Source organism: Chiloscyllium punctatum, unplaced genomic scaffold, assembly GCF_047496795.1.
Source record: "Chiloscyllium punctatum isolate Juve2018m unplaced genomic scaffold, sChiPun1.3 scaffold_135, whole genome shotgun sequence".
Lineage (NCBI taxonomy): Eukaryota > Metazoa > Chordata > Chondrichthyes > Orectolobiformes > Hemiscylliidae > Chiloscyllium > Chiloscyllium punctatum.
Genome location: NW_027309869.1, coordinates 161,852 through 233,940, shown reverse-complemented (window position 1 = coordinate 233,940; position 72,089 = coordinate 161,852).

Sequence of the window (72,089 nt, the reverse complement as noted above, 5' to 3'; positions counted from 1 at the left end):
CACTATCACACTGACATCTCACACTCACTGCGTCACTATCACCCTGACCCCTCACAATTACTGCATCGCTACAACCTGACCCCCTGAAAGCATCTGCGTAACTGTCACCCTGACCCCATCACACTTGCCATGTGACCATCACAATGACACATTCAACAGTCTGCTTCACTGTCATCCTGACACCTCACACTCACTGGATAACTACCATCCTCCCCCTCATACTGACCTGTCACTATCATCCAAAGCTGCTCACACTTATTGCCTTCCTATCACTCTGTTGTCCCAACGCACTTACTGCATCACTCTCAGCCTGACACTCACAAACTTCCCGCATCACTATCAGCCTGACCCCTCACAATTTCACCGTGTCTATCAGTCTGACTCCTCACATTTCCTGCATCACTATCACCCTGTCAGTGAACACTTACTGGCCAGTATTAGCCTGACGCCCTCAACATACTGCATCAATATCAGCCTGAACACTCACCCTTACTCTGTCACCATCACGCTGACCCCCTCACTCTCATTGCATCACTATCACCCTGTACCCTCTCACTTCTTGCATTAGGATCACTCTGACTCACTGACACTTACTGCATCACTATGAGCCTGACCTCTCACACATACTGAGACACTATCAGCTTGACCCCCTCACACTTACTGCTTCACTATCAGACTGACCCCTCACACTTACCTCATCACTAACAGCCTGACACCTCACACTTACTGCGTCACTATTCCCCGAACACTTCACTTTTATTGGCCACTATCAGCCTGACGCTCTCAACTTACTGTATCACTACCAGCCTGAACGCACACACTTACTCCCTCACTATCACCCTGACTATCTCACACTCACTGCGTCAGTCTCTGCCTGACCCCATCACACTTACTACGTCACTTTCACTCTGTCCCCTCCCACTTTATGCGTCAGGATCAACCTGACACAGTAACACTTACTGCATCACTATCAGCCTGATATCCTTCCAATTACTGCATCACTATCAGCCTGACCACTCACTCTTACTGCGTCACTGTCACACTGACCCCTCACACGAAGTGCTTCACTATTGGTCTGATCCCTCAGACTTACTGCATCACTATCACTCTGACCCCCCTCTCTGCGTAGCTATCGGCCTGATCCACTCACACAGTCTGCGTCACTATCACGCTGACACCTCACCCTCATTGTGTCACTATCATCCTCACTCCATCAGTCACTGTCAGCCTGATCCCCTGTAATGGAAAATTATCATTTTTTGTGAAGTCTGTGAAAGCATAGTTGAAACAAAGAAGTATGGACCTAACTTTGCAAAAAGACAGAAAAAATGTAAAGTTCAACCTAATTTACAACTGACTCTCAACACCAATAATCTATTATATCAGCAGTCAATGAATTAGAAAAAAACAACTCCATGTGTGGAAAGGAACTCGACTGATCCAGCTTCCTGCCTTGAGGTGTGATAAGGCAAGGCAATATATAGTAAGAAGGGAATATGTGAAAACCGTCAGGCTCCATTTTATGAGGCGTCTTGCAAATGTGTTGGGTCCATTCTACAAATGTCAAAAACAAACTTTTTCTTTGCTCTTGGTAACATTTGCGTCGAGTCGATTGAAATTCCACGGCAGTAAACTCGGGGGCTCGTCTGGGACCCTGCGACTGGGTAAGATTTTGAAGATTCCCAGGAGGTATACGCGCCACTGCCTTGAAGGTCTTTCACTTCATCTCGAGCGCTGAATTGGCCCCTTTGAGTGAGAGGACTGGGGATAAGTGGATCGCCCCAGAGTCGCGTTCTGAATTGAATCGGGTCAGGGTAAGAGTTGTGGCTAAAGTAATCCGACATCGAGACTTGTTCGAAGAGAAAAGACGAACCAGGAAGAGGGACCAGTGAACTCTCGTCCGGTATTCGAGTAAAACTCAAGGGAAAGGATTGACGTCTCTAGAGAGTTTAAGTGACAGCAATACTAACGGTGGTTTGAGACTTGGAGTCACCATGGGCAGCGTTGGAGTCGCCAAAGCTGTACCGGTTACGTGGGTTCTTGGTTTGTGAAAACCAAGGCAATGAAGCGGTAGTGCCCAATGAGGGGGGACCTCGGGAGGTAAAAGCAAGTTATATTGGCAAAGAGAAGATTATGATATCCTGAGAGAAGAGAGAGAGAGAGAGATAGACAGACAGAGAGAGATGAACACTTTTCGAAGATACATGAAAATTGGCTCCAGCAAGAGCGAACAAAAAGAGGGTCGACAGACAACTCAGAATGGTCAAGAAAAAATACAATATATGCTAAATAATTATGGCCCAGTTTCTGTAAAGCAGTTAAAAATGTAAATAAAGGAATGTGTTTTTCTGGAGGAACGAAGTTTTAGTAATATTCAGTTGCAAATGCTTAGGTCACCGTTGGAGGAGAGAGAGAAGGAGAAACGGAAGGGTAAAATAGAACCTGTGAATTGGAGTGCTTATCACATGTTGAAGGCTGAGCCTGATTTCAGGGAAAGAAAATCTCGAAATAAAGATAGATCAAGTACATGTACAAACACCAGCGCACATGCACACACACACGGAAAACAACCGAATGAAGTTGGACAGTGTTTTAAGACTGGATCAGATCCTGACCTTAATGGGTGCCCTCGAAGAGCGACAGCCCCCCTACGAGATCCACTTCACGAATATTCCAAGTCAACGGTCGCCGCCTCAGGGTCTGCTGAATCACCAATATCATATCGTACCCACAATCAACTGAAGCAAGAATCCCTTAGGAAGTCGAGACAATGTCCCAGTACCTTTAGCGCCTCACGAAAGTAGATAACGTCTATTGTGGCCTGACATAACGACGGCAGAGATCACATCGTATGAGGCACACCTGAGGAGCAGCTTCATCAATGGAATGAAGTACGAAACAACAAATTAGATAATAATATACGTGTATTACCTGGGACATGGGAAAGTTGAATTAGATAGAACAATACGTGATACATGCTGAAAAACTACTGGCTCAAGAGAACCATAACCGGAAATTAAAGATGGAACAGCAATCACATGAACCTCAGCTTATTATGATGCAAATGGTCGTTCAGCCATTGGAGGGAGGGACTGCGGGAAAAGAGAGAGGCAGAGGTGGAGTTCACAAAAGAGGAAGGGATCGTGGAAGTGCGCTTGCAGAGATAGATCTGGCTGGTGCTTTGTTTGCGGAGCAATGGACCACTGGTCAAGACAGTGCCCGCACAGACAGCCTCAATCGCTCCTGGAGGCTGGACAGCATGGTGACTGACAGGGGACGACTGAGGTTGAGGTGGGCAGGCCACAAGGTACAGGTTTCCTTTATACTTGGCAACGAAGAATCCCTAATGCTAATCACTTCTACTAACCTAACGGGCACTGAGATGTATCCCAACTCTATATTGAACATTGAGATTGCGAAGTGTGGACAATATGTTCAATATAACAATGATGCGTATATGTCGATGCCGACCTCTATGTTATATGTGGAAGGTATACCAGTTACCTTTTTGGTACATACATGGCCAGCATATTCACTCCTCAAATCAAGACAGTTCAGAGAGTTGACGCCAATAAAGATGAGTGGAATGTTCCTGGACTCAATGGAGGCATCAGGCATCGTGATATGAGAGAGTTTTGCCGCACCCATATTGTGTGAAATCAGTAATGTGTATCCATTCTAATTCTCAATTTTGTTAGCAGAATTCTGTCCTTTACATTTGATGGCTTAGGATCTCATTATGAGACTGGTGTTGTATTTGCTCAGTACTCCGACGGGCTTGCAGGTAATTCAAAGGGAAGATTCACAAGTGTAAACTGTAAAATACAACCCACCACCCCTGGTGTATGTCTATGAGTGGCTATTAAGCCAGAGAGCAATGAGTTCAGTGAGCAATTCACTCGCCCTGGAAGCTGGTAACCATGATAATCCTATTAACACCGATTTTTTTGCGGGAATATGCTGCACTGCACAGCACACATACACCACGATAGCCCTGAGGAACCATAAGAGAAGCATTGGTTCAGGAGATTGGTTAAACCAGGTCAGTTGTTATTGTGCGAATTTTATTGAAGAGATGACAGATGTGCAGTCAGTGTGAACTTATGTAAAGTACCTGCGATGGCAAGTAAGCTCTATGTTTTTGATGTGGAAGGTTATCTCCTCGCGTGTCACTGGCGAAGGTGTCCAGTGACTGGTGGCAGGATTTGGGGCCATGGGGATTAAAGGCATAAAGAACGAAATGTTGGGTGTTCTGGGACGATGTGGGTATGTGGTTCAATGCAGATGTGTCGACATATAGGAAGAAATTATTTTGTCTCACTCAGGCAATAGAACAGTCGAGGTAACCCCGTCTAGCCCTGAAGAGCCTAGAAGGCTGGCCTGGCGTTTCACTAAGATAAACTTCTCAGACCCAAGATTAATAACGGTCCCTACTGAATTATGGGTAAAAGGCAAACATGATGTGGGTCATATACGAGGTTGTGAACCAATACGAGTAACCCCGAACCCGGAATATCGTCCTTGCAGGGCACAATACCCATGAAAACCCGAGGCCATGGACGTAGTTACTCCAGTCTTTCAGTCCTTTCCAAAGGCTAGAGAGATAATCCCCTGTGTAAACTCACCGCTGAGAACTCCCATTTTTCTGATCAAAAAGGCAAAAATTCCAAGTGAACCAGAGGAATGCAGGATTGTTCAAGACCTGCATGCAGTCAATAACAGTGTTGTCCCGCGTGCATCAAATGTTCCCAAACCCTATACTGTATTAGTTCAATTTCCACCGGACAGTAAATGGTTCCCTGCTGTGGATTTAGCAAATACATTATTTAGTGCAATGGTGCATCCAGATAGTCAATTCTGGTTCGCTTTTTCATTCAAAGGGAAGTCTTATGAGTTCACACGACTTTGTCAATGTTACTGTGAGTCACCCACCATATATAATGAGGTTCTACGCAGGAGTCTGGAGACTCTTGTTTTAACCCCTAGGTCTGCTATTCTGCAATCTGTAGACGATTGCTTAATAGTAGCACCGAAAGAGGAACAATGTGAGAAGGATTCCCTTGCGTTGCCACGAGGGAAGGGTACAAAGCCAGTCTCGCAACGCTTCGATTTATGCAACAACAGGTGAAGTTCTCCGGTCACTTAATATCTGAACAAGGGAAGACCATTGGTCAAGACAGAGTGCAAGTAATTCATCAAATTCCAAGGCCTCACATGAGGAAACAATTGCTATCCTTTTTGCGCATACGCTCCTACTGAAGAACGTTTATCCCACATTACACTAATCTTGAGGTGCACCGAAGTGACATGGCCCATGGAAAAGGGTAGCAGAACCAAGGTCCATTGCAATGGATCCCAGCGGCCGAGTTGAATTGAAAAAGACGTTTCAAAGTACACCTACACTGGAGATTCTGAATCCAAACAAGCCTTCTGTCAAATGGTAGATGAAAAACATGGCTGCATGACATCTGTGTTGTTGCAGGATCATGGGGGAAAGTTCAGGCTGGCAACTTATTTTTCGGCTAATCCAGACCTCGTAGCGGCAGAATTGCGTAAATGCCTGCGAGCTGTGGTTGCTATGTAATCGGCTATGGCGACTTAACCAAACTGATCGCACATCCTTTATCCTTACTGCTTTCCGAGCAAAAGACAGCACATAGTCGGCAGCACGTTGACTCAGATACAATACTGTGTTCTTGGAGAAGCCTAACATTACAATAAAACGATGCAACGTCCTTAATGCTGCTAGTCCTCTCACTAGAGAAGGAGACGGAGACCCACATGATTGTATTGCTGTAATTAATGAAATGTGCTGCCAAGACAAGACTTGCAGAATTCACCACTTCAGAATCCAAATATGGCGCTTATTTTTGTGGATGGGTCAGCATTCAGGAGCAAGGAGTTAGGCCAGAATTGTATTGGGGATGCTGTAGTAACTACCTATGAGGTATTCAAAGCGGGAACACTCCTTTCTCAACTGTCAGCTCAAGCAGCGGAGCTGGTTGCATTGACAGAGTAAAGTAAATTGGCTAAGGGAAAGACAGCGAATACTTAAACGATAGCAGATAAGCATTCGGAGTTCCACATGATGTTAGAACCTTATGGAAATACAATGACTTCTTGACCTTCACCGGAAACCCCATCACACATCGTGATCAGATTTCTGTCCTCTTGGAAGTGGTCCTATTGCCTAAATGAATCGCTGTGTGTAAATGTTAAGCCCACACGAAAAATAACGATTCAGTTTCTCAAGGAAATGCAAGGGCAGACTCGGCGGCAAGGACGGCAGCCCAGCAGCCGGTAAATGATCAGTTTGACTTGGGAATGACAAAAATCCTTACCCCAACAGCAGACGTACGGGAGTCACAGTCGAAGTCCAGGCTTGAAGACACGTTTGAGTGGGAAAAAGCAGAGTTCAGTTTGAGGTAAGGGGTATGGTGTGGCCTCAATGTTAAACCTTTTCTACCACGATCATTATTTCCATCCTATGCCAAACTGACACAAAGTAAGGAACATGTGTCAAAAGAGGGGAGATATGACAGCATTTCAGCACAGTGGTACACTGAGGGATTTACTCATTACTTCCAGAAATATTGTGACTGGTGTGTTATCTCTAACAATAATGTGGGGAGGGGAATACAGATGAGTCATGTAGCACTTCCAAACCCCAGAAACAATTTGAACATTTAGAACTGGATTTTACCGAACTAACACCCTGCGAAGGAAAAAGGTATTGTCTGGTAATGGTTGGTATGTTTTCCAAATGGGTGCAAGCGTTCCCCACGGCAAAACAGAATGCCAGTGCCATAACCAAAGCTTTCCTAACTGAAATAATTCCGAGATAGAGCATCCCTGAGAGGCTTAGTAGTCCCAAGGTTTGTGAAGGATTATAGCTCCGGTTGAGGTTCAGGGTGTAGGTTTGCTCGCTGAGCTGTAGGTTTGATATCCAGTCGTTTCATTACCTGGCTAGGTAACATCATCAGTGGCGACCTCCAAGTGAAGTGAAGTGAAGATGTTGTCTCCTCCTTTCTATTTATATGTTTGTTATGGATGGGGTTCCTGGGGTTTGGGGTGATATCATTTCCTATTCGTTTTCTGAGGGGTTGACAGATGGTAAATCGATATATGTGTTTGTTTATGGCGTTGTGATTGGAGTGCGAGGCCTCTCGGAATTCTCTGGTGTGTCTGCATATACAGCAAACCGACAAACACTGACCAAATACTTAACTACACCAGCAACCATCGCAACACGCAAAAAGGAAGCTGTATCAGAACACTATTCCAACGAACCACCACACATTTCAGCATAGACGAACTTCTGAAAACAGAGGAGAACCGCCTATAAATCGTATTTAAGAAGAACTGATACTTAAAAAATACAGTCCACAGATTCCTCAAGAACAAACTACGACAAGGAGACCTAACACAGCCAGAAACCCTACAGACTTTTCCATACATCAATGAAGTCTCAGAAGAAGCAGCCAGACTATTAAGGCCCCTCGGAATCCCACCAACAGTCTCAAACAAAACGAACAAATTTAAAAGACCCAGTACAACCCATGGACAAAACCAACGTCATATACAAAATTCCATGCAAGGACTGCCACAAACACTACGTAGGACAGACAGGAAGAAAGTTAGCCACCAGGATACACGAACACCAGCTAGCCACAAAAAGACACGACCCTCTCTCCCTCGTAGCCCTTCACACGGATGAAATTTACACACCATTTTGACTTGGACAACACATCTATCCTGGGACAGGATAAGCAAAGACATGTCAGATAATTCCTTGAGGCCTAGCACTCCAACCACAACGCCATAAAAAAAGACATATATCTAGATAGCATCTATCAACCCCTCAGAAAACGAACAGGAAATGGCATCACCACAAACCCCAGGAACCCCATCCTGGACAAACATATAACTAGAAAGCAGGAGACAACAGCTTCTCTTCACTTGGCGTTCGTCACTGATGATGTGACCTAGAACAGAGAACATAGAAAAATACAGGGCAGTACAGGCCCTTTGGCCCTCGATGTTGCTCCGATCCAAGCCCACTTAACCTACACTAGCCCACTAACCTCCATATGCCAGGTAATGAAACGTCCAGATATCAAACCTACAGCTCAGCGAGCAAACCTACACTCTAGGCTTAGTAGTGACAGTGGGACACCATTTGTCTATAATGCCCTAGAGCAGATTAGTGAGTTTTTGGGAATAAACATGGGATAACACTGTGCCTACCACCAAACGAGCGGTAGGGCAGCGGAAAGAGAAAATTCTACCTCAAAAAATATATTGAGAAAATGCTGTGAGGAACTAGGGATGACATGGACAAAGGCACATCCAATTGTGCTAATGTGTATGAGATCTAGGAGGAGAGGGAGAGCTAACCTTAGCCCGTTTGAAATTTTGTTTGGTAGGCCGCCAAACACAGGAATTGTCCCGAGACGTAAGGAAAGCCAGATAACAGGCCACTGTGAGGATGAGGTGTTGTGTTACTGCATGAAACTCTCGACACTTCTGTCCCAAATACAGAATCGAGTGAAGACAGCACTACCCCAATCAGCAGAAGGGAAGATGTAAGATCTATAACATGGAGCCTGAATAGTGCCGAAAGACTTCAGGAGGGAAAACAGGAAGGCGAAGAGGTGGCTGGGACCGTTTCAAGTACGCCTTACACCACAGATAGCTGTTAAGGTCGCCGGAACAGCCACTTGGATACACACCAGCCCTTACAAACTTGCAGCTGGGACTGAGGAGACATCGCACAACACCAAAACCAATTTAGAGCAAGTATTTATTAGAAGACTTAAGCAAATGTGGGGCTGCCACAGATCACACTGTTGGCAAGCGCCCTGGTAGGACTATTCATAAGGGCAGGGGCGTCTGGGATGCAGCAGCTGACGGTAATCTTAACTGATAGGACGAAGTGGATCTTCACATGCGACCCATAGCCGTTCAGTAACAAGGACGACTATAAATTGGATAATTAAGATTTATGCAGGGATCCATGCCGCGCCGGTTACTGGCATTTAGTAGTAGCCACCACGGCAAAAGGGGCACCTGACATGGGAAATAGATATTCTATGATCAAAGTAAGACTCAGAAGAGCAATGAGGGAGTCTCGTGGTGTGGAATAGATAGATCCTTCTCCGACATCTTTAGACAGGTGAATATAGTGGTGCAGTCGCACCACCTCCGCCCTCCGAGATGCAGTGCAGAATGTACTACAGACGATAGGAGCAGTGGGGCATGGCAACCAATCAAACCAGATCATGGACCTAACCCCAAGCCGGGCAAAGGGCATTAATGACACACCCGAACCCGAAGGGAGACGGCCGTGGCGAGAAAGCGAATTTCAAGCAGGAGGGGAATTTGCTTGCTGGATATAAATCGCGTAAATGCGACGCCAGTATTTTGGGAGCTGCGAAAGGCCATTACTAGATGTGAAGGGAACAGAGCATGTGCTTTGGTCATAAGACAAAACGAGAGATTAGACGTTGGCTACACTTTTGGATATGTTTCCACACAGCCCAAAGGTAGACTGCCCAGCAAATTACTGAGAGCCTGGCGAGCAATGCAAGCTGTCTGCTTCCACGGGAGGCGAATAGCCTGACCGTGATAGTGGGGGGCAATTTGGGCAAATCTCGTGTCCCCACCCGAACTCCAGGCTAACTACAGTCACAAGCCTGACACGCTACCATCCACAGCATTCCGGATAGTGGATTGCAGGGGAGAAACGTGTATTTGCACCAATCGGGGGAGACTCCCTTTGGGTATCTCCCAGTGTACATTGATGCTGTACTTGAACAATGACTCCTGTACAGCAGCACACACAAATGATACGACCATAAACATTGCTTGTTCCTTTATCAATGGTCGGACCATGCGCCGCATGGTGGCAAAATGGTTAGCATTGTTGCCTCACAGTGCCAGAGACCCCGGTTTAATTCCCGCCTCAGGCGACAGACAGTGTGTGGTTTGCACATTCTCCCTGTCACTGCGTGAGTTTCCTTCCAGTCACCAGATGTGCAGGTCGGGTGAATGGGCCATGCTAAATTGCCCGTAGTGTTAGGTGTTAGGTAAATGTATGGGTGGGTTGCGCTTCGGCTGGTGTGTGTGGACTTGTTGGGCGGAAAAGCCTGTTTCCACACTGTAAGTAATCTAATCTAATCAGGATGGCAGGTATAATATGGGCAGGTGGCGAGAAAGGGTACCAGCACTCCCCTGGGGAGAAAGGGGTGCTGCTACACCGCGATACTGTCCACCAACACAACAGTGTTCGCCCTAAAAGGCAGCAATTGCCGAACTCGAAGGGGCATCCCTCTGCATTGGAATGGGTACACACTCGCAGAACATCCTCGCATATGGTGTTTTCGCAAATGAGACGGAGGAAGGCCTAGCACTCATTAACACTGAGTTAATGGCAGTTAGGAAGCAGTGACACAAAATCGATTCGTACTAGACATCCTGACAGCCGAGAGAGGGGGCGTCTGCAAAACGTTAGGTACCTCGTGCTGTATTAATGTTCCTGATGAGTCCCAAAATATTACTGGTTTAATAAATGTTATGAAAGCAGCTAAATGACCGCCTCCACGAGCAGATGACTCCTCCTCCCGATGGCTCACGTCCCTTAAGGAGGATGGGGGTAATGGACCCTTATCGTCCTACTAGTTGTAGGACTGGTCTTACTCATACTGCTTCGAATAAGACCCTAGTTGTGTACCTGCCTACACCACTTGCTTATAAATGCAGTAGGATACGAAATGTTAAACTATCAGTGGCCCCAAAGAAGGAAGATCCGATTGCTTGTCCACACCCCACAGCGACGTTGACGAATGTGACGTGTGAAGATGGGCTGTGTATCGGGCAAACCAGGGAAATGGAAAAACCACCACAAAGCTTTGTTAGAGTTAAGTGGTGTCTGAGGAAATGCCTGGTGTTCATAAATTATTTTTGATATATAGCTATCTGGCTTTTTATTTGGTTATTGTCCTTGTTGTAAAATGACAAAAATTTGGAAAATGCAATGGAAAATTAACAAAATTAACATTTACTGTGAAATCTGTCAGAGAATATTTTGCAAAATTTAATACTTCGCTGAAATATGCAAATACTTTGCTGAATTCTGCGTCGAGGAGTCAGCTTGTCTTTGTGGAACTTTGCAAACATTTCACCTGGCCTTGCAAGCAGCCGAGTTCAGAAAAAAAGCTTCGGAAAACATAAAGACATTTATGTCCAAGGCATGGGAATGAGAAAATATGAGCTGGAATGTTTCCCAACACTTGTCCTTGAGCATGTGATAAGAATAGTAGAACACGAATATATGAATTTTGTTCGCAGCCCATACATAAGGCACTTTTGCCAAGTATATTGGCCGCTCTGCATGCAGAGTTTGAAAAATAAAGCCTTTCCTTTGGTCTTGCTTGCAGTTGATTCGAGTCGATTAAATTTCCACGACAGGTGTCAGGGTGTCAGGCAGTGGGAGAAATGTTGGGTATCAGTAAATGGGAGAATTGTTGCACAGTGCCATTACATTGGAAAATTAGTACAAATTGCCAATTCATTAAAGAATTTTAGCAGAACACCTCTAAATGGAAGAATAGGGGGCAGGGAATCATTGAGCAGGAACAATTTTGCAAGCAGCAGTAAAGTCGAGATTCGAGTCCGCCCACCAAGAAACGAAAAAAAGTTTTGGAGCAGGGAAGCCAATACGTGGAGGAAGTGTATCAGGAAACAACGCAATGGGACAATTGACGCAGGGCATCAATAATGGTGGAGTTGGTGCCGATGTGACAAAAGTAGAGAATTGGTGGAAGACGTGGGAGAACTGGTGCTGAATAATATTAAATGTGGTGGAGGTCCAGTTGCTGATGAAAAGAAGATTCTTGCAGGATTCGAAATTGGGAGAGTGGTGCACGGAAGTGAAGCTGTATTTGGGACAATTGTTGCACGAACCACAAAATGGAAAAATTGCACAGTGGAACTTTAACAGCGAATTGGGGTATGGCACCACTATCTCAGAGAGTCAGAGTGGCGTTCCCCACACTGGGAGAAGTTGGTTTGGTTATCAATGAACATGAGAATTGTTACAGGGCAATATTGAATTCGAGAATTGGTGTGGGGTGCTTAAAGCATGCAGAGTTGGAACAGAGCATAGTTAAATGGGAGAACACGGGCAGGAATCAGTAAGTCGGAGAAATGTTGTGAAGTGCAGGAAAGTGGCCATTCGATGCAGGGAGCCAATAATGAAAAAAACTTTGAGCAGTAAACCATTATGTGGAAGATGTATGTCAGGAAACAGCAAAACAGGAGAGTTGGGGCAAGGCAATACTCAGTGGGAGAGTTTCTTCAGTTCATGACGAAAGGGTGGATTAGCGCAGAATTTGTCAATTTGAGAATTTGATGCAGTAAACGCCCAAATTGGAGAATTACAGCAGTGGACCACGACATGGGAGAATCATTGCAGCTACATAGTTAATGGAAGAAGTGGGGCGGAGTGGACCTAAATTAGATATTTGGTGCAAGTCACCATTAAAATGTAGAATTAGAATAGGGCACTCCTAAATGCGAGATTTGAACTCGGGCATCAGAAAATGAGAGAATCATACTTGGATATGAGGAAATGGCAAGAATTAGTATCGATATATGAAAAAGCAGGAGAATTCAGTGTCGGAGTATGAGGAAATGGGAGAATAAGTATAGGGGTATGAGTAAATGGAGCTGCAACAAGATCTCACGGCTCTTAAACTCAATTCCCCTGTTAATGAAAGCCAAAAACACCATATGCTTTCTTAACAACCCTGTCCACCGAGATGGAAAGTTTAAGGGATCTATTACCTGCACACCAAGATCCCGCTGTTCCTCCACACTGCAAAGAATGCTGCCTTTAGTCCTGTACTCAACTTTCAAGTTCGATCTTCAAAAATGCATCACCTCGCATTTATCCAGTTTGAATTCCATCTACCACCTCTCAGCCCATCTCTGCATCCTGGCAATGTCGTGCTGCAGCCTGCAACAGTCCTGTATACTGCCAATGATACCTCCAACCTTTGTGTCCTCTGCAAACTTGCTAACCCATCCTTCAATCTCCTCATCCAAGTCATTAATAAAAATTACAACGAATAGAGGCCCAAGAACAGAGCCCGTGGAACACCATTCACCACTGACTTCCAGGCCGAATATTTTCGTTCCACAACCACTCGCTGTCTTCTGTCGACCAGCCAATTCTATATCCAGACAGCTAAATTTCCCTCTATCCCATTCCTCCTGACATTCTGAACGAGCCTACCATGGGGAATCTTATCAAATGCCTTGCTGAAGTCCAGATACACAACATCCACCGCTCGACCCTCATAAACGTTTCTAGTAACATCCTCAAAGAACTCAATAAGATTCGTGAGGCATGACCTGCCCCTCACAAAGCCGTGCTGACTACATTTAATCAAGCCATGCTCTTCCAGATGGTCATAAATCCTATCCCGCAGAATCCTTTCTAACACCTTGCAGATGACAGACGTGAGACTGACTGGTCTGTAATTTCCGGGGATTTCCCTATTTCCTTTGTTGAAGAGAGGAATTACATTTGCCTCCCTCCAGTCCTCAGGTACGAATCCGGTGGAGAGCGAGGATGCAAAGGGCTTCGCAAGCGGCGAAGCAATCACATTTCTCTGTTCCCATAGCAGCCGAGGCCAAATCTGGTCTGGCCCTGGCGACTTGTTCATCTTAATGTTTGTCAATATATTCAACACATCACCTTCCTCAATCTATCTGTTGCAGCAGGATTACCTGCTCCTCAATGGTTTCATTCAGTACAAAGTCCTTTTCTTTCGTAAAGACAAAAGCAAAAAAACTCATTTAGGGCTTTCGCTACCTCCTCAGACTCGAACCACAAGTTCCCTAAGCTATCCCTGATCGGCCATACTCTTTCTTTGATCATTCTCTTATTCCTCACATATGTGCAAATGTTTTTAGATTCTCCCTAATCCTTCCTGCCAAGCCTTTTTCCTGCCCCCTCCTGGCTCTCCTCAGACTATTTTTGAGCTCCTTCCTCGCCTGCCTGTAATCCTCTAGAGATGAGCAAGACCCTTGCTTCCTCCACCTTACGCAAGTTGCCTTCTTTCTTTTGACGAGAAGCTCCTCCGCTCTCGTCATCCAAGGTTCCTTTATCTTACTCCTTCTGCCTGACTCAAAGGAACACATTTGTGCATCACTCGCAACAACTGTTCCTTAAACGGTCTCCACATGTCTATACTGCTCTTTCCATGGAACAATTGCTCCCAGTCCATGTTTCGCAACACAGTAGGATAGTATCATAGTTTCCTTATACTCAACTAAATATCCTTCCATTGTGCCTGCTTCTCTCCTTCTCCATGGCTATTTAGAAGATGAGGCAGTTGTGGTCACTATCACCAAAATGCTCTCCCACCGCAAGATATGACACCTGCCCCAGGTCATTGCCGAGCACCAAATCCAAAATGGTCTCTCCCCTCGTCGGCCTGTCAACGTATTGAGTTAGGAAACCCTCTTGAACACACCTTACAAAAACAGCTCCTTCCAAATCATCTGCTGGGAGGAGGTTCCAATCAATATTGGGAAAGTTAGTCTCCCATTACAACTATCCTATTCCATTCACACTTTTTCCAAAATCTGCCGACCTATGCTTTCTTCAATCTCCCTGCTCCTATTGGGGGGGCCTGTATTTAACCCCTAGTGAGGTAATTGCTGTCTTACTGTTCCTAATTTCAACCCATAATTACTCAGTAGGCAGACCTTCCTCGATAATGTTAACTTCTGTAGCTGTGATGCCCTCTCTGATTAGCAGTGCTACACCCCTTCCTCTTTTTACTTCCTCCCTATTCTTTTTAAATGTTCTAAACCCTGGAACATCCAGCAACCATTCCTGCCCCGAGAAACCCATGTCTCTGTTACGGCCACAACATCATAGCTCTAAGCTCATCAATTTTATTCACATTTTCCCCAGTATTACCGAGCACAGTGCCTCCGTTTTCGGGGAAGGGGCAGGGATGGGTAATTGTGTCTCAGTGGTTAGCATGGTTGTTTCACAGTACCAGGGACCGGATTGGGGGACAGGAGGAGGGGGAGGGTGCATGGTGTCTCAGTGGTTAGCACGGCTGTCTCTCAGTACCAGGGACCCGGTTTGTGGGGAGGGAGAGGGTGCATGGTGTCTCAGTGGTTAACACGGCTGTCTCACAGTACCAGGGACCTGGTTTGGGAGGAGGGAGAGGGGGGCATGGTGTCTCAGTGGTTAGCACGGCTGTCTCACAGTACCAGGGACGCGGTTGGAGGGATGGGGGTGGGGAATTGGGACATGGTGTCTCAGTGGTTAACACAGCTGTCTCAAAGTACCAGAGAATCGGTTTGGGTGGAGGGGAGGGGGGCCTGGTGTCTCAGTGGTGAGCACGGCTGTCTCACAGTACTAGGGACCCAGTTTGAGGGGAGGGGAGGGGGCATGGTGTCTCAGTGGTGACTATGGCTGCCTAACAGCAGAGGGACCTGGTTTTGGAGGAGGGGGTCCTGGTGTCTCAGTGGTTTGCATGGCTGTCTCACTGAACCAGGGATCCGGTTTGGGGGGAGGGGGAAGGGGGCTTTGTGTCTCAGTGCTTAGTACGGTTGTCTCACAGTACTAGGAACCTGGGTTGGGGGGGATGGGGAGGGGGGATTGTGTCTTAATGTTTAGCACGGCTGTCTCACAGTACCTGGGACCCGGAGTGGAGGAGAGGAGGAGGGGGTCATGGTGTCTCAGCGGTTAACACGGCTGTCTCACAGCATCAGGGACCTGGTTTGGTGGGAGGGGGAGGGGACATAGTGTCTCAGTGGTAAGCACGGCTGTCTCACAGTACCAGGGACCTGGTTGGAGGGATGGGGGTGGGAAATTGGGACACGGTGTCTTAGTGGTTAACACGGCTGTCTCAAAGTACCAGGGAATCGGTTTGGGGGGAGGGGAGGGGGGCATGGTGTCTCAGAGGTGAGCACGGCTGTCTCACAGTACCAGGAACCCGGTTTGAGGAGATGGGAGGGGGGCATGGTGTCTCAGGGGTGGGCACGGCTGTCCCACAGTACCAGGGACCCGGTTTGGGGAGAGGGGGAAGGGGGTTTGGTGTCTCAGTGCTTAGCACGGCTGTCTCATAGTACTAGGGACCTGGTTTGGGGGGAGGCAGAGGCGGTGCATGGTGTCTCAGTGGTTAGTACGGCTGTCTCACAGTCCCAGAGATCCGGTTTGGGGGGGAGGGGGAGAGGGGCATGGTGTCTCATTGGTTAGTACGGCTGTCTCACAGTACCAGGGACCCGGTTTTGGGGGGATGGGGAGAGGGGCATGTTGTCTCAGTGATTATCATGGCTGTCTCACAGCACCAGGGACACGGTTTAGGGGGGATGGGGAGGGGGGCATGGTGTCTCAATGGCTAGCACGGCTGTCTCACAGTACCAGGGACCCGGTTTGGGGAGGTGGAGTGGGGCATGATGTCTCAGTGATTAGCACTGCTGTCTCACAGTACCAGGGACCTGGTTTTGGGGGAGGGGGAGGAGGACATGGTGTCTCAGTGGTTAGCACAGTTGTCTCACAGTACCAGGGACCCCATTTGGGGGGGAGGGGGAGAGGGACATGATATCTCAGTGGTTAGCACAGCTGTCTCACTGCACCTGGGACCCGGTTTGTGGGGAGAGGGAGAGGGGCTGGTGTCTCACTGTCTTTGACATCTTCCAAAACCTTTCTCCAAACATCTTAAAATTATGCTCACCTCGTGACAACCATTTCCACCCTGGGAAGAAGTCTCTGGCTATTTCCTCTGTCTGTACCTCTCACCATCATGTTCAGCTCTATCAAGTTACCTCTCATCCTTCTTTACTCCAATGAGAAAAGCCATAGCTCCCTCAACCTTTCTTCATAAGACAAGCCCTCTCGTCCAGGCAGTATTCTGGTAAATCTCCTCTGCACCTGCTCTAAAGCTTCCACATCCTTTCTATAACGAGGCGAACAGAACATTTCCAATGTGGTGTCACCAGAACTTTGTAGACCTGCAGCATAATCTTGCGGCTCTTCAACTCAGTCTCCCTGCTAATGAAAACCAACACAACATACGCCTTCTTAACAACCCTATCAACCTACGTGACAAATGAGAGACCTGCAGACATGGACTCCAAGATTCGTTTGTTCCTCCACACTGCTATGAATCCTTCATTTGACCAAGAAATCTGCATTCAACTTCGACTTCCAAAATGAATCCCTTCACAAAATAGGAAATTAGAAGAGAATTAGGCCATTTAGCCCCTTGGATCTGCTGTGCCGTTTGATCACAGTTAAGATATTTCTCAGCCACATTCTCCTGCCTTCACCAACTGACCATTGATTCCCTTAGTCAGGAAAAACATACTAATCCCTATCTTAAAGAAAACTCGTTGTCTGTGTGCGGGCATGTGCATGTGTTTGTGTGTAAGTGTCCATATCGGTATGTACATGTGTTGTGTGTTTAATGTGTCTATGTATGTTTGCGTGCATCTCTGTGAAATGATGGCTCTGTGATTTTGGGGGTAAATCCATTGAAATTGAGGTAAACCCTTACTCCCCACTTCCACCTCTACGTCTATCCCTGTTAAGTTTATAGTCATACAATGCCACCCTCTGCTGGTCTCCCCATGCCACTGCACAAGTGTCATTTTTTTTCTCTATCAGAGTCCATCAAACATTGTGAATCTCTCACATTGCATGGCTGTTTGGTTTTGGAAATATCTTTGGATGCACAGAACAGTTTTGTCTGATACCTAGATATATTACCATCACCACGGGGTCAGTTTCAGGACTTTTCAAACATTTCTCACTAACACCTTGTAGGGGTGAATTATAAAATATTTCAATTTAAATAACATGTAACAAATTCATCGCATCACCTTACAGATGACTTGGTCAGAGTTTCTTGGATGCAGTTGCAGTGGAAATATTCTTTAAGGTGTACACTCTTTTAAGGAATAATCCTCAAAGGCAAATCACTTTCACATTGCAGAGACAGTAAATATATTACTCAGGAGCATTCGCCACTCTGAGTGTCCTCAGTACAATTATGATCCTCCCTATAACCAACTGTGTGTCTGTGTGCATGTGCAGATGGTGCTGTCAGTTTGGATGGTGCCATGATCTACCTCCCTCTCCCCACTTCCTAGACTGAATCCCTTATGGTTTTCTCCCTCCATTGCCATCAATGCAGTAGAGTGTGAAGGCCAGCAGAAGCGGACATTGCATAAATGTAAACACCAGAGAGGCTGGCAGATCCGCTGTGCACACGGATACGCCCAGAGCGCAGATACACAAAGATATGCATATAGTTACACAGGCACACATAGAGACTGGTGCAGTCACACAAATACTAAAGCACACAGAGAGAAATGACAAAACACTGATGCACGTGCACACACAGATATACAGACATCAGTACAGACACACCACAAACACTGACAGATTGACTTTTATACAGACATGCAGAATCTGCCAGTATTTATTTTTCGCGTTGTGTCTTCCTCAATATTTCACTCGATCGTGTGTTGTGTGCCAAAATTTCTGTTGATCCCTTGGGAATCCTCTGCATCCTCATTTTTGCTTCTACACCTTTCCTATAACAAGGCGACCAGAACTGAAGACAATGTTCTAAGTGTGCTGTTACGACACAGCAATGAACCCGTTTGTGAATTAAACCAAACACCCAGAAAAGCTAACCTTGCCTTATAATCTGTTAAAACACCCACTCTCCTTCTCTAACCAAAAACAAAGAACCTGTGCCACAGTTTGGAAAGTTAACGAGTTTTTTTATTCTTTTTTTTTCAACAGTCTCTTTGGGAACTTCGACTAGTGGGAATGGAGGTGAGGGCAATTGAATGTTCCTCCTGCAGAATTTGGGAGGTAAGGGTCACCACCAATGTCCCTGCTGCCGACATCTGCTGTAAGTGCACCTGACTCCAGCTCCTTGAAAACCGCGTTAGGGAATTGGAGTTGGAGCTGCAAGAACTTCGGATCATTCGGGAGGCAGAGGGGTTATTGAGAGGAGTTACAGGGAGGTAATCACTCCTCAGGTACTAGAAAAAGGTAAATGGGTTACAATCAGGAGACAGAAAGGGAACCGGCAGGCAGTGCAGGGATCCCCTGTGGCCATTCACCTCAACAATAAATGTACCAGTTTGGATACTATGGGGGGGACTTACCAGGGGAAAGCAGTGGGGTAGAGGGATCTGGCAAAGCGTCTGTCCCTGTTGCTCAGAGGGGAAAGGGGAAGAGGAGCAGAGCAGTATTCACTGGGGACTCCATAGTTTGGGGTAAGATAGGAGGGTCTGTGGGGACGAGAGAGACTCATGGTTGGTGTGTTGCGTCCCAGGTGCCAGAGTTCGTGATGTCACTGATCGTGTTTTTGGGATCCTAAGGGGGAGAGGGAGCAGTCCCAAGTCGTGCTCCACATAGGCACCAACGACATAGGTAGGAAGAGAGATGGGGATTAAAGGCAGAATTTCAGGGTGCTAGGGTGGAAGCTTAGAGCTAGGACGAACAGAGTTATTGTCTCTGGTTTTTGCCCGTGCCACGTGCTAGTGAGGCAAGGAATAGGGAGAGAGAGAAGGTGAACACGTGGCTGCAGGGATTGTGCAGGAGGGAGTGTTTTGGATTCTTGGATAACTGGGGCTCTTTCTGGGGTAGATGGGACCTCTACAAGCAGGATTGGCTTCATCAGAACTAGAGGGGTACCAATATCCTGGGGGGGAGTGGAATTCGCTAAGACTATTGGGGTGGGTTTAAACTAATCCAGCAGGCGGATGGGAACCAAAATTGTGGTTCAAGCATAGAAAGGGTTGAGAGTAGGGAGGTCTAAAATCAAGTTTCAGAGACGCAAGATGGCACCGGCAAGCAAGAAGTTGGTTTGAAGTGTGTCCACTTCAACGCCAGGAGCATCCGGAATAAGGTGGGTGAACTTGCAGCATGGGTTGGCACCTGGGACTTCAATGTTGTGGGCATTTTGGAGACATGCTTAGAGCAGTGACAGGAATAGTTGTTGCAGGTTCCAGCACTTAGATGTTTCAGTAAAAACAGAGAAGATGGTAAAAGAGGGGGAGATGTTACATTGTTGGTCATGGACAGTATTGCAGTTGCAGAAAGGATGTTTGAGGACTCGTCAACTGAGGTGGTATGGGCTGAAGTTAGAAACAGGAAAGGAGAGGTCACCCCGTTTGGAGTTTTCTATAGGCCTCCGAATAGTTCCAGATATGTAGAGTAAAGGATAGCAAAGATGATTCTCGATAGGAGTGACAGAGACAGGGTAGATGTAATGGGGAACTTCAAATTTTGAAATATTGAATGGGAATACTATAGTGCTTTGTCAGATTTTGTCCAGTGTGTGCAGGAGGTCTTCCTGACACAGTATATAGACAGGCCAACAAGGGGCGAAGCCACATTAGTTTTGATACTGAGTAATGAGCCTGGTCAGGTGTTAGACTTGGAAGTAGGTGAGCACTTTGGTGATAGCAATCACAATGCTGTTACTATTCCTTTAGTGATAGAAAGGGATAGGTGTATATCACTGGGTAAGAGTTACAGCTGGGGGAAAGGCAATTACGATGCCATTAGGCAAGATTTAGGAGGCATATGATGGGGAAGGAACCTGCTGGTGTAGGGCACATTAGAAATGTGGAGCTTATTCAAGGAAAAGCTACTGTGGGTCCTTGATATGTATATATCTGTCAGGCAGGGAGGAAGCTGTAGAGTGCGGGAGCGGGAGCGAATGAAGTGGAATCTCTGGTCAAGAGGAAGACGGTGACTTATGTTAAGATGAGATGTGAAGGCTCAGTTAGGGCCCTTGATGAGGGTTACAAGGTAGTCAGGAAAGACCTAAAGAGAGAGCTTTGGAATGCTTTGCCTGCAACAGTAGTAGATTCGCCAACTTTAAGCACATTTAAGTCCTCATTGGACAAGCATATGGACGTACATGTAATAGTGTAAATTAGATAGGCTTCAGATTGGTATGACAGGTTGGTATGACGAAACATCGAGGGCCGTAGTGTTCTATGTTGTATGTTCCCCTTTCTCCTCCGACTCCTGGCACAACTTCCCTCCACTATCCTGATTAGCCCTACACTCACTAAAGCAATCATTTTGTTCCTCACAAAAGTATAGAACGTCTTAAGTTTTACTTTAATCCTACTCACGAAGTCTTTTTCATGCCCGTTTCTCACTCCCCTGAGATTATTCTTCACTTCCTTCCTGACTACCTTGTAACCCTCTAGATCCTTGTCTGATCTTTGCCTCGTTAACCCTAAGTCATTTTCCTTCTTCCTCTTGAGATATTCTACATCCATTGATACAACGGAGATATGGAGCTGCAAATGGATTGGAGCTGCACATCCTGTCACTTCCAGCATGGGCTGCAGGTTTCCCCTCGATGGGCAGTGATCTAACACAGTGTTACGGAAGAATGCACTGGGGTGGTGTACACAGCTCTACATGCTGGTAGGGTAACTACTCCTGGTTTACAGATCCATGCCCTTGGGTTGAGTACCCTGCTCTACATGCTGGGAGGGTAAATGCTCCTGGTTAATATAACAATTCACTGCTGTTCAATGCATAGCTCCCAGTGCTGGAGAGGCAGTTCATAACTGGTGTGGTCTGCACAGATTGCTGGGTTGTATTGAGCAGTACACTAGCCTGGTCTGAACACTGCTACATGCTGCACAGATATATCATCTGGATTATGGTGTCTGATTCTGTGACGTGGATTTCAGCTGATTTATCACCACATTTACTTTATATTCTTATTTTTGTTATTGGGCATGAGAAAGTACTATTCATCCAGTTTATTGCATTTGTCTGAGAAGAGCCACGTTTACTGAACTTGTCGATCAAGTAATCATCCAATTATAACACGAATATCCGTCCTTCTGAACCTTAACCTGGCTGTTGGTGCTCACTTCCTGGAATACCGGGGAAATCATTATGAAGCTCAGAAACAATGCGCAAAACGTATGGCTCGTGGTCTCCTCTACGTCCCGGCTGTGGGTCCCATTTGGATCCCTAGTGTATCGAGAGCTGGCATTGCGAAGCTCAGAAATAATGAAATAGTATGTGTCAGACTGCTGTTCACTTCCGTGGTGTGTTCCATGTGGTAGTCCATATACAGGGAGGTGAGTGCTGGGCTGTCGTTCACCTCGTGGTGTGTCTCATGTGGTACTCCATGGACAGTGGTGTGTGTTTGACTGTTGCTCACTTCCCGGTGTGTCACATATCATACTCCATAGACAGGGAGGAGTGTGCTGGGCTGTTGTTCACTGCATGGTGTGCCCCATGTGGTGATCCATGGAGAGGAGTGTATGTGTTTGACTGTTGCTCACTTCCCGGTGAATCTCATGTTCTGCTCCATGGGCAGGGTGAGTGTGTGTTTGGCTGCTGATCACTTCCCAGTGTGCCCCATGTGGTGATCCATGGACAGGGAGGCGTGTGTGTGTTGAGCTATTGTTCACTTCCCGTTGTGCCCCATGTGGTGATCCATGGACAGGAGTGTGTGTGTGCTGGGCTATTGTTCACTTCCCGGTGTATCCCATGAGGTGCTCCATGGACAGGTGTGTGTGTGTGCTGGGCTATTGTTCACTTCCCGGTGTGCCCCATGTGGTGATCCATGGACAGGGGTGTGTGCTGGGCTGCTGTTCACTTACCAGTCTGCCCCATGTGGTGATTCATGGGCAGGTTTGTGTGTGCTGGGCTATTGTTCACTTCCCGGTGTGTCCCATGTGGTGATCCATGGGCAGGTTTGTGTGTGCTGGGCTATTGTTCACTTCCCGGTGTGTCCCATGTGGTGATCCATCGACAGGGAGGTGTGTGTGTGTGCAGGGCTATTGTTCACTTCCAGGTGTGGCCCATGTGGTGATCCATGGACAGGGGTGTGTGTGTGCTGGGTTATTGTTCACGTCCTGGTGTGTCCCATGTGGTGATCCATGGACAGGAGGTTGTGTGCTGGGCTATGGTTCACTTCCCGGTGTGCCCCATGTGGTGATCCATGGACAGGGAGGTGTGTGCTGGGCTATGGTTCACTTCCCAGTGTGCCCATGTGATGATCCATGGACAGGGGTGTGTGTGTCCTTGGCTATTGTTCAGTTCCCAGTGTGTTCCATGTGGTGATCCATGGAGAGGGGTGCGTGTGTCCTGGGCTTCTGTTCACTTCTTGGTGTGCCCCATGTGATGATCCATGGACAGGGATGTGTGTATCCTGTGTTATCGTTCACTTCCGGGTTTGCCCCATGTGGTGATCCATTGACAGGGAGGTGTGTGTGCTGGGCTATTGTTCACTTCCCGGTGTGGCTCATGTGGTGATCCATGGACAGGGGTGTGTGCTGGGCTGCTGTTCACTTACCAGTCTGCCCCATGTGGTGATCCATGGACAGGGAGGTGTGTGTGTCCTGGGCTATTGTTCACTTCCCGGTGTGCCCCATGTGGTGAGCTATCTGTTTCCCACCTCTAACATGTTATTGCCCTCTTCCTAAAACCATTAAATGATACAGACAGCTGATTACTTTACAGCTTTTCTTCCCCAGTACTATCACTCACTGGGCTAAAGAATGGCAGATGGAGTATAATGTTGATAAATGCAAGGTGTTGTACTTTGGTAAAACACATATACAATGAAAAGTCGAGCCAATGGTAGTTTTGCAGAACAGAACGACCTCGGGTTTCAGGCATAACTCTTTGAAATTTGCATCATGTGTAGACAGGGTGGTTATGAAGGTGTTTCGCTTGCTGGATTTCATTACAGACACATAGAGTCATACAGATGTACTGTGCAGAAACAGACCCTCTGGGCCTACTCGTCCATGCCAACCAGATATCCTAACCTAATCTCGTTAAATTTGCCAACACGTTGCCCATATCCAACTGCACCCTTCCTATTCATATATCCATTCGGATGTCTTTTAAATACTTTAGTTTTACCAGCCTCCACTACTTCCTCTGGCAACTCATTCCATACGCGCACCATTCTCTGTGCAAAACAAATGACCCTGATGTCCCTTTTAAATCTTTCCCCTCTCATCTTAAACCTATGCCACCTAGTTGTGGACTCGCCCAACCAAGGGAAAAGACATTGTCTATTTACCCTATGCATACCTCTCATGATTTTATGAACCTCTATAATTCACCAGCAGAGAAAACAGCCCCAGCCTATTTAGGCTCTCCCTGCAGCTCAAATCATCCAGTCCTGGCAACGTCCTTGTAAATCTTTTCTGAACTCTTCCAAGTTTCACAGCATCTTTCCAATAGGAATGAGACCAGAATTGCACACAATATTTCAAAAGTGGCCTAGCCAAAGTCCTTTGCAGCCACAACATGACCTCCCAACTCTTGTACTCAGTGGTCTGAACAATAAAGGAAAGCATACCAAAAACCTTCACTATCCTATCTACCTGCGACTCTACTTTCAAAGAACTATCAACATGTACTCCAAGGTCTCTTTGTTCAGCAACATTCCCCGGAACTTTACCATTAAGTGTATGCGTCCTGCTCTGATTTGTTTTTCCAAAATGCAGCACCTCGCATTTATCTAAATATACCTCCATCTGCCACTCCTCATTCCATTGGCCTTTCTGATCAATATACCATTTTACTCTGAGGTAACTTCCTTCATTGTCCACTACATTTTCAATTTTGGTGTCACCTGCAAATTTACTAATGAAATGGCCTATGTTCACATCCAAATCATTTATATACATGACAAATAGCAGTGGACAGTCCTTTGAGTGCAGGAGTTGGGACGGTATGTTCAGGTTGCACAGGACATTCGTGAGGCATGTCCTGGAGGATTGTGTGCAGTTCTGGTCGCCTTGTTATATAAAGTATATTATCAAGTTCGGGAGAGTTCGGAAAAGATTTATCAGGATGCTGCTGGGAATGGAGTGTTTGAGTTAGAAGGACAGGCTCGATAAACTCGGACATTATCTACTGGAGCGTAGGAGGCTGAGACCTAACTTATAGATGTTTATAATTTTATGAGGGGTATCGAATGTTGAATGGTAGATGTCTTTTCCCTCGAGTGAGGGATTGTTTTAAGATAAGACGAGCACGTTTCTAAAAAGACATAGCGTCATAGAGCTGTATAGCATGGAAACAGGCCCTTTGGTCCAATGCATCCATGCAGACCAGATAGCCAAAATTAATCTCCTCCCATTTGCCAGCATTTGGCCCATTTCTACCTGAACCCTTCCTATTCATCTGCCCATCCAGATGTCTTTTAAATGTTGTAATTGTGCCAGCCTCCACACCTTCCTCTGGCAGCTCATTACTCACAACCACCCGCTATATGAAGATGTTACCCATTGGATCCTTTTTATATCTTTCCCATCTCACCTTAAAACTTTTCCGTCTTGTTTTCGACTGCATTCCCATAGGGAAAAGACGTTGGCTATTCACTCTAACCGTTTCACCCATGATTTTAATAACACCTAACGTCAACCCTCATCCTCTGGTGCTCCAGGGAAAGCAGCCTCAGCCTATTCAGCCTTCCCTGTAGCTCAAACACTCCAATCCTGGCAACATCGTTGTAGACCCTTTCTGAAACCTTTCAGGTTTCACAACATCCTTCCCACAGCAGGTAGATTAGAATTGCATACAGTATTCTAAAAGTGGTCTAAACAATGTTCTGTACAGATGTAATCCAGTCTCCTAACTCATATACACAATGCACAGACCAATAATATACCAAATGCTTTCTTCACTATTCTATCTACCTGCAAATAAATGTTCACTGAACTATAAACCTGTACTCTGAAGTCACTTTGTTCAGCACCACTCCCCATGACTTTACCATTAAGTGTATAAGTCCTGCCCTGATTTGCCTTTCCCATTTGAAGCATCTCACATTTATCTAAATTAAACTCTGTCTGCCACTCCTCAGTCCATTGGCCCATCTGATCAATATCCCGTCGTAATCTGAGGTAACCTTATTTGTTGGCCATTTTCCCTCCAATTGTGGTGTCATCTGCAAACTTACGAACTATACCTCCGATGTTCATATCCAAACCATTTATATATATGATGAAAAGTAGCACAACCAGCACCGATCCTTGTGGCACTCCACTGGTCACAGGCCTCCAGTCTGAAAAATAACCCTCCACCACAACCCTGTGTCCTCTACTTTTAAGGCAATTCTGTATCCAACTGGCTAATTCCCCCTGTATTCCATGTGACCTAACTTTACTAACCAGTCTCCCAGTGAAACCTCGTCAAATGCCTAACTGAATTCAATACAGATCACATCCAATGTTCATCACTCATCAATCCTCTCCGTTACTTCTCAACAAAAAATAATCAAGTTAGTGAGACATGATTATCCAGGCACAACCCCATTTGACAATCCTGATAAAGCGCTTTTGCCCAAAACGTCGATTTTCCTGCTCCTCAGATGCTGCCTGTCCTGCTGTGATTTTCTAGCACCACTCGAATCGAGACTCTAAACTCCAGCATCTGCAGTCCTCACATCTGCCTGTCCCTAATCAGTCCATGTCTTTCCAAATACATCTAAATCATGCGCCTCATGATTCTCTCCAACAACGTGTCTACCACTGATATCAGGCTCACCAATTTATAGTTCCCTAGCTCTTCCTTTCCATTTTGTTTAATAGCACATCTTTAGTTAAACTCATGACTTCCAGCATCTCACCTGTGGCTATTGATGAAAAGAAAATCTCAGCAAGGGGCCTGCAATCACTTCCTTAGCTTCCTACAGAGTTATTGGGTCCACCTGATTAGGACCCGTAAGGATTTTTTTTAAACAGCATGTGGTTCGTGTAGAGAGTGAACTACCTGCGGAAGTGATGAATTGTGGGTAAAGTTACAGCGTTTAAAATGCATTTGACTAAGTACAAGAATAAGTGAACGTTTGGACAAATCTGGGCCAAGCACAGGCAGATGGGACTGGTTGAGTTTGGAATTATTGTCTGCATGGGCTGTATGGACTGATAGGTCTGTTTGCAAATACCCTGTATAACTCGATGAATCTATGTTTATTTACACAACCAAGTATGTATCTGCACGTTTCTGTTGGTGTTTGTCTATTCGCGTGTGTCTATATATATGTCGCTGTGTACCACTGTGTGCATATCTATCTCTCTGTGCTTGTTACATGTGTTCCTGCATTAGTGTGTGGATCTCTGTGCATTGGGAACTCTTGTTGTTTTTGGTGTGAATCACTGAAAAGGGGGCAAAACCACTTTTCCTCTCCCTTTCCCTCTTTTGTATGAAGTGATTAAGCCCACGCTCTGCTTCTCTGATTTAGGTCTTTTCAATCCTTTCTCACATATACCTTTACTTGCAAGAGTAAAACATTAAAAATTCCAAGTTAGAGGAAGTGCATTAAAATTAATCTCATCACCTTGCAATGTGGCTTACTCGGATTTGCTTGGATATAATTGCAATGGAAATATGCTTTAATGAGTATACTGTGTGTTGGAAATACTACCAAGTGACAAACCATTTCCACATTGCAGAAGGAGCGCAGACATTTCTGCACATCAACATGTTCCACTCTGAGGGTTTCTGTACAATGACGATAGTCTCGTGTGTGTGTTTGTGTGTTTGTGTGTGTGTGTGTGTGTGTGTTGCAATCAAAATGTAGATTGGATGGGCTGCGAGCTGCTGCTCTCCCTCTCTCCCTCCCAAACTGAGTCCCTGATGGTTTACATAACTTTACCACGACGATTACAGTGGCGTGGGGGTGAGGGGTGGGGTTGGGGTGCAACAGAGATTTCTTCAGAAATCAGGCTTATGCCCAAAACGTTGATTCTTCTGATACTTGGATGCTGCCTGACCTGCTGCGCTTTTCCAGCTGTGATCTCCAGCATCTGCAGTCCTCACTTTATCCTAGTGCAACAGAGATTGACAACAACAGAAAGCCCAACAGCTCTAGAAGTATCTTTGGACAGAAATGAAAGTTGACGTTTTGGATCGAGTGATCCTTACTCAGAACCCATATCGGGGGATATTTCATCACTTTAAACACCACAGAGTCTGCCAGACCCGCCCCACACAGATACACACACGAATACAGACACATAGAGGCACTCGCTATACATTGACAATAACACAGGCATGGAGAATGTGTTAGTATTTCTCTCGCTCCATGGTAACCTTGTCAATATTTGAGTTGTTCTGTCTGGTGTGTGTCAGTATTTCCATGTGGAGTGTGACTGTAGGACAATTACAATGTTTGCAGATATCAAACCAGGAAGAACTGTAAAGTTCGTTGAGGATGGTGTGGAACTCCATCAGGAAAGTTATATTTTGGTGTAGTGTTCAGGTGTATGGCAGATGCCGATCAAAGCAGAACTGTGTGAGGTGATGCTGTTTGGTCGGAAGACAATATTAAACAGGCGGTACCGTTATAAAGGAGGTGCAAGAGCAGAGGGTGCTGGATGTATATGAGCACAGATTACTGAATGTATCAGGACAAGTAGGGGTAGCAGTAAATCTCACAGATTTGTTTCATATCTGAGCTGTTCACAGGAGGAGGGAGACTCCTTGCTCGCTTTCTGGGAGGTGGTGGAGATGGAGTGTTGTGAGCCCACCCTCCTGCCCACCATGACCGTGGGGATTCCATTTGTACCAGCTCAACACAAAAGGGAGATGGCATCAGGGCCACGGCTTCTAAGTTGTGCCGGGGAGAAACGGAACTGACAGTGGGTTTAAAGTGAGAATTGCCCTTCACTGAACATTGCTCCTTACTTGGTTGATGGGAGGTGGATGCTTCAGAATCGCCTTACGCGGCATCCCAGTCCTCTCCGGCTCGTACCAGGGTACTTCCCACATGGCAGGGGAATGGGGGTGCTGGAGAATGAATGTCAGGCTCTCCACCACCCGACTTGGTCATTTCTGTCCTATTCCAGGCTGTTTCTCCGGCAATAGAGCAGGGGAGGGAGTGAGAGTAAGAGTGGGTGGCTCTGCTGTAAGTGCTGGTGTAGGTGGGGGGAGATATGGTGAGGTGCCTGGAGGGAGTCAGTCTACAGTGCTGTATTCATGCAGTGTTATTAGTGTTGGGGGGATTGTGGGAGGAGAGAGAGGGGACGAGAGAGAGGCGGGGGAAGGTACTGCATGCAGCAGTGAGAGTGGTGGACCATGAGCCTTGTTCGGTGGTCGCTGCTGCAACAGATACACAGTGAGTGTGAGGGAGCAGAGAGAATACGGTGATCCTTATTCTGACAGAGCAGGGAAGGTTTTTGATGCTTGTCCTGTATTGCTGGATATTTCTTCACATTGCACATATTGCATGGAGCTGGGTGATGAGCTCAAACCATGCTCGGTGGGTCTGGTGGCGTGGCCTCCTTTGGGAAGGGAATAGTCCCCGCTGTACTAGTCAATCAACCAGGTCCTCTGTGCCCCTGTCGACAAACCGTGCTGTAATTGTCCCTTATCTGCCATGCTCGAGGTAATCTGTGCAGGGCAGGTCCAAACGGAGAAAGCTCAACCATGTGCCCATTGGGCTTGTACAGATGGCACCAGTGCCAGGGATAACGGAATATCCAGGGGTATCCGGGCGATGGTGAGTACCTCCAGCCAAGATGGGTGGGAGAATCGGGTTGGTATTGAATTAAAGGGACACAATGGGCTGGGGTGGGTCGTTAATGAGATGAGATTAATAAGATAGCATCAGGAAACTAGCTCGGCTTTGTGCAGTCGATCCCTCTGTCACACTCAGTGAAAATGGCGAAGAGACAAATTGTTGTTAGATTCAATCGAATGAGTCGAATACATTGCAGACCCCACTCCCATTTACAAAGTTGCAGTTGCTTATCCAATACTCTCCATCACAGAGAACGAGCTAAACATGACCTACGCTTGAGAAATAAGGCACGGCAGGTGACTGAGGTATCAGTGGGGAAGTACTTTGACAAATTATCCTAATTCGATTAGTTTTAAAATAGAGATGGAAAACAATGAACTGGGTCTAAATGATAATGTTCTAAATTGGAGGAAGGCCGATTTTGATTATATTAGCAAGAACTTCCAAACAAGATTGGGACAGATATTCGCAGATAAGGGGCCAGCTGAGAAGAGGGAAGCCTTCAAAAATGAGATATCAAGAGCACAGAGACTGTATATCACAGTTTGGATTCAGGATAAGGCTGGTAGGTGTACGGAATGCTGGAGGACTGGAGAAATTGAGGTTCTAGTCACGGATAAGAGGGAAGCATATGTCAGGTAGAGAGAGCAGACATCCAGGTTTTTTCAGTATTCATTCACCGGATGAGGGTATCACTGGTTGCACCTGCATTTATTGCCCATCACTAATTGCCCAGAGGGCAGTTAAGAATCAAACACATTATTGTCTGTCTGGAGTCACATGTAACCAATGACAGGTGAGGGTGGCAGTTTAATTCCTTCAAGGACATCAGCGAACCAGATGGATTTTTTTCCCAAAAATCGACAATGGATTCATCATCGTCATTAGCCTCTTAAAGTCAATGTCTAGTGAGTCTAAAGCCAGTAGGAGTATACTTAAGCAGGAAATAAGGAGGCCATGCTAGGGACATGAGATAGCTTTGGCAAATAGGGTTAAGGATAATCCAAATGTACTCCACACATACATTAAGGACAAAAGAGTACCTCAGGAGAGTTTTGACCCATAAAAAGATCAGCAAAACTGCCAATGTGCGAAAACACAGGAGATGGAGGCGGCACTAAACAAGCATTTTGACTGTGCAGAAGGATATATATGGAAGCCAGAGAACTTTGGAAATAAACAGTGATATCGTGAAAAGTGTCTGTATTACAGAGGAGGAGATGCTGGACTTCGCAAAGCCTATAAAGGTGGGAAAATCCCCAGGATCTCATCAGGTGTCCTCTCGAACACTGTGCAAGCGAGGAAAGTGATTCTTGGACCCTTTGCTGAGATACTTTTATTGTCAATTTTCACAGGTGAGATCCTGGAAGATCGGAGATTTGCTAACTTGGTGCAATTACTAAAACCATTTAAGAAGGATGGTAAGGAAAAGCCAGTGAGCCTGACGTCAGTGGAGTGCAAGTTGTTGGTGCGGATTATGAGACACAAGGATTGAATGTATTTTGAATGGCAAGGACTGACAAGGGATAGGCAACATGGCTTGAAGCATGAGGAATCGGGTCTCACTAAATTGACTGATTTTTTTAAGAAGTGACTAAGAGGATTCATTGAGGCCGTGAGGTGCACATTGTCGATATGGACTTTCGTCAGACATTTGACAAATTTCTACATGGCAGACTGTTTAACAAGAGGGCAGTTAAGAATCAAACACATTATTGTCTGTCTGGAGTCACATGTAACTAATGACAGGTGAGGGTGGCAGTTTAATTCCTTCAAGTACATCAGCGAACCAGATGGATTTTTTTCCCAAAAATCGAAAATGGATTCATCATCGTCATTAGCCTCTTAAAGTCAATGTCTAGTGAGTCTAAAGCCAGTAGGAGTATACTTAAGCAGGAAATAAGGAGGCCATGCTAGGGACATGAGATAGCTTTGGCAAATAGGGTTAAGGATAATCCAAATGTACTCCACACATACATTAAGGACAAAAGAGTACCTCAGGAGAGTTTTGACCCATAAAAAGATCAGCAAAACTGCCGATGTTTAGTTCACATGGAATACAGGGAGAACTAGCCATGTGGATACAAAATTGGCTTGAAGGTAGGAGACGGAAGGTGGTGGCGAAGGGTTGCTTTTTCAACAGGACGTCTATGACCAATTGTGTTTTACAAAGATCAGTGCTGGATCCACTGCTTTTCACGATTTATGTAAGTCATTTGATGTGAACAGAACAGTGATAGTTAGCAAGTTTGCAGATGACACCAAAATTGATGGTTTAGTGGACAGTAAAGAAGGTTTACCTCTGAGTACAATGTGATCTTGATCAGATGGGCAGATGAGCTGATGTGCTGTGACATGGCAAATGGTGTTTAGTCTAGATAAATGTGAGGTGCTGTATTTTGGAAATGCAAATCAGGGCAGGACGTATACAATTAATGGTAAGGTCCTGCGGGGTGTTCCTGATCAAAGAGACGATGGATTCCAGTTTCATAATTCATTGAAAGTAGAATCGCAGTTAGGTAGGATAGTGAAGAAGGCATTTGGTATGCTTGCGATTACTGGCTAGTGCTTTGACTGTATGAATTCGGAGGTCACGTTGCTGCTGTACAGCACCTAGTTTGACCACTTTTGCAGTACTGCATTCAATTCGTATTTCCCTCCTATCGGAAAGATATTGTGAATCTTGATGGGAGTCAGGAAAGATTTACAAGGATGTTGCCAGGATTTGAGCTATCGCGAGAGGATGAGTACGTTGGGGTATTTTTTCCTGGAGCCAGAGGGGCATGTATAGGATGAATCGCCAAGGTCTTTTCCCCAAAACTAGAGGGCATGGATTTCTGGTGAGAGGGGTAAGATTTAAAAATGACTTAACGAGCAACGTTTTTCCAACAGAGGGCGGTGCATGTGTGGAATGAGCTGCCACACTTACAACTACACTTACAACATTTAAAAGACATTTTAATGGGTACATGAAGAGGAAGGGTTTACATTTATATGGGCCAAATTTGGTAACTATGACTCGTTTAATTTGGGATATTTGATCGGCATGGACGAGTTAGACTGAAGGGCCTATTTCCGTGCTGCATATCTCCAAGACTCTATGACTCTGTCTGACCTCACACCAATATGCCATTAATTATTCATTCCCGGAAATAGCAGTTCGTGTTGTGAGGTGCCGTCCAAATGCCTTCACTTCAGCATTCTTAAACCTGAGAACACATCCTCCCATAACACTGTATCTGAGTCTCTCCCTCTGTCTATTTCCCAAATCCCTGCCATTTGTTGCTATTTAAACTGTTGGTATTTACACCCTGACATCCAGTTTTAATTGTCCTGTTGTAATGTGAATAACTGTCCCATATCTTCCTCTTGCCTTGAATGTTGCTGACCCGAGAGCATCAGCTTCCAACATTAAGAAGCTCAGAAGCAATGTTCAAAATGCATAGCTTGCATTTTCTTTGACTTAACAGTATCCTGCCCTGGGCTCGATGTTGGACAGTGGGGTTTCAGAAGTTTTCAGGCACATCTTTGTAACTTGCTCTGTGCCAATCCATTGAACATCTGTGTTAATCATTCTCTGCTGATCATGTGCTCAGTAACATGAGGAATCCCCTCAACTGTTAGTGATTCAGACCAGGCTTCCTACTTGCATTTGAGTGCCATTTAACTTAATTCTAATTTTGGTACATTCGTGGAATTGTTGGGCATGTTTTCCTGGAGACTGTGCTTTAAGCTGCTGTGGGACATTCAGGAAGAGCAGAGGCTTTGGTGACCTACTCCGGATGGATCTTGGGGGCTGCAGTGAGAGCATCTGGGTCTGCAACATGAACAACGAATGGAACAGAGGCTGGAGAGAGAGTGATCTTTGTAAAATGAAATGACGGAATCACATTCAGATCAGCCGTGGTCTTAGAGAAGGTGGGAGCTGGATCGAATGGCTCGCTCATGCAACTTATTCAGATATTTCAGTCAGAAACAAGACAATTCCCCTTCTCTCCCAGTGACCCACACTGATGGGGAGTGAGTCACCGCCTTGTGTTCCTGTGTAACAGCTCCTGGGGCCTCACTCGCCCCCTGATTTTCCCCTGTCCCAGTCTCCAGCAGTTGAGTGACTCCCTCCTCTCCCTGTGTCCCAGTCTCGAACAGTTCAATGACTGCCTCATGTTCCTGTGTCCCGGTCTCGAACAGTGGAGTGACTCCCTCCTGTTCCTGTGTCCCAGTATCGAGCAGTTGAGTGACTGCCTCCTGTTCCTGTTTCCCAGTATCGAGCAATTGAATGATTTCCTCCTGTTCCTGTCCCAACCTCAACAGTTGAATGAGTGCCTCCTGTTCCTGTGCCCCAATTACGAGCAGTTGAATTGCTCCCTCCTGTCCCTGTGTCCCAGTCTCGAACAGTTGATTGACTGCCTCCTGTTCCTGTGTCCCAGTATGGAGCAGTTGAGTGACTCCCTCCTGTTCCTGTGTCCCAGTCTCGAAAAGTGGAGTGACTGTCTCCTGTTCCTGTGTCCCAGTATCGAGCAATTGAGTTACTCTCTGCTGTCTCTGTGTGCCAGTCTCGAGCAGTTGAGTGACTACCTCCTGTTTTTCCCTATTTCTAAGTAGCAGTTTCAATGCTCTGAATGATGTCTCAAGGTTATGCATAACTTGATAAAAAAGCATTTCAAACTAGGAGCAGCATTACAGAAAGATATCTAGAAACTTCTCCACCAGACATTTTTTGCAGCAGTCTGTTATTTTATTTCTGTCCTCAAAAGAAACAGGGCAAAACATATCCAACCCAGCAGTGTTCCAGCAATGCTCCCACATACAGAGAAGAAAGATTAATAAGATTGCCAGATTTATAATCGATCCCTCAGCAAACCTTATCCATTGTATTCAAACTGAGTAGATTCTCCCTTTTATTGTGAGATGTTTGGAATTGGTTAACTGAATCTGTTTGTTTGGCGATTGTGATTAATGTCAGTCTCCGAGAATTATAATTATCCCAGTGGGGGGTGTCCATCTTTTAATGATAAATGGCTCTGTTCAATATGTCATCCCATGGTACGAGTGGGAGCAACATGGACAGCACTAACAGGGATCACCAGCACCAGAGAGAAGGGGAAGAGAGATCAGAATCTGAGAACATTAAACTCGAATGTTCCAACAATGGATTAGAATCTGAAAACAATAAACTGGAATGTTCCAACGATGGACAGGAGTTTATCTGGTTATGTTTCAATTCTTTCTACATATTATTCATGGCCATTATCACCGCGGATCAAGTATGCACTTTACATATTCAATATTTTTATTATCCTATCCTCGCTATTGTTGGAGTCCCCGTAAGTTTCACTGTCCATTTATAATTTGCATTAACCATGTGCAACTGCATTATTGTTCTTTTCAATTACTCTACTCTGTAAACATTCACTCTCCAAACCACCAGGAACAACAACAGTGAACTTGATTCATTCTTTCTCTCCTTCTTTCGTTCTGACACTGCGCCTTGTGGGGTGAACTACTCAGTTTCAGCTATGAACTAGGATTCATTGTATAGCTGCCCTTGCTACTTAAACATTGAAAGCTTGGAGGACACTATCTTCTGTTCTGTTTACAAATTCCATTTCCTTCCTCTGACTCCATCTCACCCCTGGCCAATTCCTGAGGCTGAAACAGATGAGTCACATCTATCGTGATCCCTTTAGCCACGAGCTGATTATTGACGCCATACCCTGACCATTTTTAACTTTAACGATCAACACCTGCAGAATATACTTCACTGTTCATCCCATCTGCTATTTGAACTTTGAGCTATGAAATACAGTCTTAATGAAACCAATATCTGCTGCTGACACTCCCAGCTTCAAACCTGCCAATGCAAATCTGAGTCCGATACTCCATGGCTTGTATCTAAACGCAGACCAAAATCCCGTCATTCCTGAACGGATTGATTCAGATTGTTTTTGGTTCTGGCAATACCTTTCCTTTAATATTCACAAACACGTTGTCACCTCTGTCTATAGCACTGTTCTCAGTCTCCCTCAGTTAATGACACAAACCACTGTCAGTTGTTCACATTTAATCCGATTTCCTTCATGTCTGTCATCCCTCAAACAACAATTGTCATATCTACTGTTGCCAATACATACACATACGCACACACACACACCAATACCCACATACACACATGCGCGCACACACACACATGCACACACAAAATCTCTTGCCTTATACTGGTGCAGTGGAGATATAGAACCATACATTTGTCACTCAATGCATGTTTTGCAATCTTCTTTTATGCAGTGCACGTAAAGTAGCAATATACTGGCAAAGACTTGCAAAGCTCCCCATGCCGGGCAGGTATTCGAGTTTATAGAGTAGTGCACTTGCATGGTCTGCACAGCTCTCCATTCTGGCTGGTCCATTGTCCCAGTTTATGGTGTCTGGGATGGTTCTGTGAGTCAGATTCACAATTTGAAGTAACTAGCCATTTCCACTGATCTGCCAATAATTTTGCAAGAATCTGGCAATAATGAATGTTACCATTCTTGTGATTGGACCCACCATTGTCTCACTTCTCCAATTACTCTCACTCAACTGTCTCCTTATCCATATTTTCACAACATGTTATCAGTTAATTCATTGTTTATTTTTCTGTACCTTTCCCTGTTGGTGTTTTTTAGCTCCCGAATATATCAAGTGTTGGTATTTTGAAGCTTAGAAACAATGAAATGATATGTGGCGGGCTGTTGCTCCATGTTGTGAAATGGGGTCCAGCAGCTGTGAGACATGCCTTTGAAACTTGGTCTGTGCCTGTCCACTGAAAACCTGTTTGTCCCTCTCAGATGATCGTGTGGTCAGTAACATGAGGAAGCCCCTCGGGTACTATTGTAAAGAACTGGGCGTCTAACTTGTAGCTGAGGGGTTCTGACTGACTCCTGTTACTGAAAATTTAGTGGAGGTGCTGCGGATGGTTCGCTGGAATTTGTGCTGTGAGCTGCCTCAGACATTCAGGGAGACCTGAGGATTTTGCGATCCAACTCTGGATGGAGTAAGGGGAGCGTAGTGACAGCATCTGGGTCTGTAAAATGAACAATAAATAGAGCAGAGGCTGCAGAGAGGCGAAGCGCTGAAGTTATGGTGTGAGTGTGAGTGGAGAAGTGAATCTGCAAAATCTGTCTGTGTTTTAACAAGGATACATGCATCCTCTCGCTCTCCCCCTTAAATACCCCCATGCACTCTCTGCCTCTCCTCATCGCACACAAACACACTCCCCCTCTCTTACATGCACACTCACATACTCCCCTCTCTCACATGTATGCACACCCTGTCTCTCTCCCCCTCAAGCAGACACTCCACCTCGTCTCAAACACACATATCTGCGTGTGCGCAAACACACATGCACACGCACACACACACATGCACACACACACGCACACATAAATCTGGGGGGAATTTGCATTTGCCGATTTGTAGTTGCGGATACATTATATTTTGTGTAAAAATATATAATTTGTATACAGTAAGTCAATGCGGTATTTTATAAACTCCTACTTTGGAAATGAACCCAGACGGAATCCAGGTGAAAACATACAAGACCTCACCGTAAAATACATTGTCTGACCGGAGGGGTCACCTCCTTTACATCGATAATGCCTGAAGGTGTCTCCAGGCAGTGATTTTAAATAAATTCTCGAATTTGCATGTTAACCAATCAAAACCTTCATCTCCATTAATGATTTAGGGGCCATCTTTTATGTGTTTAATTCATGCACATGAGTTGTACAACACTTTGATCTTTCTTCATAAATTCTGTTTCTAAGGTCTTCTCTCTCTTACACCTGATGAAGGCGCAGCGCTATGGAAGCATGTGTTTTTAAATAAACCTGTTGGACTATAACCTGGTGCCGTGTGATGTTTGACCTTGTACAACCCAGTCCAAAGCCAGCACTTCCATATCATGCTTTGCTATTGATTAGCCAATATTTTCGCCAACCAAATACATTTTCCGAACCCCATGTGCTCTTGTATTTGCTATTAATCTTTTGTCAGGCACTTTGTGCATTGCCTTCTGAAAGTCCAGATATAATACATCATTCAGATCCAATTTGTTCACCTTGCTTGTGGCAATTTAAAAAAAAGCAAATCATTCAAACATGACTTACCCTTAATAAAACCATATCGACTGTGATGGATTGTGCTTTTACTTTGAAAGTCTCCCGTTAATTTATTTATAGCAGAAATAAACAATTGCCCTCTGTCCCAATCGTTTACTTATACCTTTTCATTCCCGAGTGAAGTTGGTTATTCGAAGTTCTTCCCTTTCTATAACCCCGACGTTCCCTTTCACAATTCCTGTGTGTCAGGAACGAGGCTGTAAAAGATCTGCTCCAATTGCTGTGTAACAGGCATGAGTGGCTGATTGGACTCAATCTGTTCCTGCTTTATACACTCGATGGGCTGAATATCCTCCTGATGTTCCGACCTTATAAACTCGATGGCATGCATGTCCTGTGCCTATTCCTGACCAAACTACTCAAGATCTAAATGTCCTCCTCCTCTTGCTCAATGACAGTTTTGGAGATGTATGGAAGCTGCCTGCTGTTATGCCACGTTGCGAGGGTTGAATTGCGTAGGCAAGTTGCATTGCCCACAGAGGCAGCTCAGTGGTTAGCACTGCTGCATCCCAGCACCAGATATATGGGTTCAATTTCTGTCTTGGTCACTGTTTGTGTAGAGTTTGCACCTTCTCCCTGTGCTTGCAAGGGTTACGATCGGGTTCTCCAGTTTCCTCCCACAGTCCCAAGATGTGCAGGCTAAGTGGATTAGTCATGGAGAATGTCAGGTTGCAGAGAGTGGGTTGGGGGGATTGGGTTTTGCATGTGCTGGTTTTGAGCATATCAGTGTGGAGTCGATGGGTCAAATGGTCTACTTTTACACAATAGCGATTCTAAGAATAACACCTTTGTTGCAGAAATCATTTGAGGTAGTAATTTCTGAGTTAATTCGATTGTCGTTTCCTCAACAAGGAGATTAAATCTAAGCACATTACTCCAGATGTGATCTCACTAACTTCCTGTACAGCAACAGCAAAACATTACCAGCCTGCTGTAATGTTCCCACTAAGGTTAGAGCAGGCTCAGTTGTCTGGGGTAATACACAGCATTGTTGAAAATATATGGTGTGTTGACTTTCATTTCAAGGGGATTTGAGTCCAGGAGTAAGTGTGTCTTACTACAGTCGTACATGGCCTTGGCGTGACCCAATCTCGAACATTATGCAGTCTTTTGTACAGTTTTGGCCTCCTTACCTAATAAAGGACAAACCTGACATTGAAGGAGTACAGCGAAGAGTGACTAGACTGATCTCCGGGATGATAGGCTTGTTGTGGGAGCAGATTTGAGTTGACTGGGCCTGTATTCCATACGAGGTAAAAACAATGATTGCAGATGCTGGAAACCAGATTCTGGATTAGTGGTGCTGGAAGAGCAGAGCAGCTCGGGGAGCATGCAAGGAGCAGCGAAATCGACGTTTCGGGCAAAAGACCTTTTATTCCTGATGAAGGGCTTTTGCCCGAAACGTCGACTTCGCTGCTCCTTGGATGCTGCCTGAATTGCTGTACTCTTCCCCCACCACTAATCCAGAATTTGTATTCCATACGGTTTAGGAACATGTGTGAACTATGTACATCTCCGACAGGGCGAGACAGGATGGAAGCAAGGATGATAATTCCCTGGCTGGGATGGCTAAAACAAGGGCCCACGTTATTAGGTACTGACAGGCCAAACTGCACTGAGATGAGAATAAATGGCTGAACTCCGAGACCGGTGAACCTGGGGAATCCTCGACCACATTAGGCTGTGGATGCCGAGGCGCTGAATATAAATAAGGATTTCTAGACACTAAAGGAATAGTCAGAGAGCAGGAGTATGGTGTGGAGATAGTGGATCAGCGGTCATTACAGGTAGTTCTCCGATTATGCGGCAGCTGCATTCCTGTGGAACACTGCATTATAGAAAACGATGCAGTATAAACAAGGAGACCAATTGGAAATAGAGGGTAAGTGGCGAACTTCCAGTAATATCAGTAAAAATCAAAACAAAAATAATAGTCAGTCTAACACAAACGATAGCACAGTCTGCACAAATCTTTAAAACATATATTGTATTGAATTAGTACAGTAAATGTAACAAATTAACACCAAGTTCTTCACCAGAATGCGCGCGATCTGAATGACCACGTGATGCTGACGCAGAATTCCAGTTCTCTCCAATATTCTCCACCCATTTGAAATAAAGTTCCTTCTAAATGGAGACTACAAATCCCACTTTCAGGCTCAAGTTCAAGGCTTGCAGAGTGGATTACATTCCTGTTTTAGCTGAACTCACTGAGGGTGCATTTTGCAGACAGAGGATCCTGAGGCAGGATTTTGCTGTTCAGCTGGTGCCAGGGGATGGCATCACGTCACAGTGAGCAGGAGCTCACTTTATGAAGAAAGGTGCGCAATGAAGGAGGCTCAGTGTGGTAAATGACCTGCTCCTTTCCCGATGTTTCTGTGCAGTCTGTGGGAAAGCTCTGTAACTGTTGCCACCAACTCTAAGATGTTAGGAAGAAGGCCTCTGTCGGGTCAACCGGACTATAGTTCCCATTCTGATACTGAAGCTGGGGCCAAGTGTTCTGTCCGGTTTTAACCTTTAAGACCTTGGAGCAGTTTGATATAATTGAGTGTCTTGCTTGGCTATTTCAGAGACCATTGAATAATTTATCATGTCTGTGTGTATGGAGTCACTTTTCGGCCAGACCAGGAAAACACGGGAGATTCACTTCCTTAAAGTACACTGGGGAAGGAAATTGATGTTTATAATCGACATTGGCTTCAAGGTCACTATTACTGACACCAGATTTTAGATGTCGATACTTCATTAATTCTTTTTAACTTCCACCAGCTTCCAGAGCATTAGCCTGGTCTGGATTAGTAATCCAATGACATTTCCACAACAGTACCATCTCCACATGGGGACCTATCGGAAATCACGCTGAGAAGGTTATTTCTGTGCTAGTTACCTTTTCTGTGAAAAATAACTCCCACCAATTTGGCTTTTGTGATGGGACTGAGAAGGTGGTAATTGGTCAGATTGTAGTTATTCTCCTCTTAGGGAACTGGACATAGTTGACTAAGTTTGCACATTGCCAGGGAGATGTCAGAGTTGGAGCTGGAATGAAACAGCTTCCCCAGGGAGACGGCTTGTTGTGCAGCACAAGTCTTCAGTCCGATTGCAGGAATGGGGTCAGGGCCCATTGCCTTTGTCGTATCTATTGTGTTCCGCTGTTTCTTCATGTCACGTACAGCGAATCAGATTGATTAAAGAATGGCATCTGTGATTCTGTGGGCATCACGGCGACAGTGAGGTGGATCATCAACTAAACACTTCTGGCTGAGGACAGTGAAGATACTACATCCTTGTCTTTTACACTGATGTGAAGGCTATTCTGTTAAGTAGGATGGCGATATTTGTGGAGTCCACTCCTCCAGTGAGTTGTTTAATAGTCCATTGACATTTATGTCTGGATGTGGCAGGAGTACAGAGCTTCGATATGATCTTGGGATCATTCCGCCCTCTGTATTAGATGTTAGTTCTGCTGTTTGGAATTTAACCAGTCAAGTGCGGTAGATTTAATGGGTGTCATCAGGATTTGGTACAAATGGTTCTGACCCTGGCATGTTCACCGACAGTCGTCACTGAATCATAGATTGGATGGATGGTAATGGTAGACTGAGGGTTGTCCTGGGGAAAAAAATTACAGATTGTGATTGAATACAGTTCTGCTGCTGCTGTGATTCCACAATACCACATGAATGCCCAGTTTGAGCTCCAATATGTGCAATTCAATTCTACTGACTATCCCCCTGTTCACATCAAGACCCATTCACCCATCAGCTCTGTAAATAGTGACCTAACCTGATTTCTGATGTGGTAACACTTCCAGTTTCATATTCACATTCTGCTCAGGGTTCTTCCTGGTGTCACGCCTCCAATTTGTAACATTACTCAATCCTTTAACATATTTATCTGAATCGCATCCATTCCTGCAATGCCATCATCTGAGTTTGAAGTGAATGTGTTTCTCTGTGTTTCTCTCCCTGACCATGATTAACAGCTTTGTAGTCTCAATGGTGCCACCCTTATGTATTTTCAGAACCAATGAATGTGTGCACCTTGTATTATCGCTTACCTCCCGGTGTCAGGTGCTTCGTATTGGACGAGACGCTTGAGCAGCTTTGTCACACGCCTTTGGAACCTGTTCACAAACAGAAATTGCTGAAGAAATTAAGCAGGTCTGGCAGCATCTTGTAATGTGAAAGCAAAATTAATCTTTCAGGTGTAGTGACCCTTCCAGAATGCTCCTAGTTTATCAAGCAATATCTGTAAATTTATTTCCAGTATCCAGAGTTATTCGTTTAATTGAAAATTTGTTCCAAGCCCATTCATTTCTGGAGAAACTCAGCAGGTGTGGCAGCATCTGCAGAGACAGAGAAACAGAGTTAGCGTTACATGTCCAGTGTGACACTTCTTCAGAACTGAAATGGATTGCAAACTGAGCTTTTAAATCCCTTGACGGAGGTGGGGAGTGTGTGATAGGGTAAGAAGAGCGTTGCAAATTATAAAAGAGCTTTGAGGAGTGGTGAACGAGAAGTTGATGTGAAATGGCTTTAAATTAAGATGTGAATGTAGGAAAGGGATTCTCTCCATTGAGTGCAAGATAAAGAAGACACAACCACACAAGGTCATAGGGAGGCCAGGAGGGCGAATGTATGAAAAATGGAGAACTGCCATAATGGGGTCAGGCTGTGAAGTTATGGAATTGTGTATTAACCCCTACAGGCTGTAACATACAAAAGTGTAAAGTGAGGGTTCTGTAAAGTGAACTTGGGTTGTCCTTCATTGCAACATTGCAGCAGCCCAGGACTGAAGTGGCAGCATGAGAGCAAGGTAGGTTATTGAAATGGGAAGCAGTGAGAGTGTCAGTGTCATTCCTACAGACAGAGTGGGAGTGTTTCTCAAAGCAATCTCTGTTTGGTTCCCCCCAGTGTAAAGGAGACTGCAACCGAGCAAGAATGATAAGAGACTGTTTGGAAAAAGTACAAGTGAAATGCTGCTTCACCTGGAAGGTCTGATTGGGGTCTTGGAAAGTGAGAGGGAAGAGATGAATGGGCAAGTGTTTCAGCTTCTGCAATTGGGTGGGAAACTGCCATGGGAGGAGTGGGGAAGTGTTCGGGATGATGGAGGGTGTCACAGAGGGAATGGTCCCTGTGAAATACTGACAGTGGACGGGAGGGGAAACTGTGTTTGATGGTGCTGTCCTGCTGGAGGTGGTGGAGGTGGCGGAGGATGTTTCTGTGAATGTGGATTCCAATGCAGTAGGAAGTGAGGACAAGGGGTGGTCAATCTTTGTTCTGGGAAGGAGGGGACGGAGTAAGGGGAGAAGCGAGGGAGATGGGACAGTCACAGCTGAAGGATCGGTCCATCAGAGTTAAAGGATTTCTCGTTTGAGAGAAAAGGTGGAAATGTATGAAGATTCCCACTGGAGTGTTGCATCATTTTACCGAAATGATAGAGTCAGAGAAACTGTGAAAATGGCGTCACTCTCAGATGATCATGTGTTCAGCCACAAACGGAGGTCCCGCCAAATGATTGAAAAGAGCAAAGCATTTCAGTTGTAGAATTCTGTCTTATATCTGGTCGAAAACAGAATGTGAAAATGGACCCAGGTGAAGGTCATTGGATGTGTGAGGGAGATATTTAAGCAGATACTTCATAACGCTCAGAAATGATGGACTCTGGTCAAAAAGAAGATGATATGATGATATGAAGATGAAACACCCATGATACATTTAGGCTGTGAAGGATAACTAACCAATCACAAACTAAAGAATTCAGCTTGGTGAGCTCTCACATCGGTCATATTTGGGAAGTTTAGTTTTGGAACCAGAAGCAGTTAGTATAAAGCAAAATATAAAGAAAAATATTCCAAACTGGCAAGAAATATTTTTTTAATAGCCCCAATAGTTTTTCTATATTGATTAATAAAAACGCTCATGATGTGCGTGTGTGACCCTTGGAAGAAAGGCAGGAAATTATATGTGTGACACCTGTAGGATGTGACTGGAGAATTGGTTTCATGGAACAGGCAGAGAATTTAAAGCAGTATTTTACATCGCTCCTCACAGGGGAAGTCAAAATTATTTTCAATATTGTAAACAAAATTGTAGTGGGATGGAAGTGCTTGCACTGTGTTTAACAAAGCGAACAAGGCTTTTCACAAACAGTTAAGACCAAGGGTAAACAGGTCATCAGCGATTATTAGCTAGTTTTAATAGAAGTGGTTTCAGAGTGACTGGTGGCACGGTATGAAATATTCTATAACTCTTTGGATTACTGGAGTGTTCCAGCAAAACGGGAGAACCTCCAAAGTGGCGTCTGTCTTCAAGAAGAGAGAGAGAGCCTTCAAATGTTTGCGTGCTACCTTTATCTGAAGAATGGAGCATATTTGAGAGGCTTAATGGTCTCATGATGCACTTTCATCCTGAGTATTTAAAAAAAACCAACTCTGCTCCTTCCCCTGATGTGTTACACACTGGGGGACGAACATTTTGCTGAAGTTGGTGATTATTTTGAAAATTATCTGGAACGACATCATACAGAGTATTGTAGAAACAGCATTCTACAGAACATTTTCTAAACATGAAGGGGTATTCGTAAGTGAGAGAGAGAGAGAGAGAGAGAAGGTGATGCATGCAGTAGTGAGAGTGTTAGAGCCTTGTTCGGGGGAAGATGCTATATCAGCTGCACAGTGAGTGTGAGGGAGCAGAGAGAATATGATGACCCCGCCAGAGCGGGGAAGGTTATTGATGTTTGTCCTGTATTGCTGGACATTTCTTCAACCGCAGATACTGCACTGAGCTGGGTGGGGAGCTCAGACCATGCTCGATGGGTCTGGTGGTGTGGCCCCCCATTGGGAAGAGAATGGCCCCCCTCAGTACGAGCCCATCCACCAAGGCCTCCGTGCCCTTGTCGACAAACCGTGGTATAATTGCCCCTTACCTGCCATGCTCTGGATAAACTGTACAGGGCAGCACCAAACTGAGAATGCTCAACTGTGTGCCCCTTGGCCTTTTAAAGTTGGAACCAGTGCCAAGGACCATGGAATATCCAGGGACATCTGGGCGATGGTGAGTACCTCCAGCCGTGATGGGTGGGAGAATCGGGTTGGTATTGAATGAGAGGGACACCATGGAGTGGGGTGGGTGGTTTCTGAGATGAGTTCGATAAGATAGCACCAGGAAACTAGCTCAGCCTCGTGTGGACAATCCCTCTGTCAGACTCAATGAAAATGGTACTGAGACAAACTATTGTTAGATTTAGCCCAATGAGTCAAATTCTGTGCTGATCCTGCTCCCAGTTTTAAAGCTGCAGAACAAATACTCACCCCAAACTCTCCAGCATCTTAACTAACATCAATATCCTGTTCACCCATCATTCATGGAAACAGTGACCCATATTGCAAGATGTTGTCGAAATGTTTAATTTCACAGTTTTTAAACCTACCATCAGATACTTCTCTGAAATTCTCTGTCAATCTCTCCCTCTCTTTTACCAAGATCCTCCCATTTGGCGGCATTTCATCTGATTCATGGCTACTTTTTGGTGGTGAGTTTCACACCCACAGCACCCCCTTGTCATGGCACAATGGAGATTATGGATCTGGAAATGGATGGGAGTTGCACATCCTGCCATTTCATGCATGGGCTGCAAGTTTCCCCACGTAGAGCAATGATCTAACACAGTGTTACTCAGCAGTGCAGTGGTTGGTGTGGACAGCTGTACCTGCTGGGAAGATGACTGTTCTAGATTAACAGAAAACCTCATTGTTATTCACTGCACAGTTCCCCATGCTGGAAAGATACCCAGTCCATGTTTATAGAACAATGAACTTGTGTGCTCTGCAGGTTTATATATCAATGCACAGTTGGACGGATAAGAAGTGGACTGGTGAGCTCTGAACATTGTTCAATCCTGGACGTATTGCTGAGCAATACTTTGGCCTGGTTTCTGCTTAATGATGAGCAGATATCTCATCTGGCTTATACGTGTGTGGGCATGATCTGTGAGGTGGATTGAGTATCCGATATAATTCCTGATTTAATTATCACTTCTCCAGCTCGGTCCATTCCGCTATTTAACCCCATATTTCTGCAACATGTTGTCCATTAAGTAATTACCCAAGTATAACGTGAATATTTGTTGCTCTTGTTATGGACATGGAGAAGATGACCTTGGACCGAACAAGTTTTTAAAAAAATATTTTAAAGCTAACTGTGACGTGCTATGTTTCAGATACAATTCGATTGGTCAAAAAGAAATCAAATTAAGCAAAACACAATTTATTCAAACGCTGTTTGGCTGCAAGGACCACAAGGAATGGGTCGTATCTACACTGTCTATGGCACTGTAGGAACCTTCAAAAATACCTCTCCCTCAGCTCTACTTTTACAACTGGAGATGTGCCATTAACCCAATAGTCAGCGATGTCAATATCCACCCACACCAAGTATCATTGTATTATACCAGGGTTATCGTAAAAGGGGTTAACTGGAGCTGTTTGTTCAGTGAATGTGATTAATATCAGTCTTCCTGGATCTAACTGGGTCACTGGAGGGTTTGTCCCTTCCATAAGTAGGGGCTTCTTTCAACTTGTTATGCCACAGCATTTGGGGCAGCACCATCCTCAACATTATTGGGATCAGCAGCTATAGAGAGAGGGAGCAATCAGAGCAACTGTTAGAATGGTCCAACAATGGATCAGAGTCTGAGAATATTAGACTGGAATGTCCCAACAATGGACAAGAGTTTATAGTTGGGTCTTTCTATCTTTCACGGGACTGGGCAAAGTTAGAGTTGGGGATAAAAGCCGTACTGATGATTATTCAAGCTGGGTACTTATCCTATCCTCGCTATTATTGGTGTTCCTAGTAAGCCTATCTCTGTCAATTCTATAAACAATAGTGAAGATTATTGCTATTCCAGTTAATTATATTTAACAAATATATGAATTTTCAGTCACAAATTCCACTTCCTTTGCATGCATTTCCAAACTCTTTGCTCACAAACATATAAGAAGGAACAAGACTGTTCGGAAACTTGATTCTCCTTTTTGCCCTGAACTGTTTTATGTCTCTATATTCTCTCTGTCATCAAATCTGCCGACACCCCAGTCTCCAGCTATGCCTCAGTGCTGTTGCTGAATTAGTGATCATTTACCCCTTCGTTAATGACAGATTTTACGGCTCCAGTTCTCTTCTGACCACTCTTCAACTTAAAAATATTTTGACCAAAAACGTCTTCTTGTCTCTACAGTTACTTCACAACAGGGACTCTGCATCAGAGTAGTAGTGTCACTGACCGTTTAATTCAGAGGCATAAGTTATGACTCTAAAAACATTGTTTGAAATTCTACCACAGCCGATGTCTAAACTTAAATTTGAATGACAAAAGTTGGAATGAAAAAAATTTCACTCAGGGCAACCATAAACCATCAGGATTTCTTTTCTTATTTTAATGATAACCTTTGGTAAAGAAACTTAACATTTTTGCCCTGTTTGGACTAAACGTGATTTCAGACCCACAACAATGTAATTGGCTCCATATTGCCTTCACAAATGTCCGCGTGGTCAAGGGCAGTTACTGATGGCCGACAAATGCTGCCCTTGCCAGTGATGCTGGCTTCCCGGGAAACAACAACATTAAAGGTGACATTACCAAGGAAATGTGGATGCAGGAGATCTGAATAACATTCTACAGCATCTGAAAAAAAATGTTGGAGATTCTCAGCAGGTAAGGCAGTTTGTCAGACTGGAGAAATACAGATAACGTATAGAGTTCATTGAACATATTAAAACTAAATGCAACTAATAAAGAATATTATTTATATCAGGGAGGTTGGAAGGGTGAATTGGAGGTTTGTGTTGAATGAGTGAAGAAATATCCAGCAAGATGGAGAGAGAGAGACAGAAAGAGGGAGAGAAAGAGAAAGGAAAAGCCAACAAAAGGATTGCTGATGATGGACTAGAAGGAAAATAGGATGGGAAGTTATTCAAACATTTCCCCTTTTCCATATTCCTGAATATCACATACATTTCGGGATGTCCCTGCTTGAATTGAGTAACGTTCCCTGTGTCTCTCTTCTCTGAGTGTGGTGATCAACTCCATCAGCAACACTAATGCTGAGATACGAAAAACACAATATTACATTGTCAACTGCTTCTTTGGAAAGTGGAACTGTTACTGTGGGACTGTGCATAGATGCAACGGGTTTCTCAACTAGGAAGAGAAACTGAGGAGACAGAAGCATTTTCAACACTGAATTGGTGCACCATGGATGTGGGAAATTGACTTGCTGCTGTCATTGTAAAGTCAGTGGTGTTTCTGTGGATGGTGTTCTCAGGTTTGTATTGTCATTTGCTGCGTTCATTCAGGAAGACCCGAGGGCCTGTTGACCCCACTCTGGATACTGCATTTTAGGTGTACCTGGGTGCATGGTTAACAAATGGATCTGAGACTACAGCGAAGGGAAGCTGTGTAAACAGGGTGGGGCATGATACTGCACATTCCTCCCTGCGACCTCCAGGGACATTTGTCTAAGCTGTACCCATTCCAAGTGTAAAGTGCAAAACCAGCTTGTTTCAAAGTGAGGTGGTCACTGAACTGTGTCCCCTCCTTCAGTATAACCTGTAGCTCACACCATTGACAGGACTGTACTTACTGTCACCATGGTGTGAATTGGATTGATTCTGGAACTTCCCAGGTAGGAATGGGTAGTACATCCACCATCTTTGAAGTGCAGTCCTCTGATGTATTCACGAGCTGACAGAAGCCACCTGCCTGCTGAGAGGAATTCATTGGTTCCATCTCCACAGAGAAGGTATAGAAAATAACTTCCATAAAAAACTAAGGAACGCGGGACTAGTAAAATTGAGAAATTGCAGGAAATTAGAATTAATGAAGAGTATGTTTTTGAAAACTAATTGAATTGAAGTTTCATGAGTTACTAAATCTGATGAGCTGCATCCCAGAGTATTGAGGAGATGGCAATACAGCTAGTAAAATAATTACAGATTATTTTTCAAAGCTGGTTAGATTCTGGAAAGGATCCTGCAGACTGGAAACCAGCTGTTGTAAACTTAAATATTTAAAGCAAGATGGAGAGGGCAAACAGAAAACTAAATAGATTGATGTCAGCTGTGAGAAAAAATATTGTAACCTTTTATAAGGAATGTGACAACTAGACACTTGGAGAATAGTGATCTGATTTGGTAGGGTCGGCCTAGATTCAAGAAAAAAGCAAATGATCTTTGATTAACCTGCTGGAATTTGTGGAGATTGTCCGCTGTGACATCGACAATTGAGAACCAATGGGAATGGAGTATTTAAATTTTCAGCAGACGTTTGACATAGTTGAATGCAGTTGAGTGGGGACTGTTAAGTTCCTTGGGTATGTAGGTGTGAAATATATACCACACGGATTAAAAATTGGACATTGGAGATAATGAAGGGAGTAGGATCTTTATCTGGATTGAAGGCCTGTTGGGTATCAGAAGGATCATTGTTTGGGCAATAGCTGTTCACAAGGTATAAAAACTGAATCAGATGTGAACAAATACCTTCATTCACATTTATGTTTGTTTTTTCAATGGTGATAGATCGGCAAGTGCTGTTGTTGTAAAGGATCGGGACGACTTTGGTCATAAGTCTCCAACGTTGCAGGAAGTAAGTGGTACGTGGCTCTTCATGCAAAATGATTGAAGTACCAGAGTTGGTATATCTTTCCCAATTGAAGTGTTTTGTTGAGAGAGTATTTGGTGCATTGTGTACGGATTTGGTCTGTTTTATAAATAATGGTCTCTTTGTCACAGAGAGAGTGCAAAGGAGTTTCACCAGACTAAACCCTGCCATGATGGTATCATGAGGAGACAGTGCAGGATCTATGTGTTTAATTTGTAGCGCTGTGAGAGATTAAGAAGTTGAAACTTGATGCTTATGGACGGACACTCATTACATCCCAAACAGCTGAATAGGGTCAAAATTCCACACTATTCATTGGATGTTTGATTCCCAAAAGTTTATATGCCTCTGCAGAGCCCCCATTTCGATTGACAGAAAGGTACAGGCTCTGAATGAATTCTGGACACTTGAATGCAATTACTGTGTGACACTGTATTGAATGTCATTTTGTCCACAATCCTGTCAGCCGTCCTAATACCTTAATTCTGAAAGAGTTAACAATTCTGCACTAGCTTCTGACCTCTATAGAGAGCATGCGTCTGCTTTCTTGAAGATGGAAGACTTCTTGGAGAATGGTTGTTAAAGTTGGCGTCATTATTACTACCAGAAAACCATGTTAAAGTAGAACATAGGTAGTATGAGTAATTAGCCATGTGGACCAGGTTGGAACAGTCCATCTGTTCAGTCACTGCTCCATTTGTTTGTGATGTTGGAGCATCTCTGACACCTTCCTGTTCCTGCATTAGTGTCTTGAGAAGCTGAATGACGTCTTCCTGTTCCTTTGTAAGCGACTCCGAGTGTGAAATGGTCCCTTTCTGATCCCGTGAAAGTGACGTGTGGGAGTGAGCAGATTCCTTCTCTTCCTGTGTAATAGGCAGGAGGGACTGAATGAGCTAGCACACATCCTGTCCAATAGTTTCATGGGCTAAATAACTTCCCTGTATTTTTGTGAGCTCAGATTGTGGTGCTGAATGAGCACCTCCGTTTACTGTGAAAATGTGCAGTGTTAGCCATTGCTGTTACATGAATGTTAATCAGGATTTAGAAGCATGATCTTGAATGGTGTCCAGTTCTAGTTGCACATGGACACTGATTACTTCAAGAGCTGAGTAGGGACAACTTGTTCTGAACATGATGTAAACTTCTGTGAATATCCCCACTTCTGCTCAGTTTGGACTCAATGGGCTGAATGGGCTCCTCCCATACTGTCGGTATGCTATAATGACCGACTGGGGATGCCTGGGCTGAGGGAGCTATCCTGAGGATCTTCTACAAATGTGTCCCATGGGTGAGATGATTGATGTCCGGCGGTGATAACCATCTTCCCTTGTGCTGTGAATAACTCCAAACAATGGAGAGGTCACAATCGATTCTTATTAAGTGCGATTTTGCTCAGGCTCCTTGATGTCATCCTCAGTCCAATACTGCCTTGAGTTCTTTCTACCTGAGCCAACGTGTTCCCTCTTTTGTTCATATGAATAGGTCATGGTGTAGAAGCAGAGAATGTTTTCTTCAAACAGAGGGCAGTGAATGTCAGAAATTCTCTTACACAGACAGTTCGGGGAGCTAGATCACTGAAAAGGTCCAGTGGTGTTCTGCAGGGATCAGTTCTGAGACCTCTGTTCGTTGTGACTTTTATAAATGACTTGGATGAGGAAGTGGAAGGGTGTGTTAGCAAGTTTGCTGATAACACGAAGGTTTATAGAGTGGTACATAGTATGGAGGGCTGTTATAAATTGCAATGGGACATTGAATAATGCCGAGCTGGGTTAAGAAGCGGCAGATGGAGTTCAAACTGGAAAAGTGAATTTGAATGCAGAATACAGAGCAAAAGGCAGGATTCTTGGCAGTGTGGAGGAATAGAGTGATCTTATTCCTCCACACTGCCAAGAATCCTGCCTATAACTCTGTATGCTGCATTCAAATTCACTTTTCCAATTTGAACTCCACACTTTTCCAATTGAACTTGGGTGATCTTGGGTTCCATATCCTTAGATCCTTCAAAGTTGCGATGCAAATTGACCGGGTAGTTAAGAAAGCGAATGGTGTGTTAGCTTTCATTAACAGGGGGATTGTTTTTAAGAGCCACCAGGTTATGCTGCAGCTCTACAGAGCCCTGGTAAGACCACACTTGACATATTGTATCCAGTTCTGGTCACCCAATTATAGGAAGGATACAGAAAATCTAGAAAGGATGCAGAGGAAATTTACCAGAATGCTGTCTGGACTGAGGGCAGGTCTGCAAGTCTTGTGAAGAAAGATTGATAGAACTATGGCTTTTATCAGTGGCGTTAAGAAGGATTAGATTTGACTTGATAGAGATAAACAAGATGGTGAGAGGCATACATGTTTAGCCAGAGACTTTTTCCCAAGGCAGAAATGACTGTCAGGAGGAGGCAACATTTTGAGCTAAGTTTCAAGGATATCTCATAGGTCGGTTCCTTATACAGAGAGCGATGGGTGCGTGAAATGGTAGGCAGTGAACAGTGGGGTACCGCAGGGATCCGTGCTGGGACCGCAGCTTTTTGCAGTATATGTAAATGATATAGAAGATGGTATCAGCAATAACATTAGCAAATTTGCTGATGATACAAAGCTGGGTGGTAGGGTGAAATGTGATGAGGATGTTAGGAGATTACAGGGTGACCTGGACAAGTTTGGTGAGTGGGCAGATGCATGGCAGATGCAGTTTAATGTGGATAAATGTCTGGTTATCCACTTTGGTGGCAAGAACAGGAAGGCAGATTACTACCTCAATGGTATCAAATTAGGTAAAGGGGCTGTTCAGAGAGATCTGGGTGTTCTTGCCCACCAGTCAATGAAGGCAAGCATGCAGGTACAGCAGGTCGTGAAGAAGGCTAATATTATGCTGGCCTTCATAACAAGAGGAATTGAGTATAGAAGCAAAGAGGTGCTTCTGCAGCTGTACAGGGCCCTGGTGAGACCACACCTGGAGTACTGTGTACAGTTCTGGTCTCCAAATTTGAGAAAAGACATTCTGGCTATTGAGGGAGTGCAGCGTAGGTTCACGAGGTCAATTCCTGGAATGGCAGGATTGCCTTACACGGAAAGACTGAAGCGACAGGGCTTGTATACCCTTGAGTTTAGAAGACTGAGAGGGGATCTGATTGAAACGTATAGGATTATGAAAGGATTGGACACTCTGGCAGGAGGAAACATATTTCTGCTGATGGAGGAGTGCCGAACCAGATGATACAACTTAAAAATACGGGGTAGACCATTTAGGACAGAGATGAGGAGAAACTACTTCACCCAGAGAGTGGTGGCTGTGTGGAATGCTCTGTCCCATAGGGTAGTGGAGGCCCAGTCTCTGGATTCATTTAAGAAAGAATTGGATAGAGCTCTTAAAGATAGTGGAGTCAAGGGTTATGTAGATAAGGCTGGAACAGGATACTGATTGGGAATGATCAGCCATGATCATATTGAATGGCGGTGCAGGCTCGAAGGGCTGAATGGCCTACTCCTGCATCTATTGTCAATTGTCTATTGTCTATTGAAATGCACTGCCAGCAGTGGTATTTAGTCAGGTATATTAGGGACATGTAAGCGACTCTTACATGGGCACATGGGAGGATAGTACAATGTAGTGTATGTAGGCTAGTCTGATCGGAGAGTAGGATAAAAGGTCGATGCAACATCGAGGGCAGAGGAGCCTGCACTGTGCTATAATGTTCTATGTTCTAACTTGTATGAAACTATTCAAAGAGTGGGGTAGATGAATTTTGACCTGTCAGAGAGGTGAGGGCGATGAGGAAACGGACATTAAAGAGGATTTACGACCTAGAGCAGATCAGCCATGATCTTAGTGAAGGGCAAGGCAGGATTGGGTTTGAATGATTTGCTCCTGTTTCTGATGTACTCCCATTCTGTTCTTGGAAGGTTAGTGGGTGTTATTTTCCTGGAAGGTCTGTTATTGAATATTGCAGTCAGGGAGACCAAGGATTCTGTGAGCCATCTCGAGGTGAGGTCTCGGGGCTGTATTCACAGTGAATCTGGGTCTACAACATGAACAACAAATTGGACACAAGTTGCAGAGAGGGGAAGCTCTGTAAAGAGAGGTGAGGAGCATCTTTCATATCCAGTCTGAGTTTTCCAATTCAATTTTCCAAATCTCCCAAAACGTGTGGGGCAGTCGTCTGGGACTGTTCCTGTGTACGAGGTTAGAGCAGTAAGTGGACATCAACTGTTCCTGTCTAGGAGGTTTGAGAGGCTGAATGGAACACAGAGACATGGAACTGAGGAGCAGGAGTGGATCATTAGACATATTGAGGCTTCTCCACCAGACACTACGATTGTGGCTGATTAGGTTATGGTCTCAGCTCCACCTTCCTGTCTGTATCCCATTATTGCTTATTCTACTAACTCATATTTGAATAAATGACAACAAAGAGGAATGTCAAACTTCAGGGAAAGAGAATTCCCACTTGAAAGGTCCTTTCAGAATTTCCCCATCCATCTGATAGAATCAGAGAGTCAAACAGCATGGAAACAGATCATTAATTCCAGCTTACCCATGCCAACCAGTTATCCCAAACTTATCTAGTCCCATTTGCCATCATTTTCTCCATATCCCTCTGAACCATTCCTATTTATGTACCTATCCATATGTATTTTAAAGGTATAATGGGACCCGCTGTCAACATTTTTTCTGACAGCACTTCCGTCCACGCACCATCTTCTGCATGAAAATGTAACTGCTAAGGTCCGCACTAAATCTTTCCCCTAAACCTTCAACCTATGCCATATAGTTCTGGACTCCCTACCCTGGGAAAAATACATTAGCCATTCAGATTATCCATGCCCCTCAGAATTAAAAAAAAACAATTTCATGTCACCAGTCCAGGGAAAGAGGCCTCAACTTGCTTATCCTTTCCATGAAGCTCAAACCCTCCAGTACTGGAAAATCCTTGTAAAACTTTTCTGCGTCCTCTCAATATCCCACCATCAAGAGAGCCAACCGAATTGTGCACAGTATTTTTAAAATGGCTACACCAGTGTCCTGTCCAGGGCTAACGTGCCACAATAACTCGTGTGCTCAATGTTCTGACCGATTAAGGCAAGCGTGTCAAACATGGTCTTCACCACCCTGTCTATCTGTGACTCCACTTTCAAGGAACTGTGAACCTGTACCCGTAGGTCTCTTTGTACAGCAACATTCTCCAGTGCACGACATGGTTTAACTTACTGAAAATGCAAAAACCTCACAAATATCTAAATTAAACTCTATCCACCAGTCCCTGGGACTTTGATGGGGTCAAGGGTGCCGCTGTGCTCTGACCTAATCTTCTTCCCTGTCCGCTGCACCACTTTGTTGATGTTATCTGGAAACTTACTAACGATGCCTCTGATATTCACATCCTAGTCATTTACATCCATGATGAAAAGCAGTGAGCTCAGCACTGATTCTTTCAGCACACTGCTGGCCACAATCTGGAAAACAATTCGTTACCTTCAAAAGAGTTTTGAATCCAATTGGTTAACTTTCCCTGGATTCCATGTGACCTACCTCCTTGCGATGAGGAACCATGTTAAACGCCTTGCTGAAGCCAGTGTAAACAAATTATACCATAGTGCCTTCATTACACTTTTGTGTCACGTTCTCAAAATAATCAATCACATTAATGAGACATGGTCTCCATCGCACAAAGCTATGTTGACTACCCCAAACCAGTCCTTGTCTTTCTAAAAGCACATAAATCCTATCCCTCAGATACCCCTACAACACCCTACACTACACTGACGTTAGGGTCACTGAGTCGATAATTAATTATGTTTTTGGATTACTGTTCCCTTTTCTAGTCCCACTCCTCCACTGGTCACAAAACAATTCAATTATAATTATGTTGGTGATATGGCCAATGACATAGTTCTCAGAGAGTGTCAAGATCAGTGTATGGAACAAGTCAGTCAGATTTCTTTAATCTGCTCCAACAACATGTTTACGACTAAAATAATGTTACTAAAACTACGATGGATATTACAACTATGTACATTGGTATTTCCCTTTGAAAAATACTGAGACACACACACACACACACACACACACACACACACACACGTTTGATAACAAACTGGAAACAAAATTCTCTGCGACGTTAACTTGTAAGAACTTTGTCCAAATATTAATGGAACTCTTGAGAAAAGGAAAAATGAGAGTCTGGCCCAAATGTTATCTTACTTGTAGAGTCAGAGAGTCCTACAGCATGACGACAGGCCTTTTGGCCCAAATCGGTCCATGCTGACATAAATGTCCATCCACGCTAATCCTATTTCTCTGCACTTGACCCATATGCTTCTGAACCTTTCCTATCCATGCATTTGTCCAAATGACATTGAAATATTTTTAATGTAAATGCCTGAACTACTTCCATTGACAGTTCATTCCATATACGTACCACCTTCTGTGTAAAGTTTGCCTCTCTTGATCTCTTTTGTCCCCCCTCTAAACGTAAACTGATGCACTCCTGTGCTCGATTCCAAAACTCTGGGGGAAAAAAAAAGACTGAATTCATTCACTATATCCATGCCTCTCATGGTCTTGTACAGAATCTTTTAAGGAACCCACCCCCACCATACCCCCCACCCTTTTCAATCTCCTTTGCTCTAAAGAAAACTGTCCTTCCTTGTCCAACTTCTCTCTGTAACTCAGGCTGTTGGGTAATATCAACATTCTTGTAAATTTTATCTGCAATCGTTCCAGTTTAATATAATCCTTCCAACAGCAAAGTGACCAAACCTGAACACAACACTGCAACTGCGGCCGCGTCCTGAAACGTGCAACATAACTTCCCAACAACTAAACTCAATGCCCTGACTGATGAAGGCCAGTGTGCCAAAAGCCTTCTTCACTTCCCTGTCTCCCTGTGACTTTACTTTCAGAGAACCGTGCACCTGTACTGCCAGATTCCTCTGTTCCACTACACCATTTAGCGCCATACCATTCACCATGAAATTCCTGCCTTGATTTGACTTTCCAAAAATGCAAAACTCACACTTATCTATATTAAACTAACTTTCCCTATTTCTCATCCCACTTCCCCAGCTAATCAGGGTCCGGCTGCAATTTCTGAAAACTTCCCGCACTGTCATCAGCAAATTCTGCGAGGCTTACTCGTCTATATTTCCTAAGTATTTCATTCCTTCCCTTCTTGATTAAGGGCACAGCATTCGCTATCCTCCAGTCTTCTGGGACACCACCTGTAGCTAATGATAATACCAAAAGATCAACCAGGGTCCCTGTAGTTTCTTCTCTAGCCTCCTGCTGTGTTCTTTGATGCATCTGGTCAGATCCAAGCTTTTTATTCTCCTTCCTACATTCTAATACACCCAACACCTCTACTGCCATATGGACTGTCCCCAAGATATCACCACTAACTTCCCTAAGCTCCCAGACCAAGTCACGTATTTATCCACGTTAAACACAGAGGAGAAATATTCATTGAGAACCTTGAGAATTTCCTGTGGTTCCGCATATAAATATTCACTTTTGTCCTTGAGGGGTCGTCTTCTCACTGCGTTTATTTTCTTTTCTTTAACATACTAAAACAATGTGGTTGGATTCATCCTGATATTCTCAGCCAAGGCTATCTCGGGCCCCTTTTCGCCCTCCTGAGATCCTTCTTCAGTAAACTCCTATATCCACATGCATATCTACAGGGATTCCTTTAATCCCATCTGCCTGGACCTGAGCCATACCTCTTCAATATCTCTTGTCTTCCAGGGTTCCCTCTTCATGCCAAACTTGCCCTTCACCCCCACAGGAAGATACAAACCTTGAATTCCAGCCATCTCACTTTTCAAGGCCTCCCAGTTGCTGGAGGTCATTTTGCTTGCAATCAAATTACTCCAAACAACCCCTGCAAGTTCTTGTCTAATTCCATCAACATTGACCTTGCCCCAAGTTAGAACTTGCATTGTGTACCGGTTTGTCTCTCTCCATAACTATTTAAAGATTAATAGAACTTTGGTCACTGGTCTCAAAGTGCTCCCCCACTGTCACCTCCATCACCTGTCCCGCTCTATTTCCCAAGAGTCGATCGAGTTTGCCCATTCCCGAACAGGACCTTCTCCATACTGCATGAGGAAAGTTTCCTCAACACAATTAATACATTCACCCCATCTAAACCCTTAGTTCTATGTCAGTCCGAGTCTATGTTCACAAAATTATAATCTCCTACTATGACAATCCTATTGCACCTGCAAGTCTCCCCAATCTCTCTACATATCTTTGTTCCTCTAACTCCCATTGACTATTTAGGGGTCTATAGTACAACTCCAATAATGTCATCATCCCCTTCTTATTTCTTAGCTCCACACACAAAGCCACACTGGATGATCGTCCAGGTATTTCATCTCTGATCACTGCTGTGATACTCGCCTTAATCAAAAATGCAACTCACCCTTCACTCCTTCCACCACCACTATCCAGCCGAAAGCAGTTGTAGCCTGGTGCATTAAGCTGCCAGTCCTATCTCTCCCTTAGCCATGTTTCTGTGACGACTATAACATCCTAATCCCACGTACCTATCCATGCCCTGAGATCATCGGCCTTATCAGGCAGCAGTCTTGCATTTTAACAGATGCAACTTAACCCAACAGGCATTCCTGGCTCTTTGTCATTAGATTAGATTAGATTACTTACAGTGTGGAAACAGGCCCTTCGGCCCAACAAGTCCACACCGCCCCGCCGAAGCGTAACCCACCCATACCCCTACATCTACATCTACCCCTAACCTAACACTACGGGCAATTTAGCATGGCCAATTCACCTGACCTGCACATCTTTGGACTGTGGGAGGAAACCGGAACACCCGGAGGAAACCCACGCAGACACGGGGAGAACGTGCAAACTCCACACAGTCAGTCGCCTGAGGTGGGAAATGAACCAGGGTCTCTGGCGCTGTGAGGCAGCAGTGCTAACCACTGTGCCACCGTGCCGCCCAGTTATTAGATTACTTACAGTGTGGAAACAGGCCCTTCGGCCCAACAAGTCATGTTCCAGCTGATTTGTCTCCTTACTTTACTGTTTCTAATTACTGTATCTACTTCCAGCCTCACACTTATCTCCCTGCTGTTGATGATCCCATATCACCCCCAACCCCAGCCAATCTAGTTTAAACCCTCCCTTGTAGCACTAGCAATCCTCCCTGCCAGGATATTGCCCCCTCCCTCCAGTTCACGTATAACCCGTCCCTCTTGAATAGGTCACCTCTGCCCCACAAAAGATCGTAATGATCTAAAAATCTATCTCTATACCCTGCAGAAATTCGTTAGCCACGCATTCATCTGCCATAATGTCCTGTTCTTACCCTCACTATTACATAGCACTGGACATAAACCGGAGATTACCACTGTCATCATCCTGGCTTTTATCCTTTTTTCTAGCTCTCTATAATCACTCTGCAGGACCTCTTCACTATTTCTACCTCTGTCATTTTGTACCATCATGCACAATGACTTCTGGCTGCTCCCTTGACCCGGTGAGAACGTTCTGCAGCCACTCTGAGACATACTGAACCCTGGTACGTGGGAGGCAACACACTATCCTGGATTCCCTTTTGCAGCCACAGAATTTCCTGTCTGTTCATCTCACTATCGAGTCTTAATAATGACTCTTGAAGTTATTCTGCTCACACAACCTTCGGATAATGGGATTTCGTCCTGAAACAGTTGGATTTGGCTGAATTCCCTTTGCTTCAAGCAGTGGGGAGATTCCAAAGAATCCTCATCATGAATCTTCCATGAGTGACAAAACCGACTGGGCTTTTTTTTTTTAGCTTGCAAATATTACTGTGATGAGTGACAGGGAAAGAGAAAGGGAGGAATATTCTGTTCCTCCTCGAGTAGGTTACATTTTTCCATCCTAAGTTGAATCAATGTTATCAGAACTCTGTGCTCTCCTTGAACGTTGTCTGAACATTATAACTCCATGACAGTCTTTGCTCCATGCAGGTGTATCATTGCTGCTGTCGTACAAAGAATAATTTCATTAACAAAATAATGACCCTATTTTTGATTTGAAGATGTGTTTATATGTACCCGCGTAATATAAAAATAAAATGTTTAACGTATTCACAATATCTGCATTAAAATGAATGTGTCTTATTCTAAACAAATACAGAAATTTCTGGAAAAGCTCAGCAGGTCTCGCAGCATGTCTGAAGAGAAATGAGAGTTAACGTTTCTGGTCCAGCGACCTTGCCTCAGAAACTATCTTATTCTCAAATTACATCCCCAGTTTTTTCTCCCACACAAGAGGAAATATCCATCAGGTATTCACCAGCTACTCTCTGCTCATGATCATATATGGTCAATACGAACATCTCTCATTCTCAGGCCTAAACTGTTAGTCCTTCATGACATAATGTGTTCATCAATAGGCCGAGTAAGAGAAAAATCTTTGAAAAATTTGACAACCGTTTAGTCTTTTTTTCAGTTTTGGGGATCATAACTTCAAACAATACATCAGATGTGGGCTCAGCAATGCCATGTACTGATGCAGGAAAACATCGCTAAGATCAAACCTGACCCCCTTGCATGAAACAGCATCGTTCCATTTCCCTTCCAAATCCGTTGCTGCATCTTCACAGTAACTTGATATGCTTCATGTGCTAATACACACAAATCCCTCTGTACCACCAAGTTCTGCATTTTCTCTCTATTTAAATTATTTGCTGCTGTTTTGCCATTTTCCCAAAACACAAAGTTCCAGTCACCCACATTGTACTGATATTTATTTTGTCGCAAGTTTGCTCACTGCCTTCCCCTCTCTGTACCCCATTGCAGACGCTCTGCCTCCACCCTACGTCTTATTGAATGTTCATCCTGGTGTATGAGCAGACTGAGCTCCAATATATTCAGCCTCTTCATCCAAGGCATTAAACTAGATTGTATACTGATGATAAACTCACACTGATCCTCAAAGAATTCTACTTGTTACAGCTTTCCAACCTGAAAACAAGTAATTATCTCACATCTGTATGTCAGGTTAGCTAACCAGGGCTCCCGTGTTCCTGTATAACTGCCCAGAAAGGTTGTATGGCCTTATGCTGTGCGGTGTAATTTAGTCAATGTGTCAAATGACTCTCTTCTATCCCTGTGTAACTCCATAGAGGGACAGAATTGCCTCCTCCTGACTCGTTATAACGATTCTGACTGGTTAAAAGGGGTCTTCCTCTGTCTCTCTCTGTAAAAGCCTCGAGATGTGAACTGGGAGAACCACACGTGGGATAGGAGCAGCAGTAGGCCATTCGGCCCCTCCAGCCTGCTGCACAATTTAGAAGCATCATGGCTGATCTGACTGTAGCTGACCACCACCTTCCTTTCTGTTCCCACTAAATATTGACTCTTCTGTCCATCAAAGATCACTTAAGGTCAGTCTTGAAAATCTTCAATGACCTAGTCTTCACTGTTCCCTGGGGATGACAGCGCTATAGATCGCACAGTCTGAATGAGAATGGAACAACATTATATCAAATGTTAATGGGAGACCCTTTAATTTGAAAGTGTGTTAACCTCACAGCAAGTTACCTCCTCTTTTTAGAAATAAGGACAAAACAAATGGGAGGAGTCATAGACCATTTCAGCCCCTCAAACTTATCCCACAGTCTCATTGACTATTCAGTAAAGTATTTATCAATGTCAGCCTCCATTGCACCCTTGGGAAAATATTCCTGGCACCTTAAGGCCATACAGCATAGGAAATTGAAATATGGCCATTTCATCCATCAACTCTATTTTGCTGTTCGGTGCTGCCTGACATGTTTCTCAACACAATTCTCCCGCCTTCTCACTGTAACTCTGGAACCATGTTTTAATAAAAAAAATCTATCTCTGTATTAAAGACACGTCTTTGTCTGTGTGTGTGTGTGTGTGTTTACACCTGCTTAATGGCAGGAGACAGCGGGGTGGTGGAGGGTGGTGTGTGTGCGTTTCTGTGTATATCTGGTTAATTCTGTTTAATTATCGGCACAACATCATGGGCTGCAGGGCCTGTTCTGTGTTGTACTGTTCTATGTTCTACGTAATGGCAGGAGACACAGAATAATAATCTGTTGATCCATCAAATGAAGGAAATTGGTGACATTGAAATGAAGCCATCATCATCAATTATGAAAAGCCCATCTGCTTGCCTCATGTCCTTTCGAGAAGGCAATGGGTCATTCTTCCCTGGTCATATCTCTATGTGACTGCAAACCCACTGTAATGTGTTTTACTATTTACTGTCCTGTGGAACAACTGAACCGGCCACTCAGTACAAGGTTGGCAAAACATGATGGCCTGAGCAGGGCTGCACACATCTCGTGAGGGAAGAGCAAAAGGAAAGGTAGGACCCTTCCTCTGACTCTTTCTTGTATGCCTTCAGCTCATTCTCATTCAGGTAGACGACCATTCCCCATATTAAGTGCATTCTTTCTTCGTCTCTCCCCGAGCATGATTTTCATCTCCATCGGCATCTCTGGTGCTGCCTTTATTAATGCTGACATACAGATGTAAGGAATTTCTTAATTCCACATCATACATCATTCGCGGTGACATCAGAAGGGATGCGTTTTTTATGACACAGGAAAGAAACAAAGATGTGAAAGTGTGGAAAAATAGTTATTGTGATCAAACTTGAGAGTGTTGTTGAGGCAGTCTTTGGGATATTGTGGACTGATTTTTTCACCTTTATAAGAAATGATCACCTTGCCACAGAGAGAGTGCAATGGAGTTTCACCAGACTAATCCCTGGGATTGTGGTACCGTGAGGAGTGAGGGGAGATTAATCTCTAGTGCTGTGAGAGAATGAGAGGCCATTGCATTGAAGCTGGAGGGGGAGTGACAGTCACTCACGATGTACTAAACAGACACTGATACTTTGATAAATTCCATGGCTTTTTTTTAAACTCAGCTAATTCAGCCTTGGAATAAATTCTCCCCACCTTAATACAGTACAGTTGGTGTGTGATCCTGCACTGAATGTCACGTTAGCCATGATCCCGACAGCAGCCACAATACCTTCATTCGAAAACAGTTAACTATTCCCACCAGATTCTGACGTCCATGGAGAACATGGACATGTCTTCTCGGAGATGAAAGATGCCTCCTTGAGAATAGTCACAAAACGTTTCGCTTCCTTCCTCACTGCCAGCAAATCACGTTAAAGTATGATGTGCACCACAGGCGAAGGAGCCACGAGCAACATCGTGAAGCCGTCTCTGAGTGCAGTCTCTGCTCCATTGGTTTGTTATATTGGAGCATCAATGAAACCCTCCTAGTCCTGGATAAGTGTTTCAAGTGGTTGAACGGTCTCTACCTGGTCCCATGGAACAGGTTCAAGCGTTTGATTGAGCTCTGCCTGTTCCTGTTTAACAGCTTGATGTGCTGACCAGACCCCACCTCTTACTGTGGAACAAGCAAAAGGATTGAATGGGCGGACCCACTTCTTGTTCAGTAGTTTCGATGTGATGAACGGATTCTAGATATCTGTGTGCAACAATCTTGAGGTGCTGAATGAGCTCCTCTTTTAACTGTGGAAATGTGTAGTATCTGGCCACCAACCACAAACATCTTCCTTTGTCCTCTGAAAGATCCCAGCTAATGGGGAGGTTACACCTGATCCTCATTAAGCTCAAATAATTAGGTGGTCCCGATGACATCCTCAGTCAAATACTGCCTTGATATCAAGGCCACTCACTCTTCCCTGAGGCTCTGTGTTTCCCTCTTGTTTCAATCAATCGGTGACAGTGTATGCATAGGGAGTGATTTCCTCTCACAGAGGGAAATCAATGTCAGGAATTATCTGGGCGAGAGAGTTAGGGGAGCTGCGTCACTGAAAGTAATTAAACAGGAGGTGGATAAGATTTTTGACCTGTCAGAGAGCTGAGGGGCTTAAATAATGGGGCATTAAAGAGGAGTTAATGGGACTCAGCAAGATGGCGGGTGATTCTCTCGCACTGCTGTGGACAGCTCTGCCTAACAGCCAAGGCAAAGTGGTGTTTTTTGCCATCGCTGGCCAATTTATGTGGAGGAATTATTGGTTTAAATCCTTACAAAACAAATATGCTATAATATTTGGGAGTCGGAAGGATACCAAAGGGAAAAGGAGCAAGCAAACAGCATCAGGGAGGACCCTCCCCTGCAACAACCGGCATTCCAGAGACTGCAGCTGCAGCCTCTCCTGAATCCCCCTGGGACCTAACATACTCACAGGAATTGGCTTCGGCGATGGAGAAAGTTACCTTGAAAGTTAGGGCTGCGATTGAATAAATCCTTCGGGAGATTCGTGCTAAGGTCCGATCGATCACATCCATGCTGCAGAAGCATGAGCTGGAGATCCAGAGCTTCGGGGAGAGGCTGGAGGAGGTGGAGAGTCGAACTAAAGCCTCGAAAGCTGCGTGGGAGTCCTCATACAGTCGGTTCCAGGTGCTGGAGCAACAAGTGCGGACCTTGCGAGACCATATCGATGACTTCGATAAATCTCCGAATTGCCAGGCCCCCTGAAGGTGAGGAAGGTGAGCAGCTAGTCAGTTTCATTGAAAGCTTGGTGTCAAAGGTTTTGGGCCTTCACGTCGAGTCCAGCAGGCTTCAGATTGAAAGGGCTTATTGGGTAAGAGTGCACAGGCCAGGGCCTGTGCAGCGCCTCCGCTCGGTCCTAGTGTACTTCTATTCATATAAAAACAAGCAATAAGTCATCGAAGTTTCCAGATCCGTGGGAAATATCCACAGGTGCTGCTGTACAAGGGATCAAAATTCATGTTTTTCCAGGATTTCTCTGCAGCTGTTATTCGAAAGAGGAACTCCTTCGATGAAGTTATAAAGAGGCTGAGGAACCTGTGCATCCAATACTTCATGTGATACCCCACAGTGCTTCGTTTTAGCCACGAGGACTAAGTTTAAACATTTGACTCAGTGGATGAGGCTTAAAACTTTGTGGATGCTTTAAAATAGACGGATTGGCCTGAAAAATACGGTTAATGTTTGTTCTCTTTTCTATCTTTCCCTATGTTTTTTCTTCCCTTTTTAAATTCCTTTCTTTCTCCCTAATAATTTCCTTTTTAGAAAAGGGTCAAAGTACTTTGGAATAAGTAGTTACTTTTTTTAATAACTAGATTTTCTGATGATAAATGTTGTGGATGTTCTTTGTTGTCTCTCCCCCTTTTAGTTTGTTCGGCTTCTCTTTTAGTCACAAGTACGGGTGACATGAAGCCAGGGACGGGTGGAGTGCTCATCCTGACTTTGTCTTTTTTTCTGTTGATTTAAGGATCATCTTCTTGTTTTTTTTATTTCTGGCCTAAGGCTGGGGCACCGTCCGGGTTTGAAGGAGTTGTGAAGGAGGGGATGGGTAGGGTGATTGCCCTCTATGGGCAGGGGGGAGAGTCTTCCATTCAAGGTTTTATAGTTGGTTTTCTTTGTAGTTTGCTTGGTAGGAATAGTTGTTCATAGTTATGATAGAGTAGTTTTTGTATATATAGTTTTACAATTCTTAGAGTCTTTATTTATATATGCTCGGCGCTTTGTAAGCAGGGTTCTCCCTCCGAGGGTATAAAGGTTGTCTGAAAGGGGATATGGATAAGTGTCTTATTAAATGGTGCACCTTGGAATATTAAGGGAAGTCATTCGCCTGTTAAAAGGGAAAAAAAGTGCTTTTTAGCCTTAAAAGGGAAAGGGTTGATGTCGCTTTGTTGCAGGAAACCCATCTTGATGTTGGGGAACACCTGAAATTACAACAGGTTATGACTGGATATTCTTTTTATCCTTAACTAATAAAAGTAGGCGAGTCGCAGTACTTATCCAGAAAACCCTTCCGCTCACATTATTAGAGCAGGTGAAAGATGAGCATGGACGGTTTGTGATACTTAAAGCCCTGATACATGGGAAGTAATATGACATTTTCGACGTCCACTGCCCTCCAGTGCATCCCCTCAAATTTTTGATTAGTGCTTTCTCTAATTTGAGTGCTTTTGGAACACGGCACATTAATATGGGGGAATTTTCATTGTCTTTTGGATCAACAGTGGACAGGATGTTTTGTGGCACCCCAACTATTTCTTCGGAAGTCAAGTAGGTGGTTGACTAATGTGAGAAGTTGGGGCTGGTAGATATTTGGAGATGTCTTCACCCTACCAGCAGGGACATCACCTTTTTCGAAAACCCACATAAATGTCACATGAAGATTGCCCTCTTTCTGGCTCCCTCGGCTCTTCTGGATTATATTATGGGTTGTAAAATTGGGAATATAGCTTTCTCTCATCACGCGGCAGTATATTTGGAGGTAAAGGCCAAGAGCAAAGGGCTAGGTTTGCAGCACCGGCATTTGGGCCCTTTTCTCCTTCAGGATTCCAAATTTGAGCAATGTTTTTTGAAGGAGTTTCAGGAATTCTTGTCTATCCACTCAGGCATGGCTAGTAGGCAGTCCATGCTATGGGAGACTGCTAAGGTCTTTGCTAGGGGATTAGCTATTTCCTATTTGGCTTGCCAGAAATGACAGAAGCAGGAACAGCAGCGTCCAATGAGACGCAGTTAAAAGCTGGGGAGGCGGCACATTTTGCATGGCCTTGGGTCACGCACCTATAGCAGATCACCGCCCTTCGGCTGCCTTGAATTCAATACTGGCACAAAACAGAAAGAAAGAACTTGCTTTTCCGAGACAAAGGCTGTTCGAATATGGGGAAAGGCCAGGGAAGTATTTAACATATCTGACTCGGAAAGAGCGTGCTCCCCAATCGATTACTGTAATCAGAGACAGCTCCGGGGTCCTTACATGCGATGTTAAAAAGATTAATGAGGCTTTTCAGTGCTTTTACTTTGAATTGTACCGGTCCGAAGGTTGCGAGGACAGGAGGGCTAAAATGGAGACCTTTTTTAAGAACCTTGTCCTCCCTGGGGTAACCTTGGAGCAGGCCGCCCTCATTAATGGCCACTTGACAGTTCGGGTAATGCAGGAGGCAGCAAGGCAACTTCAGAGTGTGATAGCGCCTGGCCTTGATGGTCTTCTGGGTGAGTTTTATAAGGAGTTTACAGGAATTCTGTCAGGGCCGATGTTAAAGATGTCCAATCACTCCTATATGCATGAATGCCTATCACCATTTTTGAGAGAAGCTAATATCCTTAAGAAGGGGAAGGTTCCTGAGGATTGTGCCTCATACAGGCCAACTTCCCTAATAAATACAGATTGCAAGATTCTGTCCAAGGTCCTGGCGCTGAGATTGTAAATGTTGTTGCCAAAAGGACTAGACAGGCTTTATAAAGGGCCGTAGGTCCTCTCATAATATTAGAAGGTTGCTGAATGTGGTCCAAGTTTGTCAGCAACGATCGATCGGTTAGAGATTTCCCTAGGTGGGGAGAAAGCATTCGACTTGGTGGAATGGACCTTTCTTTAATGTCTTAGAACAGTTTGGGTTGGGTGAAGTCTTCATGAGGTGGGTGGAGGATTTATATCGCCACCCTCTGGCTGCGGTCATTACCAATGGGGTGAAGTCTGGGAATTATACGATTGGTCGGGGTAGTTGGCAAGGCTGCCCCCGCTCGCTGTTTTTGTTTACGTTGGTGATAGAGCCGCTGGCAGAGGCCATTCGTCAGAACGTCCACATAACTGCTCCGGAAGTGGGATCCAGGGCACACAAGATTACACTGTATGCGGATGATGTTCTTCTGTTTTTATCGAACCCGATGACCTCCGTACCTCATTTGATACAATGCATCAATTCATTTGGGGCTATTTCAGGATGTAAGATTAACTTTGCAAAATCGGAGGCTATGCCTTAAGGATGTGCCAGAAGTTGAAGGTGGCCCTAAGTTCCCTTTTAAGTGGTCACGGGTAGAGTTCCGGTACCTAGGCATTTTATTACCCCCCAATTTGATCTGTTATTCTGGACTAACTTGGTTCACTTGCTCGACAATATCAGGCGAGATCTTCAGAGATATGAGGCTCTTCCAATTTCATGACCGAGCCGAATATCTCTCATTAAGATGAATGTTCTTCCTCGTGTGCTTTATAGCATGTGTATGCTCACTATATTTTTTCCCAGGTCAACGCTGTGGAAACTTTTGGGGTGGTTTGGTTCCTTTGTCTGGTATCATGGGCGGCCCCTCATCAAACTTACAAACTTGCAGTTGCCACATGGAGGGGGAGGAGTTGATTTCCCAGACATCAGAAGGTATCAATGAAGTTCCCTGCTGTCCTGCGTCTGCGAATGGATATGTAACGATCCAAACTCAATATGGCTGGATAGTGAGGACTCCCAAGCAAAATGCCCTCTTATTAAACTGTTCATTGTGGATAAGATGAGGACAGTTATGGACCACTTCCTGAACCCCATTGTCATTATTACAGTCAGGGCTTGGAGGGCAATGCGTCAGAGTGATCTATGACTTCGCCATCTACATCTATAGTTGGCATGCCAGGGTTCAGACCAGGGATGATGGAATCAGGGTTCAAACTATGGCAGCGAGAGGCGTTTCTAGTTTGGGAGACTTGTTTGAGGGGGAGGTTATGATGTCTTTTGAGGAACTGAGCTGCAAATAGGGGTTGCCCAGCAGAGATTTTTCCGTTTTATTCAGATTAGGAATTTCATCCAGAAGAAGACTACGCTTCTCACTAAGCCCTATAAGCCTGATACAGAGAGGTTGTTGCTACATTCCACAAGTACCCTTTCGGTTAGTGCCCTATATCGCCTGCTGGGTGGCAGGGCCTGGCAGCTTACTAACCGGTTATGTGAGGTCTGGGACGAAGAGCTAGGAGTGGAGATCTCTTTTGAAACATGGGAGAACATATGGGAGAATAGACAAAAGACCTCAATATGTAACAGGACATGTGCTGCACAGTTAAAAGTTTTGCACAGGGCTCATCTGGCACCAGAATATCTGGCGAAGTTTAAAAAAGGGGCATCTTCCATTTCCCCCAAATGTAAAATAAGTATAAGTGTTCTTATCCATTGCTTCTGGACATGCCATGGGCTTTGTGTTTACTTGAGCACTGTTGAGGGACAGATAGGGAGGGTATTGAGGAACGAATTCAAACTGGAACAGATATCTCTCCTCTTAGGTCTACCAAATTTACCATCTTTAGACTGGCATGGGAAGAAACTATTTAGTATTCTTGCATACTGTGCATGGAATAAAATTCCGATGAATTGGGTGTCTGAGAACCAACCGGGCTTGCTGGGGTTGCAGAAATTAATTATCGAGGACATTCGCTTGGACTTATTTTACAAACATGGTGCAGCACACAACAGACCATTTTTATAATGCATGGCAGCACTACTTGAGTTATTTGGAAGCGGATTTGCCATTGTCTTAACTAATGTGTTTGTTTAACGAGAATGGTTAGATTTGTTAATCCCTGGGCACTGGAGGAGGGTCTCCTGAGTTAATACGGATATATATATATATATATACACACACAATGCTCCTGTTTCTCTGTTTGGAAGCTTTGCGCCGAGCATAGCTGTTTTGTATTTTGTGGGGTTTTTTTTGGTTTTTCTATTTTTTTGGTGTTGCTTTGCACAGTGTTAGTGTTTGTTTTGTATTAGAGGGTAGGTTTATATTTAGGAGACAATTGTTGTATTGTAATTTGTGTTTTTTTTTCTTTTTATTATACTGATAATTGTTATTGATTGTATTTTACAATGGTTTATATGTGTGTAAAGTTAAAAAAAATTGCTAATAAATACATTTACCAAAATAAAAGTAAGGTCTTGTCGGAGTTATGCTGAAAGATATTTGAATTTTGGAGAGACTAGAATATGTCAATTGTCAGTGATGTTAGGAGCAGGAAGGCAGTGCAGAAAAAATCAACCTGGCCAAAGATCTGGTAGGGTAGACAGCACATCTGATATGTGGACCATTGGGATTCCCGGGTCAGTAGCACCTACACAAGGAGGACAGAATGGACCTGAACTGACAGCAATCTCCGACATGTGGATCGTTGGAATTCCCGAATCAGTAGGATATACACAAGAAAGATGGATGGACCTGAACTGGCAGCAGTCTCCGATATGTGGATCATTGGGTTTCCCGGGTCGGTAGGATCTACACAAGATTCTACATTAGAGTGGTGCTGGAAAAGCACAGCATTTCAGGCAGCATCCGAGGAGTAGGAAAATCGACGTTTCAGGCAAAAGCACTTCATCAGGAATAGAGGCAGATTGCCTGCAGGGTGGAGAGATAAACGAGCGTAGGGTGCAGTTGGGGAGGAAGAATCAGAGTACAATAATTGAATGGGGGTGGGGATGGAGATGATAGGACAGGGAGGATGTTGGAGGAAGGTAGCAAAGGCTACAATAGGTGAATGGGGATTGGGATGGAGGTGATAGGTCAAAGAGGAGGGTGGGGACAGGTAGAAAAGAGTACAATGCGTGAATGGGTTGGGGATGAAGCTCAAAGAGGAAGGTGGAATGGAAAGGTGGAAAGAAAGATAGGCAGGTAGGACAAATCATGGGGACAGTGCTGAGCTGGAAGTTTGGAACTGGGGTGAGGTGGGGGAAGGAGAAATGAGGAAACTGGTGAAGTCCATATTGATGCCCTGGGATTGAAGTGTTCCGAGGTGGAAATGAGGCATTCTTCTTCCAGGCGTCGGGTGGTGAGAGAGCGGCGGTGAAGGAGGCCCAATGGCCTTCATATCCTCGGCTGAGTGGGAGGGGGAGTTGAAATGTTTGGCCACAGTGTGGTGTGGTTGATTGATGCGGGTGTCCCAAAGATGTTCCCTAAAGCGCTCTGGTAGGAGGCGTCCAGTCTCCCCAAAGTAGAGGAGACCGCATCAGGAGCAACGGATACAATAAATTATATTGGTGGATGTGCAGGTAAAACTGTGATGGATGTGGAAGGTTCCTTTGGGGCCTTGGATGGAGGTGAGGGAGGAGGTGTGGGCGCATGTTTTGCAATTCCTGCGGTGACAGGGGAAGGTACCAGGGTTGTTGGGGGGCGTGGACATGACCAGGCAGTCAAGGAGGGAATGGTCATTGCGGAAGGTGGAAAGGGGTGGGGAGGGAAATATATCCCTGGGGGTGGGGTCCGTTTGTAGGTGGCGGAAATGTCGTCGGATGATTCGGTTTATGCGAAGGTTAGTAAAGTGGGGGGTGAGCACCACGGGGTTTCTGTCCTTGTTACAGTTGGAGGGGTGGGGTCTCAGCGTGAAGGTGTGGGATGTGGACGAGATGCGTTGGAGGGCATCTTTAACCAAGTGGGAAGGGAAATTGCGGTCTCTAAAGAAGGAGGCCATCTGGTGTGTTCTGTGGTGGAACTAGTCCTGTTGGGAGCAGATGTGGCAGAGGCAGAGGAACTGGGAATACGGGATTGCATTTTTGCAGGAAGTAGGATGGGAAGAGATGTAATCCAGGTAGCTGTGGGTGTCGGTTCGTTTGTACCACTCTAATCGAGAATCTGGTTTCCTGCATCTGCAGTCCTTGTTTTACTTAGGATCTACACAAGAAGGATTGGATGGGCCTGAACTGACAGCAATCTCCTGGCAGGAAGATTTGCTATTATAACTCAGGAGGGTTTAAATTAGTGTGGTCGGGTGGTGGGGGTGGGGGGGGGGGGAAGGGCGTGGGACACAGAGCAAAAGTTCGACAATACAGTGACTGAGGAGGAATTGGAAACTAAAACTAGTGCAACTAAGACTAGCAACACAGAAGCAGAGGGCACTGAACACAATGGGACTTGCAACCTGAAGTGTGATTAGTTTCATGTGAGGAATCTGGCAGGTCAGAACGTGGAGATTGGGTGAGTACATATAATGACAATGTACATATTACAGAGGTTTCTTGAGAGAGGGACAAGAGAGCAATCAATCCAGTGGGTTCAGAAATAGTTGTTGAATATGCAGTGAGTGGCTGGAGACAGTTGTTTAAAGTTAAATAATTATTTAGTACTCTGCCGAAATCGGACCATGAGTAATGCAATGTACAAATTGAACTGACAATGGAGGAAACTCGAATTGTCTGTTTACAATATTTTCTGATTTACTGATAGTCTTTTGTAACCTCCTGTCATCGGAAAACAGCAGCAGAGAATTTACATCAGAGAATTTCAAACCAAATATCACGTCAGTATCTGATGTGTTTGGCTGAAGTGTATTTATTTCAATGCAAGGATTATTATGGGTAAACAGTTGAATTTAGAGCCTGAATCCGTACATGGGACTCCGATGTTGGAAACATTATAGGGACTTGGCTGAAAAAGGGACAGGACTGGCTGCTCAACTTTCCAGGGTTTTGTTGTTTAATAGAGCTAGAGAGGAAGGTAAAAGAAAGGGATGATTTGAATTACTAATCAGGAAGAATGTTACACCTGCACTTAGAGAGGACGTACTGGAAAACTCATTGAGGCAACATGAATACAGCTCAAAGATAAGATGGATGCAAGACTGCGTTAGGATAATACTGTAGTCCCTACAACAGCCACCAAGAAATTCAGGAAGAAATATGGAGGCTGATTACGGAAAAGTGTATTTAGAAAAGAGTTGCCATAGTGAGTGATTGTAACATCCCAATATTGACTGGGAATCCCTCAGAGAAAGAGGCTTAGATGGGGTAGAATTTGTTAAGTTCATCCAAGAAAGTTATTTGCAGCGGTATGTGGATAGTCTAATTGCAGGACGATCCATACTGGACCTCGTATTAGATAATGAGTCTGTCCAGGTGAGTGACAATTCAGTGGACGGTCATTTTGGAAA